The sequence below is a fragment of the Vanessa cardui genome, chromosome 5, assembly GCF_905220365.1.
Source record: "Vanessa cardui chromosome 5, ilVanCard2.1, whole genome shotgun sequence".
NCBI classification, from domain to species: domain Eukaryota; kingdom Metazoa; phylum Arthropoda; class Insecta; order Lepidoptera; family Nymphalidae; genus Vanessa; species Vanessa cardui.
In genome coordinates, this window is record NC_061127.1 from 5,602,630 (window position 1) to 5,674,718 (window position 72,089).

General features: G+C 31.1%; 1 protein-coding gene across 1 annotated transcript; it reads right to left on the minus strand.

Annotated features, from left to right (window-relative positions):
• Positions 1-9,285: 9,285 nt before the first annotated feature.
• On the minus strand, positions 9,286-49,438 carry LOC124530132. Its single transcript, XM_047104140.1, has 4 exons — positions 49,209-49,438; positions 12,604-12,717; positions 11,651-11,752; positions 9,286-11,132 (listed from the first exon to the last, which is right to left on the minus strand). The coding sequence occupies exons 2-4, from the start codon at positions 12,617-12,619 to the stop codon at positions 10,987-10,989; spliced, it is 264 nt and encodes an 87-aa protein (XP_046960096.1). The 5' UTR covers positions 12,620-12,717; positions 49,209-49,438; the 3' UTR covers positions 9,286-10,986.
• Positions 49,439-72,089: the final 22,651 nt, after the last annotated feature.

Sequence of the window (72,089 nt, forward strand, 5' to 3'; positions counted from 1 at the left end):
TTTTTGCCATCAGTATCGACCCCTGATCACCCCCTGATAGTTATTTTGGAAAAACATTTCATGTACAGAATTGACAACTCTACAGATTTATTATAAGTATAGATTCGGATTCTATTTGTTTTTAAACGTATTTCTTGTTGGTATGTTGTTTCCGTAGCTCTTTTGGATGAAGCTGCGCATATATTGTTGATGTTCCGATCTTTTGCTTCTTCAATGTCATAGTAGTTTCTATTTATATAAATTATTTTATTCAATGATGATCAATGACTTTTATTTCATATTTTATATTTATCGGTTGATCGACATAGAAATGCATCGTGATACTCGTAAGGGCCATCTGTTGGTTATTTTTAATGATACGGATGAAATAATCACTTTCTCAGTGAAAAAATACTTGTACGTACTCATTTTCATGACAATCGGTTGAACGTTGTAGATATATTTATATCGCAGCGCTACCTGGTGGCGAGTTACATCAATGGGGAGAGCATAATCTCTTCATTCATTTAATCTTAATGATCGATCAAATAGTTTCTGAGTTTATCGATCACTCACATACAAACACATACACTTTTGTATATAGATAGCTTATCATGTGCGCAAACACATGTTTTTCCTGTATACCATTTTTTATAAAGATCGGTGCATCTGTTCTCGAGTTATAGCAGAACATACAGACAGACAAAATTGTCAAAAATGGTAAAAATTATGTCAGTCAATCATAAAAAAAATACTTATGACGAATTACGACAAAAATAAGTGTACAGACAGACTCATGAGATTTATAGAGTAGTATAGATTTTAGTATTCTCGTGCGATAGCTTTATTATTAGCGTATTTCATGTATAACTTTGGTGTTTCGATACCGATTTCTATGCTTCTTTTTTATGCAATAGTTAATACTGTTAATTTTTTTAATTTGGGATGATTGAGAGTGTTATAAACGCAGGAATAAACAAAAATAATCAGAAAGCTTCGAACTACTAAGCTATTGGGAGTGACACGTGTTATTGTGAATCAACCATAAAAGATAGACCAAGGCTGTCAAGGGATATTTTTTATATAATTTTAAGGAGAACATTTCCGTAATACACAATTTCTATGTAGCTTTAACCATTAAGGTTTTACACGCGACGGAAGCTTAAAATATGGAGTAACTTCTCCTGTTTTTCCGACATTTCCCTTCACTGCTCTGCTCCTATTGACTGTAGCCTGATGAAAAGTATACTTTAACCAGCTCAGGAGTATGAAAAATAATTGTACCAAGTTTCGTTAAAATCCGTCGAGTATTTTTTGTTTCTATAACGGTTATACGGACAGACAGACAGACAGACAAAAATTTTTCTGATTGCATTTTTGCCATCATTATCGACCCCTTTTCAACCTCTGATAGTTATTTTGGAAAAATATTTCATGTACAGAATTGACGTCCCTACAGATTTATTATAAGTATAGATAAATTCTGTACAATAATTTCCCTAGTCTGACTCTCTATTATTTATAAAGATAAAAGTAATTAAATATATTAACATCAAATATTTATTTAGAGGAGCTGAATATTTAAACTGCAGCAACAGTCGTTGAAATTATAATTTAGAATTTAAATACAAAAATATTCAAATAATTCTGTCTGGGGGTTGTGGCGTACATAACATTTTGTTGTTAAATAATAATTTTCGAGCAATCTATCTATCTACATATATTTTATATCTGTAGCTGAATAGATTTAAAAGTTTTATATACAGGCATAAGCATAACTTAGAAAAATTACAATATTAATAAGCATATAGCCTTCTCGTAATAATATATACTAACGACCCGCCCGGCTTCGCATGGGTGTAATGCTGATACTAAATAAACTACAGAATTTGTTTATTAACGACATCACACTGCAAACTCCTAAAATTATCAGTGTTTTTTTACTATATTGTTCATGTATTATACACACAAACCTTCGCCTTGAATCACACTAACTATTAAAAAAACCACAGAAAAAACCATCAGCTAAGAAAACCCCATAGTATATCTATCAAAAAAACAATACTATATACTTTAAGATATATGTTTTTTACAAATTACCTTTTATAGGATAATAGACTAGGGCTCAATCAAGGGGCTCGTATAGCTTCTTTCTTTTGATTGTTGAGGCGTATGCCCGTGGCTAACACCGGCTCCAATATAGTAATAATTATAACTACAGTATAGGTATAATCGTAGATCGACTTTTAAGTAGTCTAATATTTTTCATTTCATTTTACTTAGGAGGACTCAAAAAAATATATGTTGAATACGCAATTATTTTTATTACCTTTTAGTACATATTTTTGTTAAAATTTATATTTATTTGTTAAGTATTGTTATTTCCCTCGCTAGAGAGCTCCGATAATAACCGCGTCCGATTGCTGCTAGATTCAAAGTGCTAGGAAAATTAGCCAATATTTGTGGAAAAAAAGTAAATGACAAAAAAATTTTATTGTGGGTTATAACTAACAGATAGACCCATACCATCGCGGACTTTTTTGTAGACATTTTTGAAGTGTACAATTCTGTACTACATTATTTTGATCTATCTAGTAGGGTTAAGCCAGCGTTTACAAGGTAAGGCCAAAAAATTTAAAAAAAATACGACATTACATGAGAAACTTTTGAATTATCAGTGTTACTTAACTATATAAAAACCTTCCTCTTGAATAAATCTATCTATTAAAAAAAACCGCATAAAAATCCGTTGCGTAGTTTTAAAGATTAAAGCGTACAAAGGGACATAGGGACAGAAAAAGTGACTTTGTTTTATACTATGTAAAGATGTCAAAATAAATTACAAAATTCGTTATATTACAATCTGACGAGTCAGTTTGTTATCTGTCGAAATATTGTGAACCGAGAAATATGTTTGCAATTCAACATATTATTTTTCACTATATTGTAATTTATCAAAGTTAAACTATTAGATTACAATCTGTTCCGCGTCAAACTGTCAACTGATGAAAGCTCTCAAGCAGCTTCTAATTGGCCGATTTTATTGTAAGACCATCCAATCATATGTTACCGAAATAAATTTCAGTTAATAATAAATACTCTAACCTAACCGAAAGATTATGAACAATCGAAATTGTTTATATTTTTTTGCAAATTGAATAAACGTTCACAATCTATCGACAATTTGCAATTGCACGAAGTTACCGTTAAACTATAGATTATAGACTATAGATTGTAGTTTAACGGTATGTGCAATTTTACGGTGAAGTTCACAATCTTTCGATAGTTTACAATCTGTCTCGTCATATTGCAATCTAACGATTTTTGTAATCTAACGGTGACATATACATACATAAGTCAACTAATGCTTCTTGATATACTTATTTATTATAAGCACAACATGTAAAGAAGCGATGGCAAAGGAAAATAAAATAAAATAAAAGGCTGTCTTATCGCATATAGCGATCTCTTATTGGCAACATTTGGTGTGAAAATTTTATAAGCGCAAATAATTTACAAAATAAAGTATTTTAAGGTGTAGTATGTAGTCGTATTCTAATAATACCAATAGGGTTTAATTCATTGATGGTTGATGTAACATTATTTTATTAACAACAGCACTCGGTATAATCACTAACGCGAGGACAATTATCATCCTTAGGTCATGATATTCATGTTAATATATGCATAGGTGTATAGTTATATATTCATGCATTTACCTGTCAGTTACATTACATTTAATAGTTAGATGGTACTATTAGCTTGAACTGAATACATTACGGGAATTCAAAAATATGAATAAACTTTAAGTATCTGATTTATTTATGAGCCGAAATGGCCCAGTGGTTAGAACACGTGCATCGTAACCGATGATTTCGGATTCAAACACAGGCAAGCACTACTATATATATGTGCTTAATTTGTGTTTATAATTCATGTCGTGCTCGGCGGTGAAGGAAAACATTGTGAGGAAACCTGCATGTGTCTAATTTCATTGAAATTCTGCCACATGTGCATTCCACCAACCCGCATTGGAACAGCGTGGTGGAATATGTTCCAAAACCCTCTCCTTAATGGGGAGGAGGCCTATAGACCAGCAGCGAGAAATTTACAGGCTGTTACTTTTATCTGATTTATAAAAATGTATTATTATGAATGATAATTATTAATAATAGATGAGTTTATATTAGGTAGAAAGATGATTGCTTCTCTATTAGTTATTACCCAAAAAACACTTTACTTCCCAGGATGGTTGAAGGCGACATCTGTGAATTATTATTCATAAATTCATAATTATTTTTCATCAAAGTGGGTTTCATGTTTCTCTGAGCAATAGATAAGTTGCCATACATTTACATACCATACATTCTTAATTCCAGGCAGGCAAAGACAACTGAATATCGTCAAGTCCATTGGAAGCGAGAACTCATTTGTCATTTCACGAAATATCACGAAATACGGTATGTCATAATTTAAACATATAGATTGATAAATGACAACAGCTTAATCGTTCTTATTTGCTAAAATAGACAAGATTTACAGTATAATAATGGCTTACCCGTCGTTGTTACCACTCAGTCAGTTTGTCAACAAAGTTTAGGTGAAAATGATAATTAGTGCTAAGGTAAGAACGTTCTTTGAGATATTTCAAATTATCATAAGTAATTATAAGATATCTTAATGTGCGTGAAACGACTTAAGTAAATACAGCAAAAAATACAAAATACATAGATTATATTTGCTAAGTGATCGCACCAATGATTCATTTGGAGAAATAAGAAGAATATCTTGCTTTTGAAATAATGAATTTAATTATGAGATACAATATTTTTGTATAATAATTTTGAGTATTGTTTTACATTCGAATCATCAAGTGCAATCGTTTTTTTTTTCTAAAAATGACGTTTCGCCGTAATGAATGTTATACATGGCATGGTATTGAACCTCCTTGGTTTTAATCGGGTCGAACACTAAGTTTATTTAATTACAAAATAATTCAATTAATTCTAACACAAATTATCAGTAACTATCCCAACTCAATACGTCATTATATTTTATTACCGTATCGATGATTGTAAGAAATTATTTAATTAAATTTTTATAGTAGTAAATGAATATTCCATGAGTTTCAGTTGCTGTAAAAAAGTCTATATCAAGAATGTCTACTGTAATCTCAACTGGAAATGATGCCATTTGAAGAGCTCTTATTCACTTCACTAAGAGTCCACCATTTAAACGTTAATATCTCGATGACCCTGTTGGCACAGTTTGCAGAAGTTGTTTTGTTAATCTCAGCTCGATTTAAATGGACACATTGAGATAGATGCTTACTGTAGTCATTTGTATACATTAAATTAAGGAAATCTTTCATTTATCATAGATAATGAACATTTTTAAAAATCGAATACAAAACTTCCTTTTGAGATATTTAAGTTTCGTTCACAAAATTACATTAAAAATCTTATTTTAACCGCCTTCATGTTTTTTTCTTGAGCCGAATGGTTAGATTAACTGGTAGAGAATGCATTTATTATGTTCGATTTTGTTCCAACTTTTGGTTATGTTTTCACAAATTTGATTTTTAAACATTTGAAACGTATACCGATATGACCAATAGGATAAAAACAGTTGGATATAAATAGTAGCTAAATTCGTGTCCTCTCGCCCACCGGAGCAGCGACGTGAAACTTTTAAACTTCGTCGTTAAAAGAAGAGAATGCTTTACCGAGCAATGGGATACTGACCAGCCGCTAATTTATTTTAATCGAAAAATAGGTCAAAGTGGTTATGGATATTCCGTAGTATGTTGCTCTTTCTTTATTTACTTTATACATTAAATCACATGTAGACATGGTACGTGCCCGGCTTATATACTTCGCTACTGAGATAATACAACTAAGTCGAGTAATTGTCCTAGCATTCTCTCTGTTTCACGGAGACATCGTGGCATGTTGGGCATCTCTTTTCATATTGTAGCTATCTCTATGCGACGTGAGGCGTGTAATAACTTTGCAATAAGGGAAAATGGTTAGTAGTCCTTCTCTATTCTTGCAATGAATATGAAATTTATAATTAAATATTTGAGGCTTAAAGAATAATCTTACGATTAAAATAAATTCTTTGTCGATCGACAGTTTTTACGTAAGAACTTTTTTCCTAAACTTTATAATTAGGTATTACAGCTGCTTATTATTTATTATATTTGCTGTAAGAAATTGTGACATAAAGTGCTGTTGATTCAACGAAACAGAAGAACTACATTTTGGAAGTTTGTTGCTACTTGACAACTTAAAGGCATTCTCTAAGTACCATTTTGTGTCAACGACTTCAGCTTCACTTGTTACTATTAGAGAAATGTTCTTTTATAACATACATCAGTTGTCATCACATTATGAAGTTATATAAGGTAATAAATGTCCCAATTCTGGAATTCTGGTTTATTCACGTCACGGTTTATTAATGGCATGATGTGCTCGTGTGGTAAAATGAAGGTGTGAATTTGTTTATGCAAAAACCCGTTATATTTTTGTAGTTATTGATAATTTTAGTCAATTTTATAAGCCACTATTAATCAATGACATTTATAACTCTTGATTTATTTATAATTACAATATTAGTATAGTTGGGTCGTTGCGAAAATAATACTCGGACATCGGCGTGCCGTTTCAGTCAACAAACTTCCATTGTGATTCATACAGTTTTTACGACCGCGCCTACACACGAGAAATCAGTCGTAGTTTTTCCCGGCAAAATAGACACGTTTTTTTGTCATTTTTCGCCTTAAACTGTTTATAGACGTGGGAGTACAAACATTTTGAGGAAAGAGTTTGCAGATTGAGAATACGGATTTGTTTATTACAGATAAATGTATTTAGTAATAATTTGGCAGTAACCTTTTGCTTGCCTTTGCAATGAGGCTTACTAACAGCGGTAATTGACCTTTGGTGAGACGTACATATATGTGATAGGTATAACAATTAATTTTTCATTGGACTTTTATAATAATGGAAAAAGTTAGTGATTTAAATAAGAAATGTATGTAAGGAAATAAAGAATAATAATAATCATGATATTAGTTAACTGGAACAAATTGTCACTGAGTAAACGACTCATAGTTAAGTTGAGACATTACTTAGAGATGCATTTGTTGGAGATTTAAGTAACATTATAATAATATACACTGTCTATAGCACAAGAATAATTAATATCTCTCGAGTTAACTTAATAGTTAAGTATCTATTATAATGATGGTGTTATCTTCCTCACTACATATGTTAATTTATGCTCATGAGATGCAAGTTATGTATATACATATGTTCCAAGGACTTTGAGAGTCCAGACTTACGTCCAAATGATAAGTTGAATTTGTTTACACATGTGTAACTTGGGTAAAAGCGTAAATACTATTAAAATTTCCTAAATAACTTAAAAAAAAAACAATGTATTCTATTGATCTTTGCTTGCATCCTACTTCTACTAACTACTGTAATAAATATTTTCAATGCTAACGGATACTGCTTTCGTTGATAAATTATTCTATTAAGTGCCGTTTGCGGTCAAACGGCAATGTTTTTTATTGTTGTGTTCCGGTTATGTCACAAATCTGGCATCGTATTTTCTTCGAACAAGGCTATAAAAATGGCGTTAAATGCTTAGTAGTCGATAAGAGTTTATACTCAAATACCACGTTGATCCAGTAGCGCGTTATAGAAATCCAGCGTTGAAATTTTTTTTTGATTGGAAAAGTTTCTAGCAGAAACTCGGAATTAGAAGTAGGCATTGTTTACTTGTGTCTCGGAGTGAAGTAAAAGCCGTTGGTACTGAAACTTTTTTCCATTTTTGTCGGATTGATGTTCCATTATTTTTTTGTATTTAAATATACGAAATATGTATATGAAAATAATGCTTTCATGAAACGCAAAAATAATAGCGACTTTTTTTAGCTAATAAAGATTAAACTGTGAATAGATTCCACATGTTATAATGTATAACATATTATTTATCATTAGAGAACCATCCCTTTGACAGCCGGTGTTACCTTTGATGTTTAAGATTGGAAATTTCTCGCTATAACCTTACCTTATTTATCATTATAATTACACCCGTCAGACGTATTCATATTTATGAGAAGTTTCTGATGTATATGATAACATATTGCTCTTATATGGAAATTGACTGTATGTATAGCATAGTTTTGATAATTAATCAATTTATTAATGCAGCCGGTTAAAATATATCTCCAGGTTTTTAGGTTAACTTATACTTAAATTGGGTTTTATTCATCTGAATTTTAGGTTATCAAAATAGCTAATATATTCACTTATATTACTATTACTTTTGTATATCGTATAAGCTTCAATTTCAACATTTTTATTAAATTCAAACTTCTTTTATGAAATAAAAACAATTTAGGTAAGCATACCTGATTTCACATTACAGATATTATTAAGATGCACACCAAGCATTTTTTTTAAAATATTAATATAATCAGACTCAAGGCCAAGTGATCTCTTCACTTGTTTTAAGCCAACCTTGGGGAAGTATTTGGGTAAGGGGATGAAGCTTATCGTACGCTCTACGCCTTTTTCCTTATGCGTTATTAAGTACCTAAGAATTTTATCCGTCAATTTCCTCGTGTCGTATACACGACGGCATTTACGTACATTTACTTTTGGTATTCATTAATTTATTTTTTATATTTAAACGAAGAAAATTTTCATGTATCACTGATTGATTTTGGAATCAGAATGAAATAATAAAGATGGCTCTGTTCATTAAGTTGTTTTGAATTATTCGTTATGATGCCAAGTAATAGGCGAAAATGATAGGCTGGCAAAAATATCAATTAATATTCTATCTATCCAATCCTTTAAAAATAAAACTTTTTACTGTAAGCAGAAGAAAGTGACCTTCCAGTAGGACAAACAAAATTGTCACTGATATCATCAATATCGCCCTGTCATATTACCTGTATTGAACAACAGGTTCATTATGCGCCCAGATAATTGGAATTGCGATTCAGCGGGGAAATGCTGTTAATCCACGCGATCTTGATTTGTATAGTACCTATAGGTGTCTATTTCTGATTTATGTAGACGTCACTCAAGTTGAAAATGTAAGCTTTAGCTACGTTTACTACAGTGTTGCCACAACAAAGTATTAATAAATGAAAAAGTATTGTTTACTTGAATCTACAAAGTACAAGCTACGATATATGTGTGCTTGTTGAGTATTTTCATTGTGTTCGAAGAAAGGGTAGAATAATAGATTGTTTTTAAATGATTTCTTTTATTTATATACCTTACATCACGTTAAGATTAAGGCATGATACCGATTATATGTACAAATGACACTGATGGAAATATTTTACATAAAATATATTCATTTTTGTCGATCTAATAATATTAAGACTGACAAAATTATTATTTTGAAAAATAAATAAATTTTAATATCATTTGGCAGTTAATAACTACATTACTATCGTGGTCACAAACTTTCCTAGAATACTATAGACATTTATTTTATTTAGCTTATCAATTAACTTTTCAAAGGTAAATCCACACGTACGAACGCGCACGAACGTGTACGAATTGCATCGGATCGCATAACTTTGACACGACGCCAGAATTTCCAGGTAATGTTTGCATGAATGCTATTCCTACTTAGTCCATTGCTCACTGGTTTGATATTTTCCACTTATTACAAGAAAAAATAGTCGATTCAAAATTTCAGGATAGTAATACAATGTGACAGGTATAGAGCATAAAGCCCGGTGTCCGCAAACGAGGCTAGCATAATATTCATGCAAATACGCAAATGGCTGCTACTAGATCATGCACGTACGCATGTGTGGATGTTCCTTAACATAGTTTTTCAGTAGTCATAATTTTTTGAAATTATAACGAATTTATTCACACAGCTGAGCGATTTTACTTTGAAATACATCGTATCCCAAAACTACGCTGACAAAATAAATAGCAAGTCTCGTATTTGGTACTCGTCGTTAATTTTGAATCCTCATATGTTTTTGCTAAGATATATTTTGATATTTTCAGTTTAAATTTGCTAAAGTTAGCTAGAAAAAAGCTGTGTGAGATAATTAGAAGTCTCACCGTAAATTGTCAATTAGTCTCAAAGGCTTAATTAGCTCAGTCACAATAGGAGACTGTTGGACTGTAATTTTAAAGGTTTCAACACAAGAATTAGGCGGTGAGTCGTTTCAACGTTCAACGAATTGTTTAAAAATAAATTTATTTTGGAAAGGACAAAATTTTCCTCTATGCAGGTGCATCTTAGATGAACGAGGCTTTTTTGTATGTGTTAACACTTCATTTACAATTTATTTGCCCTTAAAATTATTAAGAGAAAAGAAGTCAAATTATTTCCGCTATACTTTATCAGTGTATTTTTGGGTCACCAGTAAAACAAGTATAATTTTTTGAAAGCTTAAGCTTACTTGAATACTTTTTCGGCTATCATTTGCTCCTCTCTGAGGATGTCTACATCCTTTAGTCCAAAAATTCTATCACAGTAAGAATCCTATTTGTATTTAAAAAATGAACAAACTGTTGAACATTCATTCATTGTTTGTAAATATTAAAATTTTGTCATTCATTTCACATACACATTTTTCTCTACAATTATCCACTAATATTCAAACACAATTTTAAATATATGCTATATCTACACATTGATTCCTTTCTTTAAATAAATTCAAGTTACGTTTGGCATTGAATACACATTTTTTTATTAAGACGATATCTTTTGAGTCATAGACTCGCTCATATAAGATCAAAATCACGCGTTTATGTATATCTCTTCTTTACCGTATGACGGGTAATCCTTAGGTGGTAATTTAAAACTGTCTCTCAAATATGAGAATCGGTGGAAATTATAGAAATATTCCGTTCCATCCGGTGAGTACTGCGGGTAGAGAGTGTACGCTGGAAACTCGACGTCAGCGAGGGAGTCTGCAAGCGCGTGCTTTGCAAACTCCTCCTTGTATCGTCATGATTGTTCTCTGTACGCCTGTCTCTTGCTGCATTTCTCTTTCAGGATATAGCAGAGTGCGATCGCTATTAAAACAGCGATGGCGATCGCCATGCTTATACTTATCCAAATTATCTCTTCATTGATACCGCTCGTTGATTTACCTAATAAAAAAATACATTGTTATTTATTTATTTCCGGTCGTGGAATTATATATCAATAGTCGTTTTATGTAAGTGAATTTTATCTCCATACGGATAACGTAAGATAGTCCATTTAATCTTGTCATACGACCTTTATAAATACAAGACTCGCGCGGCAGAAAATAGTTATATTAAGGTCGGCGGAGATGACTTGAGGGAAAAGTAAATGTTCATCCTAACATTTTCTGAAAACGATTTTTTAAAGCAAATTTCTTCTAGCTGTAAAATTAATGTAAACATTTTTGAAATATTTCTTTAAAATATGAATATTTTAAATTATGCTAGAGAGCTGCTTGATTTATTTAATAAAAAAATATTTATGAAATGATATTTTGTCGAAAAGATATGAGCTGTGAGCTACTGCTTAAATCAATAAGTTCTTGTTTATCGTTAGTTTAATAACAAATATTTAAATAACAAAGTTTAAACACTGTTTTCATTATTTTTTTATATTAATTAAATTGATGTAATATTCTAACCTCCCATTTTGTTGGAATAGCCTCCCATCTTGCCAGCGACTCTTGCAGAGACGCCGCTGACCGCAACCAGCACCACCACTCCCGTCCGCACGCATCTTTGACCTTAAATATAGGATCTCTATATATGTATATACTACTAATTATTGAAATAGAATTTAATGTGTAACAATTTATAATAACTCTGTTTTAATGAATGTCACTTCGAATAACTTCGAATATTTGTAATGAATTTAAAAATTATTCGTTTCATTCACCTAAGCAATGAAAACGTTTTTTAATTCACAAAATTGACAAGATTGTGTGCCTACTGGTCGTTTAACGTTTTAATAACGAAAACAGTCCCGTCTCTAGTTAAAATGACTCTCTCAAGATCTTCCTCGTTATTTTTAATTGAAAAAAGTACAAAGACTGCCGCAACAGAGGCACACCGACTACCATAATTAAGGTGTAAAATTTATCTCACCAGCTGAAGTGATGGAATTTAATGAAGAAATATTTTCCTCAGACGTAAGGTGCACTTTCTTTTTTTAAATATCATACTAGATTATGATTTTTAAAAAAGGTTGTATTGTATGGTTTGAGACTACTGATTAGCAAAGAACTAAACTAATATTATACCAATATAATTTAAATATAGCATAATAAATTCTACAAAAAAAACCTGTCGGCCCGGATGTTTTCAAGTGAAACCTAAACATATTTATAGAAATAAAATTCTAGGAAAGAAAGAACCTTTATAAAAAACATAAATACATATGCTATAAAAAACAATTTATTACGTAATTAATAAAATCATTACCGTAAGATTGAACATTAACTTTATGACAAATGTTTTATAAGAATCTTATTTGTGTTGTATGCATGTAAATTTTATTTATTCAGGAGATAAAAACAGGTAAATTGCAGTACTCTGGAATTATAATATTATATTTTAATGTTTTCATTTTACTCACCGCTTATAATCGCCATCTTGATGATAGTTCAAATATACGGATCTTACTTTCCACTACGAACTAAAATGTTCTTTTTATGAATCACGTGGAGTCCAGCATTCTCGTACAAGTTCTCTGCAATCAAGTATTTCAAGATATAAATCATATTATATGCATTTTATTAAATTTAATGAATAATAATATACCACTTTCATAGTTAAATGAAAAAGTTTTATTTCTGTAACACGTTTTAAAAATAGATTAGAAGTTTGAGTGTAATTTCTCTTGATCAATATATTTATTATTTATTTAAATAGTGTTCACTGACAAAACTTAAAGATTTCCTTGACTTGCATTATACGTCATGCAATAAACTAAATAACAGTTTTAACGTATACAAATGAATTTACATAAACTAACAAATAGGTATAATGTATATATAATAAAAAAATGTGCTTCTTAGAAGGCAGATGTATTTTTTTATCTAATGCCATTAAATAATAAAGAAGGTCCATTATAAAAATGTATGGAAAAAACTTTTATAATGTTCTGTAAGTTTTTTTATGTTTCAATGGTATCTCGACGTAAGATTGAAGACATTAATCAAACGAATAGCGCTCGTAGCGAACGCCATTTCATTTTAGAATGGAAGGAATTTACAGCAGATAGTTTCTGGTGTATTGTAGAATTTTAATTTAGTTACGACAACCATTGACACTGAGAATAAGAAAACATTATAAAATATGTGATTAAAAAACGCCTATTTAAGATACTTTTTTTTTTGGAACGTAAATTATTAAAATGATTCAAGTATCTAATACAAGGAACACTATTTTGAGCTTAACATTTTAAATAGAATCTCATACGCCTGTAATTACGTGGCTAGTATTTTTACCGAATGTTTACCGAAATTACCTGAATATTTACCGAAAATTCATGTGCATAATTTTTATTTTATAATTTTTCTCGTACTCGTCGATAAACACCATGAGAATTGAAATTCTGCCACATGTATATCTACCAACATCTATGAACAGCGTGGAAGGAAAAGAGAAGATACTTTTACCCAGACGTAGCTGTTGTGTAAGAATGGCTACTCAAATATTGATTGTATAATATTTTTTGTGACTTTTTTTATAATGTAATAAATAATAAATCACCTTAAGCTAATGATAGATAAAGTGAAGTGCAATAAGGCAATGGTTATATTTAGATTAAGTGTTGAACGCTAAAGTACTATCGTATCCTGGGAAATTTCATTTCCGCATGTCGGAGCTAAATTCATTAACCAGGTTCCGGTTTTTAATTCGATTTTAATTATTCAATTTACTTAACGATTTTTCTCGTTGTATTAACATATTATAGTATAAAATCTTATTTATAATAAAATGATAAAGTATTTACTATTAAATGAATGAATGCATACCGAGGTGTTTAGATCTTTTGAGTCTTAACCGACGATTGCGGGTTTAAGTCCAAGGGGGTTAATAGTCTAGGATCTAGGGTTTATTTTAAGCGATTACTATTAATGTTTAGTAAATTGTTAGTGAGTAGCTTTATTTCTATGAGACGCAACACAATTTTCTGTACAAAAACTTTCAATTGTGATAGGTAACAGAAATAGAAAGGATAAAGTATGTATGTTCCATGATTGTCAAAAAATTATTAATAAATAGGTTTTTTATTTATATATTAATGACTAGGTAATTATTGATCGTCTCATGAAAATAATCTTCTCACGGAAAATTAGCCTTATACAAATCAAGTGCAAAAACGAGCCGTTGATCATGGATTATAATTTGTATTTACAATTCGGGCTCTGCGGTAAAGGAAAAAACGTGAAGAAATTTTTAGCCTCAAATGGAGCCCTTGGCCCAGCTGCGTGACATTCACGGGTTACGTATAATTCACACCATTAATCTCAATATTTATCAATCACACTTAGTAAAGAATGACATTATAGATAATAACCCAGATTATTGATTTTTGGAGGACTATATAAAAGCTTAATTTGAAATTGGTGACCCCGATTTCTTATGTGCATTCGCCGCCATCCTGAAAACAAATTTAATTTCGTTTTTTTTCGATAACTCGGCTGATACGACCCGTGATATGAGAATTACGATAAGATGATGCGACGTTGCTGCATTTTACCCATAATGGAGCACACAATGCCGGCTTTCCTGTACCCACAGGCAGACTCGCATCTCTCTATGTATTTGCATAATATGAGTTACAAAATCATCTCATCTCAAGCATAAATGGTAGGTTAAAATGAGGCAACAAAAAAGTATCCTACCATAATTCTCGTTTAAAAAAAACCACAAAGTTCCACCCTTTTTTCAAGATGGCGGCGAACGCACATAGGAAATCAACGTCGACAATTTAAAGTTAAGATTTTCTAGGACCCTCCTAGTCTCGGCTCGTTCGCATCTTGGCCTGTTTTCTGTTTATCCTGACTGGACTATGAGATATATGATGGTTTTCGATACTTGATAAGCTGCAACAATGTCTATATCCAAAGAAAATATTGTTAATAAATCAAGATTCGCAGTATAGGTAACCAGGGTGTTACAGAGTAGGCAATCAATACTCGATTGCCAATATAAATTATTGCGCAAGAAGGATTGTTACGTAATTGTTGACGTATTCGATTCATAATTTATCTTCGTTATTTTTTAATTCAAAGTTTTCGTTACCAAATTATGTTACCTCTTTACTAAATTGTAATAAAAATACAAAATACATATTATGCAACCCAAAATGCATATTATAAACTGCAACGTTCGCACGGGTGGACATCACATTTTTACCTTTTATTTATATTATTGTTTTTGTTGCTTTTTTCCGGCGTTTTTAAATATTTTAGTCGTTCTAATTCAAGTTTTTGTCACAAAAACCTTAATAAATTATATAAACAAATCTTCCGTATGAATCATTTCCACTTCTTTATACAAAAACCTGAATAAATTATATATCTAAATCTATCTTAAGAATCCCTCTGGTTATTAGTGAAAACCGCATGAAAATCTGTTCAGTAGTTCTGGAGTATATCGCGAACATGCAGACAGACTCGGCCGAGGGACTTTATTTTATAATATGTCGCGATAAAATGGCGAATATTTTATTTTACGGAAAAAAAAACATCAGTAACAAAATAAACAGTTTTATTAGTGCGTGGGCCAGCCTTTGTCCGTGCAATGTGGCGAGAAATGACCGGCACGTTCAAACGAGTTTACTCGCCGGTGACCTGCTCTCTAGATGGTTTAAGCCCGTTTTAGTGGAATGAGATTTACATTACGATGCGATCGGGTGAAACGGTTGTGGTACGTGAATTAGTGAAGTTGCAGTTAATTCGCAAAATAACGTTATATTGCTGTAAATCTAGTATCGCTAATGTTTTACTATTTTACTACTACTGATACTTCTATTGATACTACGTCTGACAAATGAGCCTTGTGATTATTAGAGTACTACGTTGGAACTATAAGAAATATTAATCCAATACCTTGTGTGGCCAGTACGTCAAAAACCTTCGATACTAAGACGTTCTTTGTCCCTGTAGTTAGTAGTTACACTGTTTCAATCATTCTTGCTGAATATCTCTGTCTAGCTCAGATTCCAATGAGTAAATATAATATGAGTCAAAGGTTAAAGGTACGGTGGTTGTACGTTTTAACATTAATTAATATAAATTCATCATAAAATTCCTTCTGAAAACCTTTCATATCTCCTGCATTCACGTACCGAGAGCTTCGTAACACATTACGAATTAATGGTTGGGAACGGCTGTGGTATTTTTATGGACTCTCGGGTTTAATGTTAAAACAAAAACATGCACGCTCGTACTGTTTTCATGATAAAATACAACATCTAAAGATATTTTATATTCAAGTTTATACGGAATAGTACATAATTTTAAGACCATAATTCGATATCGCGATAAAGAGAAACCGCTTGTATTTTGTAGAAGTAGTATTAAAACAGAATTTTAAGTTGTTGACAGTTTGTATGACTGTGAAATTTCTATTTATTTTAAGTGAGATTCTTATAACATCGGTAAATGGCGCCATTTTAGAATAGTGTCATTTTAATGTAAAAAATTCAAAAAACATCCATAAATAATTTTAGCACTCAATTTTATGATTTTACTTTTAAATATAAATCCTAATTTATTTTTAATGATCAAATATTCGTGTCTACTATTTAGGTCTATACGACACAGACTTGGCAAAGATGTACAGAATTACAATTCTGAGTAAAAAAGTGTATCAGCAAAATATTTATACTGTAATTATTTTGCTCCAAATAATACGCAGACATATACATACATGCTTTCAACTTTCATGAATAGCTTCTAGTTTTTTATGCAAAACTCACACTTTTCCAATACTCCGACTTTTGTCTGCGCCGCTAAGTTGCACAGACAAAATTTAATAGAAGTCTGTGCCTAGTCCATGTCGTGTGAACATAGCATTATGTCAAATTACTTTTTTGTCTCATTTACTTAAAGTAGTAGTGCAAAAACCTTCATTGAAAGTATTCCTCGCCTTATTGCCTCCACTAGTGACGTGAGGGCTGATTCGTTTTTTGCCAAGAGGATCGGAATTGCGATTCTACTTAGAAACGTTTCTAGCATTCTTGCCACCATTCGGGTAAAATTTTCGCAGAAATTATTTTTAATTCGTGTTTGTATATACTTAAGGACTTAATATTTGAATAAATATAAATCTTTTTCGTAATATATTTTTATAATAAATTTTCACAACTGCGATTTTGTACTTACTGAATAGCATTAAATATTAATTTTTATTAGTAATATTTGAAAACTTGCTACTATATAAACTCAATAATTATGATTTTCGGATTTATTTAATAACTACAGAAACTTAACTCCAATTAAATAAATATAAAAAAAATAAACTAACTCCACACAACTCTATAATATTTACAGTTATCATTACTTTTCGTAATTGGGTGTCGGCTGTCTACCAATATCATAATTCATCGACGCTGGTGTAAAGGTACTCTTGTCCTAGTAATGAATATTAGTGACCTCTGAAATGGTACTGGCCTTGGTGAGACTGTACATTGCAGTTAAAATTTAGCCAACATACGTATTATTTATATATTACGTATAGTTTCAAAAGCTTTAATGGCGCAATGACTTACGAGCCGCTTATTGATCTAAAACGACACAGGATCGATGTTGACCCCTTAGACTATTGTGTGTAAATAGGAATATTAGTTATTCTTTAATTAATCTAGGACATTGTTTTATATTTTGAACATAGCTAATATAATTAATGTAGTAAAAATGAATAAATTTTTGAATATTGCCATTCCCTGGTGATAAATTATTTATTAAATAATTTCAAAGTAACAAAGTTTCGTACTTACTATAAAATGCATTGTAAGATGTTGGAACTCAACTTAGAAGTAAAATATTTTGTAAAATTTAACTTTAAAGAACAATTAACAAACTTGTAGTATTTATTACATGGTGGGTAGGACTTTGTGCAAGCCCGCCTGAGTAGGTACCACCCACTCATCAGATACTCTACCATCAAACAAAAATACTTAATACTATTGTGTTCCGGTTTGAAGGGTGAGTGAGACAGTACAACTACAGGCACAAGGGACATAACATTTTGTTCCCAAGGTTGATGCCGCATTGGCGATGTAAGGAATGGTTAATATTTCTTACTGCGTTATTGTTTATGGGTGTTGGCCACTCAGGCGGTCCACATGCTCGTCAGCCAATCTATAGCATAAAAAAAATCTATTTTTAAGTCAATAATAATATATACTCGGGTTTTTTATCCTTATATGTATTAACTGTTTTATAGCTATTCAATTTAAGTCTCTTCTGAATTTGTATCTGGAATAATGCCAACGTAATTTGTTACACCATGCCTCAAAAATCACCAATCAATTGATGTCAATTATTATTTGCTTGTTGCTTCTCTCTTTTCGAATCGGATTGCCTGTGATCCGCACCGTATTATAACAGTGGGATTAAAAAACGTAGATGTACGTGTTTACGCACACACTTGCACAGTCAGGGGGATTATATTTTATAACAATGTCATACATTTTATTATTAAAAAACGAAATCCATGCAATATTCCATTATTGTATACGTATCGTATCAGTGCGAATGAATAATATAATCCTTAATGCTACTTCAAAATTCTTTTTTTTTTAATATATTTAATTAATAGAGAAGCGTATTATTATGTTTTATCTGTTTATTATGAATTTTAATAATTTATATGTTTGTTGCAGAATTATGTTTAATATTCGGATATTATGATTAAAATTTACAATATTATTTTGAATCATAAATATGCAGAACCGAATAGTTTGCGAACTGTCAAAAGAGTTTGTTCAGGAATTTAGGACTAAAAAACATAATTTTTTGACATGGAAGACAAATGAATAAAAAAAAATGTGCAGATATATCAATCAGTTAAAACGTGTTGTGACAGAAAACAAATTATTTGGGGAATTAATTGAATATTCATTCAACATCGTTTTTGCTGTCAGACCGTCCATGTTATTAATTTGATCTGCCTACAGACAATATATTGGCATGCTATTATGGTCCATGCTACACGTATTAAGGTATTACGCTTCAAATATTATATTGTTTCAAATAAATAACGTCTGTTAGTGATATATTGGTTTTTGGTAAATTGAACATTTTGTAGTGCTGAAAATTGCATTACAGCGATCAGGATAAATGGTTTTTGCCTAGCATGGTGTAATACGTGCTATAAATATTGAACACTGTTTTTTAAAAAAGACTACCTACCCACCCCGTTTTAACAAATGTAACATTCATACAGCATAAACCGTCAATTTCCCGCATAAAAAATTCATAATAAAAATACTTAAGTGCCGAAAGGAGTATCATAGTATAAGAGTATAAGATCACAGATTAGTGAAATTCTGCTAAACTACCTGTAACCTAAACTTAAAAAATCAGTATAGTGGTTAAATTGTGGTGGTTAAGATTACATTTTGATTTATTAGTATCTATGTAAATAAAAATAAAATAGTTCCCAACTTAGAATACAATATAGATTTACAGCGCTTATATAATATCGTAGTCATAGAGAACAAAGAAATAGTAATATAAACACTTGTCAATTACAATTCCAATTTAATATTATTTGCTAATTGTTCAAAGAGTCAGTCACTTTTTGTTGGTTTTCATAATTGTAGTTACATAAAAGATGAAATTAAATTTATTGTTTGCCATGATGGTTTTCATTTTCGCTGAAAACTAGTATGATTTCTTGTTATTTCGACGAGGAATAATTTTATACAGACAGAAAATAGAGATCATACTAAATCTGTTATACAATTGAAAGCTTATCACCATTAATATAGAAAACTTAAAAAAAATATATTTAATCAAACAAGTTAAAAAAAAAGAAATATTAAAAGAGGTAGTAATATTTTAGTTTATACTAGATATGCATTTAAGATTATTAATATCGGTGTAATTATTATAAATTGGAAGCTATTATATTAATTATCAAAAGATCATTTAGGAAACAAAAGTAATTGTCATAGCTTATGAGCAGCAGTCATAACTGATCATAATGGGTTCGATATTAGTCAATGTAACAGTAAACCATTGTTAGAGAATGAAAACCTTGACCGAAGCCCGCGTCCTCATTTATCATTAATTATGAAGCAAATCTTTGAAAATGCCTACGTATTTCAATAAAATTATTATGATTTGTATTGAAAATTTAGATAATAATAATGCATAATTGGTAATAATTAAACGTATAATTACTGTTATTAAATGGATAGGAAACGACTAATAAATATACATAATATTTAATTACCATTGCAAAATAATAAACAACGTGGTCGGGTCCTCCTAGCTTAAATATTTAATTCAATGTAAACACTGAAAATAACTTATCTTAGTAATTCAAGGGCAAAGACCTTATTTCTATTAATCTTCAGCCCGGAACGTGGGCGTAGGCGTAGACAATCTAATAAAGACAAGCTAACGCTTTCGAACGGTTCTAGAAAAACCTACAACACAACCTACACATCGAATAGTTTCCTTTCAAAGCATGTTTTGTTTCAAGAGGGTCTAGCTAAGCTTAATGACTGCTATTTTCTACGCTGCTTATATTTAATGTTAAAATTTTAATATTGGAGTTAAAAACCAACATACACAATTGAGCTCTGATACGTCATAAGTCTATGTGAGCTAACATCTTGTCGTTATGTACAGTAATATAAGATTAATATAAGATTTATATAAGAGATGTATTTGCTCACGAATTTTATCCTTCCAAGATAATATTTGTTTATAGGCGTTTTAATAAAATAAACTTAGCAAATATAACCTTATTTAAGTTTTTTGCGGTGTTGACTCTTAGTTTTTTAATGTATGATCTGGCTAAATTAATTCGCTACTCTCCTCAAACATCAACGATGTTGTTCTTATTTCAATTCTCATGGCTATTTACCCCGTTTAAAGAAGCGGTCAGTCATATTATTACGTCAGTAACCATTCGTACCAGAACACAGCAGTAATTGGGTTTACCAGTTGCACCAGTTGTTGAAAAAAATCAATTTAATGGTGGCATATATTGGCATTTTAAGAAGATATTTTAATTACAATCTGATTATCACTTTAAACATTTTGAAATTCAACGGGGAAATGCTGCTAGCACAAAAGTAAAGTAAGTAAGTCATACAACACAACAACAGCAGCAGCTTGTAAATTTCCCTCTTTTGGGCTAAGGCCTCCTCTCTCTTTGAGAAGAAGGTTTGGAACATATTCCACCACGCTGTTCCAATTTGGTGGAATACACACATGACAGTATTTCTATGAAATTTGACACATGCAGGTTTCCTCACGATATTTTCCTTCACCGCCGAGAACGAGGTGAATTATAAACACAAATTAAGCACATGAATATTCAGTGGTGCGTGCCTGTGTTTGAACCCTCAGTCATCGGTTAAGATGCAAGAGTTCTAGCCACTGGGCCATCTCGCCTCTCAGTTTATTTATTCTTATGTTAATAAAGTTAGACTTTAAATATTTTTTATAATTTTTATCTTAATTTGTAACAATAAACATATTCCCGTATGTTTTCACTTCTGTCAGTGTAGATGTTGTGTCCGGATTGTCCGGATATTATTACAAGTGCAACTGGTAAAGCCAATTACTGCTGTGTTCTGGTACGAATGGTTACTGACGTAATAATATGACTGACCGCTTCTTTAAACGGGGTAAATAGCCATGAGAATTGAAATAAGAACAACATCGTTGATGTTTGAGGAGAGTAGCGAATTAATTTCATTTATAAAATGATATTAAGATAAACTTGTGCTTCAAGACAACCCTATAAGAGACTGGCACAAGTAATTTGAAGTTAACATCTAATTAAATAAATGAGCGCTGGTATTTGTTCGCTTCTAAAAGTTTTCTTAATGTAGGTCATACTGCTTTCGACTTGTATATATTTTTGTTTTTCAGTATAAAGTTGTATAATTATAATACCTTGGAAAACTACTATTAAAACGTAAGTTTATGTTCGGCTATGAATATTTAAATATCGTAATATTTATACGTTAAAAATGTCGTAACTTGCCGTTTTGTGAAGCTCGGTAGTTACTAACCATTCATCAAATATACTACTGCTAAATATGAATACTAGTATTACTAGGTGAAAGGTTAAGTGAGCCAGTGTAACTACAAACACAAGGGTCATAACGTTTTGGCTCTCAAGGCTGTTGGCGTATTAGCGATGTAAGGAATGGTTTGTATTTCTTACTGTATCTAAATCTATAGACGGTGGTTATCTCTTAATATCAGGTGGCTAAAAGTCGAACCCTTGGTTTTGTATAAAAATATATTTGTTACGCCAATACCCCTGTAGGATTAAGTCACTGACGGCGAATGCTGGCGACACTAAATATTCTACGATAGACGCATCTTAAAAGCCTAGAAGCTATTAATAAACATTTTCACGAAAGTATAAAAACTTATTTATTAATAGTTAGTTACTCTTTATTTTTCATACATGTATAGAAAAAAGTTATTCATATTATGACAGATATATCCAGATGCATATCAGTATTCAGTGTATTTTGATATGAAACTTTTACTTGTTGTAAAAATATATTTTAAAATAAGGAATTCTATTATTAGATTTGTTTATGTTTACATTTGATTAATTAAATAAGTCTTAAAATTCTATTTCATATAATATCTATGTATTTATAATAATAATTATTTACGCAGATGATCTAATATAGGTACGAGAAGAATAGTGATAAAAGTCTTAATAGCATTTGCTTGTTAAATCACAATTACAATTGCAATTCTTTGTGCAAAAATAAAAAAGGTAGATTTTTTTTGCAAAGATAAAGGAGATAGCGTTGCTGGAATGTTATAATTTTTACAATGTTCTTTCACTATTAACCAATGGTACAATTGTGTTCACTGTACGTGATACAACTATATAATATGGAAATAGAAATATATCCATTTTTTATACCATTCAAGGTATAAAAATACGTAAATTATGTCACCGAACAGAAGGGCTGGTTCGTTATTTGTCCGAAGGATTGGAATTGCGATTCACCTGAGAAATTCTGCCAAAATGATTGCCACCATTCCACGCGGTCAAGATTTATACAGGGACTATTTTAAATTTATATTTATATACATATATTTAAGGATTTAAAAGATGTTAGATAAAGATATTTAAATTCCATATGAATTTTAGAAAGGTACAAAGGATGAAAATGTTGTTCGTGTGGAACATGAACAAAGTCGGAACTTGGCGGAACTTGTAAGTTTATTCAAAGTTTTTGCATACAATACTTATAAAACTCATCGATAACCTTTTCACTATTTGTTGTATACATTTACTTTATAAATATATCTTGTATAATAAAGTATGCCTGGAAGTGATCGCTGTCTTAGCGATAAGGCCGCCTCTTGCACAGAATATGCAGTTCTTTGTCAGTATTCTATTGTTAGTTTCATTGGTGTACTATAAAGAGCATTTGTATTGTATTGTTTTGTAAAGTATGGAAGATTTCCTCTCGTCTTGAGTAGAACATTTAGACCTTATTCCATAAAGCACAGCAAATTGGGCTGTCGGATGAAAAAAGAAATTAATGTTTGCAATCATTTATTTAAAATATTTTTTATTTAAAGAATTACGATTCGATTCTTTTCTTAATATTTTAGGCAAACACTGTCTAAATTTTAAGAGACACATCAAAACAATGTACTACAATATTTTACAAAGGCATACAGAAAAGTTTACGAGAACATATACATATCTTTTACGGAACTGTTGACATCTTTTTTTAATCTATTACATATTAATATAACACTAAAGGTTAATAGCGAAACCATTTCCTCCACTTAATTATTAAATATTCATACCATCGAAGCGAAATCGTTTGCCTCGAATGGGGTGGTCGAATAAAGTCTGTATGAATAGAATTTTGACCTTGGTAGCTAAAATTATCCAAATTCTATAAAAAATAAGCTGTGAACACATTTTGATATATGTTTCACAATAAATAATTGTTAATATTCTTTATAATTAAGTATTAATTAAATTATGTATAGAACAAATTTATAGAATAAATATACCTATTTACCATTCTTTTTACTAAGCGCACTTTTTATTTTCTTTGTGCGAAGCCATTGCGAGTCCATATTAAATTATATGCAATAAATGTAAAATGCGTTAATTGCAATGAAAGGAACAAATTATAATATATTTATTGCTATCTGCAAATGACTGTTTGGGTCATTTTAATTTAATTAATAAATATATTTAATTTATAAATTAATTGTTAGATTATATTAAATTTTATTTGCATCGTAATGATGTAAAGCTTTTGACAGAACAGACAAACTGAATAACTGAACATACAATTTTTCTAGTAATTTCTTATGTGTTCATATTCAAAATTAATTATTGTCTATAGAGTTTACGCATATGAAATTAAAAAAAAACATTTTTTTTCGTATACTCCTATCTCCATTTGGACGTTGTACCTAATATATTGATAGATAATGTAACGAAAACCCTATTTAGTATTTTGTGAAATTAGACGTGGTTTAAAAGCGCCCAATAAATTATTATTTTTAATCTACTTAAAATAAATTACAACGATTATAAGTAAAGCATAATTAAATAAAATTGAATTTGAATTTTACAACCATTTTAATACAATACTAAAGGAATTAAAAAAAAGAAATTAACAATTAGAGCGTTTTGGAGTTGCGAATTTCCGGCGGGCTATAAATTATATTAAGTAAACATGCAGAAACATTATTTTATATTTGGTAAACACGCAGAAGGAAATTTAAATACGACTACGATTTTCAGTTACATAACGTATGCCTAAAACGAGACTAGGATATGAACAATGCTGACGTCACAATCCGGATGGTAGTAACTGCACTCATCATAGGGGATCCAAAAGACGTGGTTGCCAAAAGGAAATGGCTTTGGCGTCGTTTCCCTATAGAATTACGAGAGTTATGGACATGTCATGTACCGGTTTATATATTATGAGTATTTATATGTATTCAAATTGTTTTATTCGCTGTTTAACGAGCAGGAGGCTTACCTGATGGAAAGTGACTACCACAGTCCATGGACATCTGCAACACCAGGGGGCTTGCTGGTGTGTTGCCAGTATTTACGCAGAATACGTTAAATAATAAAATCGTTTACGTAATGAAATAAATATTTTCGAGAGATCTAATTTGATAATTTAGTTTAGTGTAAAATTTTTTGATTACAATTTTAACGATTCAAAAAACTTCTTTGACTGCTTTAATCTCACTTAATATTTCACTATGTTCTATTTCAAAAATGATTTGATAACTTCGCTTTAAACTCGGAAAAGATTAATCGCAGATCATCCTACGGCTTACGACTTCTAATACTCGGACAAACTGAACAGTATGCGCACTACAGAGAAGATGGCTTTTGTCTGGGTGTCTTAATGTACTCGTAACTCTCGATGGGAGCTCGAAGGGGAACATTTACTGGCGCTTATCTTTTGTTTGTGTTTGTCAGTAGAATAAAGTACGCTTCCTTATTTTACTTTATGTAAGATGTTATTTTCAAACTCAATTAATTTAATTTAGTTCGATGTTAACGCAAAAAAACATCAAAGGCGCTCTCTTTTATAATGGAATTCCAATTGTAATGCTATACATTCCTTGAGCAAAATTAAGTGTGGTGTCAGTTTTACAGCTATTCGCAATTAACCTTGGGGCTTGGATGGGTGGCAATAAATATGTTCTTAGTGTAGAATTAGCGAGAGTATTATTAAGGGACATTTGTAATATCATGACGCCAGCCAATTTATTTTGGTGCAAGTATTTATATTATTTATGGATACATTTATTTGTTTTAATGAATTCATATCATTGTTTTAAATAAAAGCCTTTAAAATAATGCCAATATTTTTCAGAGCTATATATAGTCAATTTAAATTGACTTTCGTTACATTAAATATTAATAATCTCGAAATTATTCTTTTTTATAGATTAATATATAATTTGATTGGACAAGTTTCGTCCGCCACTGTGTTTGTAAGGTTGCGTAGACATTGCACAGCAGATTTAGCAACGTAGCTGCTACGGTGCGAAATTATAAGTGGCCTCAACAGGAACACACAGGGAGGTCCGTTGCCATTAAATTTCGCTTAAAAATACAGTTAATTTTCAATTACTTATTAATAAATTGAGCTTATGTTTTATATATTTAATTTAGATAATAAAAACAAAAATGCGTTTTGGCCTGCGGTTACGCTATTTTGTATATCTATACTTATAATAAATCTGTAGGGAGTTCAATTCTGTACATGAAATATTTTTCCAAAATAACTATCAGAGGTTGAAAAGGCGTCGATACTGATGGCAAAAATGCAATCAGTAAATTTTTTGTCTGTCTGTCTGTCTGTCCGTATAACCGTTATAGAATCAAAAACTACTCGACGGATTTTAACGAAACTTGGTACAATTATTTTTTATACTCCTGAGCTGGTTATAGCATACTTTTCATCACGCTACAGTCAATAGGGGCAGAGTAGTGAAGAAAAATGTCGGGAAAACGGGAGAAGTTACTCCATATTTTAAGCTTCCGTCGCGTGTACAACTTTAATGGTTAAAGCTACATAGAAATTGTGTATTACGGAAATGTTCTCCTTAAAATTATATAAAAAATATCTCATGATAGCCTTTGTCTATCTTTTATGGTTGATTCACAATAACACGTGTATATAGCTTAGTAATTCAAAGCTTTCTGATTATATTCGTCTATTCCTGTATTTATAACACTCTCAAGCATCCCAAATTAAAAAAAGTTAACAGTATTAACTATTCCATAAAAAGAAGCATAGAAATATATACGGTATAGAAACACCAAAATTGTACATGAAATACGCTAATAATAAAGCTATCGCACGTGAATACTGAATCTATACTACTATATAAATCTCAAGAGTCTGTCTGTACACTTATTTTTGTCGTAATTCGTCCTAAGTATTCTTTTTACTGACATAATTTTTACCATTTTTGACATTTTTGTCTGTCTGTATGTTCTGCTGTAACTCGAGAACAGATGCACCGATCTTTATAAAAATTGGAATACAGGAAAAACATGTGCTTGCGCAAATGATAGCCTATCTATATACAAAAGTGGATGTGTTTGTATGTGTGTCATGGATAAACTCAGAAACTATTTGATCGATCATTAAGATTAAATGAATAAAGAGATTATGCTATCCCCATTGATTTAACTCGCCACCAGGTAGCGCTGCGATATAAATATACACCGTTCAACCGATTGTTATGAAAATGAGTACGTACAAGTATTTTTATCTTTTATTTTTTATCACGATGCATTTCTTTGTCGATCATCCGATAAGTATAAAAATGAAATAAAAAATGCAAATCATTGATCATAATTGAATAAAATAATTTATATAAATAGAAACTACCATGACATTGAAGAAACAAAAGATCGGAACATCAACAATATATGCGCAGCGTCATCCAAAAGAGCTACGGAAACAACATACCAACAAGAAATACGTTTAGAAACAAATAGAATCCGAATTTCTACTTTGAGATTTGCCAAAACAGTTAGTCAACGTAATGATCAAGTTCCAGATCTTCGAACACGCATTTTCATCAAGAGATACTGAAAAACCTGACGAGCGAGCCCAACGACTGGATAATCAACGATTAAAATAGACTAAGTCAAGAACTAGAACCAATCTCAATAAATCCCGATGTGATCATTGGTGCATTGAATATAGTATGTCCGTATTGTCACGCTATGATGTTTCAAATAAACTGCTGATATAGTGCTACTCCACTGGAAAATGCATTTACCACAACTGGTTGAACTACCAGAACCTCTTCTTATCTACATTACGGGAACTGCTGAGGAGTCTGAATATTTCCTTCAGCATATTAGAAATTACAATTCTTGCTTTGAAATGAAATCATTTGGAGCAACAAATATTGTACAATACAATAATTTCGCGTCTACGTTTAAAGTGTATCATATGATTGGTTCACTTCTTCCAGTATCTAAATAAAATCCAGTTTCTGGACATTTATTCCATGGACAACGTAGAAAAAGATTGATCTTCGATGCATGTTCAGTACCACAATTAATCGAGAAATCATCGCTAAATTTAGGATTATGCTTTATGAAAATATAATTGTGAAATAATTAATTATTTGTACATTGTTAGTAATTAATTACAAAATGATTTTTTTTTCTGCGAATAATGCCCAGCGAAGCGGGTGGGTATAGCTAGTGTAATATAAAATATAGATCGTGTAAGCTAAAAGTATAGCAAGCTGTTATTTTCTAAGTGAAACATATATTTCTTGGACTTGGCAGCAGTGTCAGTTTCGGTTTGGACTTTAACAATCTAATTAATAATTAGGACTTATTGGAATAATTAAGCCTATTAATGTTGGATAGTTAATGTACCACCTGGTATCGTAAGCCGTTTTTATTCCAAATTATTTGTTTCGCAACAGCGTGTTAATTCTAATTATGTTTTAAATTGTCCTATTTATGTGTTGGAGCTTTTGTGAGGAGGTTTCATCACATTTATGAATTTATTTTTTATTATCTCTCATTTGCCAAAATAATATACTATATATTTTATATAAGGATAATTATTCAGACGGTTTATATGCTTAAATACTTATTTAATTTAGGCCATGGTCATGTAGTGTTAGTAACAATTATCCCAACTAATATAACAAAGGCGAAAGTTTGTTTGAAGTTGTGTTAATAATACCTGATAGCCAAACCCTAAATCGAGCAAGGCAGCGGACGAAAACTAATCTTAAATACTTATGGAAGTCTTTGTATATACGTAATGACATGAAATGAAATATGGAGTTATAATAAACTCGAATATATCGCAGACGGCTATTATTGGCAACCTTTTTTTATAAATCCAAACTCAGCTCGATTAGATATAAATACATTTATTTAACATAATAGGTTCAATCGGCATAATTCCAAGTTGTACAATCAATTACCCTTAATTTTTAAGATAACCCTGTAATAACAAAGCCCAACCTCCATTTGGTTTACTTTTTCCTAACCCCGTTCAAAATCAACCGCCTTTTGTTTTTCTCGTGCCAGGCACTACCAGTCGCCTCACCACGCCACGAGAGGAATTGGCGGGAGTCCCACTATACGGTGTCGATAACTGAATCAATAATCATACTAATAAATTATATTTCAATTAAAAAACGTATTTAGAAATGAAAACCGAACTAAATATTATTATTTCAATTAAAATTATATAAGTATATTTAAAAAATCATGACACATTATTATATTTCCAAATATTCAATGGTCCAAAACAATTAATACTCTTAGTACCTTGTTCGGTTAATAGATAAGTTTCACACTTGGTTGCCTCGTGCTGGAGATGTGATCCGATAAAATTTAGATAAAATGTATCCATTTGAAATGAAAATCCAATCTGATCTATATAAGGAACTGCTGATCAAGATGGAATTTAGAGCTCATATACTCGTATCTTATTTGGACTACGTAAATATGATCATGTATGTAAGCCATAAAATGTACCTAAATCCTTTCCTAACTACATTCCGTACTTTACCGTCCTCAATAACACCTTTTTCAGCTCTGATATTCCAATCTGATACTATTTTGCACTCTCTGGGAGATAATAAACTGCTGATGCCTCAGACTCGTACTCAATTATACTGTAATTCCTGCAGCGTCACAGGTATTTAATTATGGAAATTGTCAGCCTTGGGAAAATTGTCAAGCTGAATGCCATACATACTTTCACAAGTCATTCATTTTAACATTTTTTGAACTTAAATATTTATTTTATATATATGTGTAAGAGTAAAAATGTAGCAAATGTATGCTTAAAGAATATATCGAATAGTACATTCAGAACGTAAAGTAACGCCTGTAAATGGCCTAAAATAAGGCAATAGCCTAGCTTTTGAACTCTTACTAATTTAGGCTAAGGCCTTTTCTCCCTTTGTCATTTGTAGAGGCTTGGATCTTATTTTATCACCAAGCGGTGATACGACGGGTGTACAAATCTACTTTAAATACAAATTAAGGGCTTGGAAATTTAGTGGCGCTTGCCTGGGCCTCAATCCGCCATCATCGTTTTAAATGCACGAATTCTTACCACTCAACCATCTCGGATCTTGATATATTATATGCGTTGTATTAATTGTCAGTGCATATCATGCAGGACTTTATATAGATTGCCTTTGCATATTTGTAACCGTTATTTACTTTTTTGATATATTTTTTGTATACTGTATTCAATAACTAACTTACTTTTCTGTTATTTATTATGTATAATTTTTTCAATTTATTTTTATATTTAATTTACAAAACTTTTTTTAATGCATATTTCGATTTTCTATTGACTTTCCGTCATAACTGATATGACAAGACATGCGCGAAAGTCTTAAGTGTCAATATAATATTATCGCGTCCATGACACGCAACTTGTAATACCGCTATATGCTAGATCTTTCAAGATATGTTTGAGTTTATTTATTTCCACGATATAATTTAACGCCGTAACAACGGTGCTGCTTCTGCTCAAGTCGACGCTAAAAGCTTTTATTTAGTTTGCAAGCTATTAACATTTCACTTTTCATGTTTTTTAGGGTTCCGTACGTCTGAATACAAAAACGGAACCCTTATAGGATCACTCGTGTGTCTGTCCGTCCGTCGCTTACAGTCAATTATCTTCGAATCTATTACACCGATTAAGTTGAAATTTGGTACACATATCAATTCCTGAAACCCAAATACAGAGGTGTGACGTGAGCAGATGAAATCTGTATATGGGGGGTCATTTTTGGTGGGGAAGGCGAAAATTTAAAAAAAAAATTCTGAAAACTGCATCGTGTGGCATATCAAATGAAAGGTCTTGTTGAGAAGATCTTAAGTATATTTTTTTTGTAATATTAAAATAAATAGTTTCCAAGTTATTCAAGAAATTAGACGAAAATTGACCATTCCATTTATCTCCGAAACTACTGAACCTACAATTTTGAAAAAAATACAGAAATTAGTTTTCTCCTTATAGATTATAGGAAAACCTATAAGAAGTCCATGATATTAAAATAACATGGTAAATCACTCAATATTGTGCGTACCAACTTACATTTGCAGGTGGAATGTGTGGGAGAACATATATAATTTTTAACTCCAATGTTAAGTTTTGTTGAATCGGTTTGTAGATGAATATTTAATGAAAAAAATAAGCCCACAAGTAACATCGCACGGAACCCTCTTCACGCGAGTTCAACTCGCACTTGTCCCCTTTTTTTTATGTCCATGAAAATCTCGACAATTAATTATTTAAATTAGTCCCGAAACATCCCATTGCTGGGTTAAATGATGACTGTCAACGATATTTATTTACCACAGAGCTCAAGATATTTTTTTATAATATATTAAAATATAGCAGTGATTATCCGGATTTGAATTATATTTCTGTGCTTAAGATCCACATATTTATTATTATTTTTATCCATTGAGCTATCCTATGTTTGGTCCGAAATAATATAATGTATACAAGATGTTGAAAATCTGAATTCCATGAGTCTGAAACCGCGTCCTCAGGCTTTTAAACTTGTTACATATAGTTTAAATTTGATTTAAGTTAGGGCTCCGGGCAAGTTATATCGATTGAGATTGAGATCTTTATTAGCATAGCAATTTAATTATTAGTTTTCGTTGAAATTTCATTGTATAAATATATTTTTTTTTTATGTATAGTTAAGAAAGCAATGTTAAATAATTACGTTGTACTTGTAGTTTGTTTATTATACGTTGATAAATATAAATAATATTTTAAAAGAATCTATAGACGATACTATGATTATATTTACATTTTTTAATATCTGCCTTTGTTGGTCTAGCTATATATTTAACGAAAGAGGTAATAAGAATACACCACTGTTTGCGTCCACACTTATGCTTTAAAATATATTTTGCAGAAAAGGTTTGCTAGTTCTTGAAACTGGTTGGCAAAGCCGAAATTCAGTCGAGAAGACTTCTTTGTTTTATTACAGTTTTTAAATAATCCGATTTTCTGATAAAATAAAATTTGGTATACTACCATTTTAAAAAATAGTGTTTTTTTTGGCAAATAGATTTATTATGATACCGTTGTTATGAATTAAGCGCTACGACAGATTGCTGGGTTTAATTTCTTTAATTCGCAAGAATTATTAAACTAATTAACTAACTATTTGTCAAAAAATACTGACTCGGATAAAAAGAGAATTGAAATTACAAAGGATTTCGTGAAGCAAGAATATTAGAAAGCATAAATATTAGAAGAATATTTAAGAGTGTCAATATTTTGTAAAAACAAGCTTCTATTTAATAGCCATATCTAAATAGCACTACGAGAGAACTAAAAGAAATATGCCAGCGTTATTATCTATATATCTATATATACATATATCTGGTTGTGTGATACTCGCCTCGCGGCCAACAGTTAACAATTATCTTTTTCGACGCGTTCTTCACATTGGCTATCTATTTAGTCATATAAATTATGAAAGCAACAAATTTTAAAAATGTGTGTGATTGCATTTCTATTTTCAAATTCAGTTGCAAGATTTGACATGGTCGTTAAAAAAAGACCATGTCAAAATACCCTCAAAGATTTCTGAAGAGCCTTATTTAGGGCAGATAATATATTTGTTTCATATGTTAGGAACCGAATTAAAACTATTCTGTATAATAATTTCTATAGCGAATCAATAGTGTTTCTGACGTAAAATTTTCATTATCGCTCGAAGCCGCTGCTTGTCGTTGAGGAGGATAGTTTAATTGGTCGTAGCACAAGTTTTAAGATAGTTGGATACGGGCATCGTAACGTCTGAATATAACCTATAATACCTATATTCATAATAGTCTTTGTTCGTACAATATATAGAATAATAACAATTCTCATAACCGTTTATTCGTTTATATTCTATAAAATATATTCCCCGTTGTTGTCAGTATGATATTATAGTTTTTAAATTAGTTTCCAAATTCTATTATCCGACCTACTGGCCTTGTCACATGCAGCTGCTCACCTGAATTCGTAGTCAGATTAGCCAGTAAGTTCTATTTGTTTTTATATTACATTTATAATATGTTACCTAGAACATAGGTACAATTTGTTCTTATTACACTAAGGAATAACTGGAATTGGTACATCCTCGCTTTTGTAATTTTGAAAAGCTTTCTGGAATATCATAAAAAGTAATGTATACTGCCAGTGAGAATAATAATTGAAAACGGCCAGATTTAGTGAAATTACATGTTTTCTAATCTTATTAAAATAAACTATAGCTATGGTAGCTTACGATTTGATTAGCATAACATATGTATGTTCCTAATTTTTATAGAGTTATAACCATTAAATTATAAATTTTAATAGAATAGAATTATGTATACGTTAGTTAATTCAATACATTCAAAAAGGTCGTATAGTTAAAATAATTAAAAGAATCTAATCTATCAGATTTCTTACAACAGTTTTCAGATGTTTTTATGTAATAAACACAAATATTCAGATATAAACATTTGCTTTGTAATACGTTATGTTAACTTATTTATACAAGTGTCGCAGGAAATAAAATATGTTGCACTGCGTTGCGAAATTCCGACCTCATTTGTGAGCAAACTACACGTAACAAGTTTTGCTTGCAAGCAGAATGTTTCACTTTTCTGATAAATCATATTTTTTTCATGTAGCATATATTCAATCCATGGTCAAGTGTATGCACGTCGAAACTGTTGTTTTTCAATCTAGCAATCCAATTACCGGATGTTGTATCTCAACAAGTTGTTTCCTATACTGTTGTTCGCTTACTGACGTTTGTTTGGATACTCGTCACGAGCCAAGGTAGAAAAGAGTATTTCTATTGTTTCGTGCAAAGTATAAAAAAAATGTTTTTGTATAATACCTACAAACATAATTACTTATATTAGAGCCCGCTGGACTGTAGTGAATGGAATTAAAAGAATTACTTATACATCATTTATTATAGATTATTGATATCTTATATTAAATTGAAAAAAAAAAGTAAGTCGCGGGCCTCGGCCAAGAATACGACAAGCTTGAAGTCCAGATTTGTTAATGTTTATTAAAAATATAAAACGCCAAAATGTATAAAACTCAAATGTCAAAAAGGCACGGGCAAATGTGAACCCGTGGATGTTGTAAATTAAATAATTAAAAAAAACATAATTACTTTTTAGAGCGAAAAAAATAGTTTATTTTCTAAATATTGCATCTATCATTACACCTGTGAAAATAAAGCCGAATTATTTCACTTAATACGCATAATTTCTGAACGGATCCATATGATCAATAAAAAAGTAATTAATGAAGAAAACTATTCCTTTTCAATCTTTTAATTAAGTCTTAATTGTGATTCAGCTGTGTACAATTGATTTGTAGATGATTGTTTAGAGCCTGCGCTAAACCAAATTGTTTCTGTTTCCTATTACGGTTCTGCCTTTAGATCGAAACGTGTTTCTATTGGTCAGAAAGCCACCACAAGAGCATGGACGTACACCTATCGCTGTCACAATTGTTTCCGATATTCGCATTGTTGATAGTGCTGCATCCATAAACCATTTCATCATATTCATGTTCTTTTGAATATTGAAAGCTGACTAGGTATATATTAATAGGTATTTCGGATAGTAACATTGCTGCTTTTTTCTTCTAAATTTAAAAGGTTTCCGACCAAAAATTACTGAGTAAAACATATTGGTACGTTTTTCTCAAATGCCTCCTGCTATATCTACTTTTCAAATAAATACTGATTATGAGGCTTACGTGTTAAAATGGCCTTTAAACAATACAATTAAGTCATGTGTCATAGGTATTAAATTAAATGACATTCCATACATGTATGACAGAAATCATCATCAAAAAGTAATTTTTTTTTTTAATTAACATCAAAAATATGGATTATCCAATATTTAGAACATTTTTAAGACCCTTTAAAAATAAACTTATAATCTATACTTATAATAAATCTGTAGGGAAGTCAATTCTGTACATGAAATATTTTTACAAAATAACTATCAGGGGGTGATCAGGGGTCGATACTGATGGCAAAAATGCAATCAGTAAAATTTTTGTCTGTCTGTCTGTCTGTCCATATAACCGTTATAGAAACAAAAACTACTCGACGGATTTTAACGAAACTTGGTACAATTATTTTTCATACTCCTGAGCTGGTTATAGTATACTTTTCATCACGCTAAAGATTATAGGAGCAGAGCACTGAAGGAAAATGTCTGAAAAACGGGAAAGTTACCCCATAGCTTAGCTTCCGTCGCGTGTTTAGCCTTAATGGTTAAAGCTACACAGAAATCATGTATTACGGAATTGTTCTCCTTAAAATTATACAAAAAATATCCCCTGACAGCCTATGTCTATCTTTTATGGTTGACTCACAATAACACGTGTCACTCCCAATAGCTTAGTAGTTCGAAGCTTTCTGATTATATTTGTCTATTCCTACGTTTATAACACTCTCAATCATCCCAAATTACAAAAGTTAACAGTATTAACTATTTCATAAAAAAATCATAGAAATCGGTATAGAAACACCAAAGTTATACATAAAATACGCTAATAATAAAGCTATCGCACGTGAGTACTAAATCTATACTATTATATAAATCTCTAGAGTCTGTCTGTACACTTATTTTTGTCGTAATTCGTCCGGGTGTTCTTTGTCTGACTTAATTTTTACCATTTTTGAAATTTTTGTGTGTCTGTATCATTATAAAAATTGGCATACAGGAAAAACATGTACTTGCGCAAATCATAGATATATATCCAAAAGGATGTGTTTGCACGTGTGTCATCGATAAACTCAGAAACTATTTGATCGATCATTATGAAAATTAGTATGTTTATCTATTGTTTTATGGAGAAAGTAATAATTTCATCCGTATCATTAAAAATAACCAACAGATGGCCCTTACTTATATTCCGATCAACCGATATTTATAAAATATAAAATTAAAATCTATTCAAAAAGCATAACAACTAACATAATTTCCGCCATATGCCAATAAACATAAAATAATCACAACAATAATAATTAACATTTTAAAATGAGACAATTATTTTAAAAACATATATGGGAAGAAGTGATTAGCTGTTTTGATTATAAGAGAGTAAACAATAATCATTATTGGTAAGTATAATCATACCTCCAATAACAATGAATCTTTAGTATAAAATGTAAACGTAAGACACATAACCAGAAAAAAACAACTTATTTATATAAATAGAGACCACCATGTCATTGAAGAAACAAAAGATCGGAATATCAACAATATATGCGTAGTGTCATCCAAAAGAGCTACGGAAACAACACACCAACAAGAAATACATTTAGAAACAAACAGAATCCGAATTTCTACTTTAAGAGCTGCCAAAACAGTTAGTCAACGAAATGATCAAGTTCCAGATCTTCGAACAAGCATCTTTATCAAGAGATACTGATAAACCTTACAAGCCCAATGACTGGATGATGAACGATTAAAATAGACTAAGTCAAGTACTAGAACCAATCTCAATAAATCAGCCTTCAATTACTATGATTATGATAACAAGATGGATCCCGATGTGATCATTGGTTCAATGAATATAGTATGCCCATATTGTCACGCTAAATAAACTGATGGTATATGCTACTCCACTGGTAAAATGTATTTACCACAACTGGTTGAACCACCAGAACCTCTTCTTACCTACGTTACGGGAACTATTAAGGAGTCTAAATGTTTCCTTAAGTATACAAGAAATTAAAATTCATGCTTTTAAATGACATATTTTGGAGCAACAAATATTGTACAATACAATAGTTTCGCGTCTACGTTTAAAGTGTGTCATATGATTGGTTCACTTCCACCAGTATCCAAATAAAATCCCTAATTTCTGGACATTTATTTTAAGGACAACGTAGAAAAAGATTGATCTTTGATGCATGTTCAGTACCACAACTAATCGAGAAATCATCGCTAAATTTAGGATTATGCCTAAAACTGCTCTAGATAGTGAAACAACATATGATTCAAAGTAATTATCAATGAAGATAGAACGCAGAGTATAAAAGGCGTATTAAAGCTTCCATAGCTCCTGAAGTCACAGCTGTAATTGTCGGTACAGAAATTACAAAACGAGGTATTGTTATCACTAAGCGACACAAAAACAATCAAGGTGTCGCTGAAAAATATCAATCGTATGACAATTATTACGATTATCCAATTATGATTATGTGAGCAGAAGATGGATATCATCTCGGACTGTATCAAAATAATCTCACGACTGGCTCTGTGACATCGAAGAGTTTGATTTTTATGCGTATCGTATAATTAGAGATAATCAATCTAACCATATTCTGAAGTATCGTCAACTGTTTTAACAATTCATTGTTGACATGTACGCTATGGTCGAGAACGAAGGATTAAGCTACATTCGATGCAACCAATCAAAACTTCGAGCCAAAGGGTACATTTATTTACGAGATACATACAGATGACAAGGTTGTAAATGTTATATCATCGATATTTGATAGAACCGGATAATAGAGGACGTTTTTGGTGTGATACAAACTTTTCTAGACTATAGAAATTTAATTAAAATTTTCATCGTACCAACTTTACATCGACATTACACCAACAAAAACATTCTCATAAATCATACCTGTCTCCGGATTCAAAAAAAAAGAAGATATGATCTTGATAAATAAGTTTATGGGTGTTATGACCAATCTGCAGCCTATCGAGAACATCATTGACGAATATTAAATGAAATAATTTTAAGTATTTGATTAGATCTCGCATATTTCTTGATTATTTGTACATTGTATCAGTAATTAATTACAAAAATATTTTTCTACGACTAATGCCCAGCGAAGCGGGCGGGTATAGCTAGTTTTGCATAAATCTTATTACTAAAAAAAAATATATACATGTATATATTTTATACAGAAAATATATTCCAAAAGAAACTTCCAGAAATACTTGCCAAATAAAATATTCTTGTAAGAAAGCTAGCACCTCAGGGGATTTTAATGTCACGTATAAGAATACCAAGTATATTCTGTCTTAGTAAGATATACATGAGAAATGCCCCAGGCAACTGGCAGAATCTCTTATGAGTACATTTACAATCTATGATAAATTCTGAAAGATCTAACAATGATTGGTACTAGAAAAAGGTATCTTTAAAGAGATATGTGAATATATAGTCAACGAACTCGTTCGCATCTACATCACAAACATAAACGTAGACAAAGGATAACAAGAATATTTTTGTTTCATAACGAATAAAGCAATGGCTAAACAACTAGCTTTTTCTGGCAGTATTGCAAAAAATGTAAGCGTACCGCATTCGCGTTAGACGAGTCAGCTTGTCGGACTAAGCTTAGAGGATCACTATATTTTTTAGAACATCGATCATATTTCTAATAAAACGATTTAAGCCGCATGTTACGCTAGAAACGTTATCTTCTATTTTGCGTTGGTCTGTAATTATATCTCAATTCTTATACAGGTAATTAAAAGGACTTTTGAATATAAACATCAATATTTTGATTAAGATCCAAAGAAACATCAACGAAATATCTCATTGGTTATATTAATTTAAAAAAAAAAACAATTCAATTACAATGAGCATCTTAATATACATATAATGAATACAATTGACCGAATTGAAAAAATGTATGGATAACTGATTAATAAAAAGGTATTCGCATACCGTTATCAGCCAGAAATATAAACCCGTATACTGTAGTCCTTTTGATCGTTAATTACACGCGCCTGCTCATCTTTCGAATCGAAACACAGCGAAACAGAGTATTGATGTTAGCTGGTGGAATAATTGATGAGTGGGGAGTTTCCACCCAGATGGACCTGACGGACGAACTATCACCGATAGCGGGAAAACCGGCTCATGTAATAAAATTTAAAAGTACTACATATACAAAATGAAACAATGTAATCGTTGTTTGAAGAAAAAAACGAATAAACTTTACGATGATTACGAGTCTTAGGTGATATATGTGTTTTCTTTGAAATATTCAAAGTTCGTAGAGGCAAGTCTAAGTAAATACACCCATGAACCCAACTTTGCCAAAGCTGCTGACTTCGCTGAAAAGCTTACAGGACTTTACTACTTTGACTACTCATAGACTGAGTTTGTTCTGAGGACATTAAGAATAAGTAACGCAACTAAAAAAACAAATGAAAAATATTATATAAATATAAATAATTATTCATTAAGATATTTATAGACTTGTAATTATAAAGTACTTTAAACATTTTTAAATGAATTTCCTATAGAAATATAAAACGTCCTTAAGATCCTTTATTACTTTGATAATGAGATTTACTTGCCTAATTATCGCTATTTTATATTAATACGAGCTCTATCAACCGACTTTATCTGGATGAAATAAGAATTTTATTTACTATAAGCCATCGTATCGTACCAAGGGACTGTTTAATGCACAAAAAACATCAAAATTAATCCAAGTGGTTATGAGATCAGTTGCATATATACGTATAGAAGATTCATACATAGGTACATACAAAGGTCAATAACTGTTTGAGAAACAGGATTTATCATTTCATGATTAAGATATTTTTATCAAAAATAAGTATGTATCTATGATCTTATATTAAATCACATCTATTATATTCACCCTATTCTCAGAAACTACGATGGGGCTTTTTTATTCCACTAAAAGTAAGACTGTTTTAGGATAATTTTATTTGGGCACGAGGGTAAACAATTTTTGAATATCTCATGTAAAATAATGAAAACTCTTTTAAATAATAATCACGTTAGCCGAGAATGCAAGAATACTTAGAATTTCAATGGTATCTCTGTACCCAAACTGCTAAATTACATTTACCAACTAGGGATATTTGTTCATATCATGATTTATACATTTTTGTAAAATTTATTCCATTGCTGATCAAGGATACAAGCGTTAACACGATAAATAATAAATTCGAAAGAACTACCTACTCGACAAAGTACATTAGTTTGATTAATTAATTTTATTATTAAACGGTATAACTTGCAGGCAAATGTTCCATTAGCGAAAATGTTACGCAAAATATTTAATTATATACAAATTTTAATTACAATTGCAACTTTACATATATTATTTTCATTTTACAGCTGATGTTAAAACATAATATATACAAAATAAAATGTTCCATCTACAAATATTTACACCGTTTCACCGATTATCATGCAAGACATAGGTACGCATAATGGCACATATATGTATTTTTTCATAAAGAAGGATGTGAAAGACGTGAACAATCCTTAAACCTGAAATGGGAAATTCCTAACGGCTCAAAAGTCGTTACGCCGTAATTGGTGCTACCTTTATCTGATAATGGTTACATATTATCCATATTATTACTTGTAAGTGTATATACGAATGTTACTCAACATCGCACGAATTAATCAAACTAGAGATTATGTTGTAGATCAGGGTACATACATGTAAATAAATGAAATAATTCAAAAACCAACGGTTACATGCATATTCATATTCATGCTGTTCAAAGTTGAGGAGTTCAAATTTGTGAAACCAATGAAAGGCCATTTTATCATAAAAATATACTGGAATCAGAACTAACCCAGCGTTTAAAATTACATTTGCCAATTTAGTGTTCAAGATTTACCCTAAGCAGACAAATATTGAGAGTTAAATAAAACTTTGTTGAAAAAACATTTCTAAAATTTAATGAACGCTGACCCAAGCGTTTAATAGTTAGAATTGGGATATATTAAATACAGACCTCTTTTCATTATTTTATACCTTTTTTGCTATTATGAATAACTTTTTCAAACAATTAATTAGGGTATGAATTTCAAGCGATATATGGTCAAATTAATAGTAGAATATAAATTAAATTTCCATTTGCATTTTGCATTAAAATTGATGCTACAAATTGAAACCGTATTAGTGATATTGCATAATGAACGTCGGATTTTAAATGTCTTTTGTAATAGATTACCGTATAAATTATAACAATATAAAGTTTTATGTTCAATCTTACATTGTTTGAACTGATTTTTCTTGAGCATAGAATTTTATCTCGTTAACAGATAATAATAATTTTATATGACTCATCAGTTATTCTACCGCCAAATAACAGTACTCAGTATTGTTTCGGTTTGAAGGGTGAGTGAGCCAGTGTAACTACAGGCACAAGGGATATAACATCTTAGTTCCCAAGGTTGGTGGCACATTGACGATGTAAGGAATAGTTAATATTTCTTATAGCGTCATTATCTATGGGTGATGGTGACCACTTACCATCAGATAACCCATATCTGCGAACCTATAAAATAAACTACTATTTATCAAATTATGATGGGTAGTTAAATATATATATATATATATATATATATATATATATAAGAACAAATAAATATTTGTAGAAAAATAGTTCGCTCAAATCTGAAATTCCGTAGTCTATAGACAATATTCCACGTGTCTGACAGAACGGATCATAATTTGGTTTAGGATCTTGGCACATAATTATGTTTAAACGTTATAGTATATTTACTAAATATTGTGAAAACGTGACGATACATAGATTCATGAACTTGTAAAGCTTACTTAACTTCGTAACGAAATCGTGTCTTTACATGAAATATCTTAAAAAAGATTAAGTAATCGATGTAGGAATCGCTGGTATATGAGCCGAATATTCCTTTAAAGTTCTTTTTTTTTGATAATATAATTTGGGTTTTAGCTCGACGTAGGATGACTAGTATTTTTTCGGTTGAGAACGCTTTGATCACCCGGCACTCAATGGACTCAACATATGAAAACTAACGAAATTTCGAATAAAATAAAAAATTGTAAATACATAAATCGCAACTTTTGAAAGTCTAAGTTTGTACAACAATCGTTTGAGATAAATAATATTTTTTCACAAGAAAAAAAAAACTCATAGTATTAATACATATGATGCACAAATTTTTAGCTGTTACTTATTCTCATCGCTCAACGTAAGATTTACTCGTCCTCCAAGAGGTCCCCATAGGAATTAATGTTGCAAAATCCCGACACAGGACTACATTATTATTGATAAATTTTAACATAATTACGATCGTTTTTTTAATTCACACACACGTATTACTTCTCTTATCACCCCATGTCTTTGTAATAAAATAAAGATCCTCGTCAGTTTTAAAGTATAAGCTATAAATATATAAGGTATAGGAAAATGTCACCACCTTCAATACCCCTTCAATATACCCTTGGGATTTGAATATCGTAAAACCACGTCTCGGGTCTTATATATATAGAGAAATTGTCATAAGCGGGAATTAATATAGTTTGTTTTCTGAAATACTATCATTTCAAAATTACGTTATTAATGAAATGCATAGTAATAAATTTGTCGAGGAGTATAATAGAGGAGTCGAGATGGCCCAGTGGTAAGAACGCGTCCATCTTAATCGATGATTGCGGGTTCAAACCCAGGCAAGCACTGCTGACTCATGTGCTTAATTTGTCTTTATAATTCATCTCGTGTTCAGCGGTGAAGGAAAACATCGTGAGGAAACCTGCATGTGACAAATTTCATAAAAATTCTGGCATATGTGTATTCCACGAACCCGCATTGGAACAGCGTGATGGAATATGTTCCAAACCTTCTCCTCAACGGGAGAGGAAGCCTTTAGCCCAGCAGTGGGAATTTACAGGCTGTTGTTGTTGTTGATATTTGCTAACTTCATCACAATTAATAATGTTAATATAAATACACTATTTAATTGCCGTTAGTTTCATACAGTGAAGTCGATAAACGCAATCGGGTGTATCATTGAATGTTATTAACGTGTATACCATGCCTGATTTTGAAGCAGGCTAATATATCTAGAAGCCACTCACCGAGCGAAATGCTAACAATATGTCAGTCGAGTCGTATAACATAATACCGAAATGTAAATACAATAGGTATTGCACATGTATATATTTATGATTTCCTTAGTTATTGTCTATTTCAATGCGACAGATAATGTTCAATATTTTAATGTTAATTTTAAGGTCAAGCTTACCTTAGTCATAAGACGATGTTATGTATGTACATATAACAAAATTCGAGTGTCTGTTTGTAATATTAAAATAACCTCTTTTTACTAAATGCATATTATGTACACGGTATATATACCAAAATCACATTTTATTCAATATTTGTATGTCTCTTTGTTCCGTCTAATCTCTGGAAGGGCTGAACCGATTTTGATAGGAGTTTATGGTACATTCATCCAACGGCTCATTTGTCAGTCCGAATGCCTATTTCACAAAAAAAACTTTATAATTAATTAACAGCCGCTTACTCTTGGTATATTAACAGAATATAAACTTGCTATAGTTATAAATGCGAAAGTTAGTTTGTTTGTTTATTACGCTGTTACAAATTAACTTTTTTACCGATCATCGTGAAATGTTAAAAAAAAATGAAAATGTTACACGTCAGGGAAACACAAAAGGAGACGCCCTAAAACCGCTCCCTTATAATAAATCGTAGCAAGTGTTTATAGAAGGTTACGTTAAATTTTAATATTAAAAATAGTATATGTATGCATATTATCATTCATCATATATCAAAATTACACATATTAAAGTACACTAAATGAGCCGTAAGTTTCTCTCCTATAACTTTGTATTCAAACGGGAAGTTCGTTTCTAGCTATTTGTAAATGCCATTCGTACTTTAAGATAAATGACGTCCTAACAACGTTTCTAATTGAACAGACATCATTAGCGTCGTTCTTAATTCTCATCTATTTGTCTTTCAGCAAAATTGTAACACTTAACTCAAATTATACGCGTATCTTATCTTCCAGACGCGCTTACAAATGAACTCAAACTAATTTTATAAGTTTAATCAATTTGTATTAGGAGCGAATATTTTTAATGCGCATTTAGACAAAAACAATTGTCTAGAAGGATGAATTCTATATAATTATATGCTTGAATAAAACAATTGAATTATAGTAATTCTATAATAAAAATTATAAAAATAGGAGAAAATAGATACATCTCTAAAATATTTTTATAACATCGTTTTTTGTATTGTATAAAGGAAAGTTTTGTGTGCCAGTTTTTTTTTCAAAACATTTTCATATAATTTAGATGATTGATTATATTATAAGGCCGAAGAGAAAATTGACGAGCCAGAATTCTTAGTCGTTATGTAGGTGGCTAGCTTTTGAACCGACTCTTATACTATTGTAAAAGAGCCTGGCTCGAATCAAGATATCTATGACCCCGATAAAGGTCTATACATACGTGCTTATGTATTTATATTCTACATACTATTTACATTAGTTGGATCTGATAAAACTATCGACGTATTTACCGGACGTTCTAGGTTGGGTCGGATATTATTAGTATGAAGTTTCGTATTTCTGTTCTCAAATTCTCACCTGGCGGGCCGTTGTGCAGCCCACCTTATATTCGTCTTGCATTATACGATGTTATACGAACCTTGCTAATAGATACATACCTGATATAGCTCATAACGAAAGATTTTTACTTGATCTTAGAATTTCATAAGACTGGAAGTAGGTTTTTTTTTATTCTATAAGTTGGCGGACGAGTATATGGGCCATCTGATGAAAAGTCACCATCACCCATAGAAAATGACGCTATAAGAAATATAAACTATTCTTTACATCGTCAATGCGCCACCAACCTCGGGAACTAAGATGTTATGTCATTTGTGCCTGTAGTTACACTGGCTCACTCACCCTTCAAACCGGAACACAACAATACTGAGTACTGTTATTTGGCGGTAGAATAACTGATGAATGGGTGGTATCTACCCAGACGGGCTTGCACAAAGCCCTACCACCAAATAGATAGGTGTGTTCTTTTCTTTTCACCGTAATGAGTATTTATAGACTTAAGTGCTAACAACTTTGATAGATACGACCTTAACCTTAAGAGGCTTTGTATTTAAGATATTTTTTCAATTAGCTAAAAAACCACAATCAATGTAACACGAGTGTTACGTGTATATATTTGGTAGATGGGCTGGATGCATGTATATAGGCGGAGTGATTGAAGCGATCAATATAATATGTATTATACTCTTGCATTAAATTAAATTAAATTTAAATTTCATTAAATTCGTTTCAGCGGTTTTGGTCATAAAAGAGCGACAGATATACTTTCACATTTACAATATTCCACTGTTCAAAAATATAATTACATATCTAAGTATATTGTAAAAAATACGCTTGATTCGCAAAACCTTTATTAAACCCGTTCAACGTCAAAGCGGGTCGTTAGTACGTTATAAAATGTCAACAAAACTTATTCATAATGCAAATACCAGTCGACCGCTGCTCTCAGATTAAGAGCTTGGTATGTCCGTGACTGTAGATGGCTTTAAAATTCCCTCTCTATCTTTTCCAATTTTGTTAACATTTTATACGCTTCTCATACTTGAATAATTTGATAGTAAATATTGACTACAGTATAACAGTACTTCTAAATTCTTATAGTTTTTTATTTTGTTTAGTAGCTATTGACGTAGGCCAGCTATAGCGAGCAAAAAAAGGGGGCAAGTGCAATTTTAATTCGGTTTTTAATGGTTCCGTACCACCAGACAAGCAGACTGAACTAGAAAAAATCCAAAAGCCTTATATTTGTTGTTACATACAAATATATGACTCTCGGATTTTTTCAAAATATTTATATTGTATATTGTGTATATGCAATATTTTATACCACAAGTACTAACTTGTGGTATAAAATATTGCTTCTTGCCAATTTTCATGTTTCTAGGTCAGCGGGAAGTACCCTAGTTATTACTAAATAGGTCTATATAGTAAATAGGTTTATATTCCCTTTGTGAATATATGGGAAATGACAAAAACGGCTGTATCTTTTTCTTACGTAGACCTCTGCATTTAGTGTTAATTTCAACTGTATAACTTTACACGCTTCTGAAAATAAGACGGATTGGGCGAACGAACGTACAAAGATCTTACACGGGTGGGTTCCTCATTTTTACTTTAGACAAACGGAACCCTAAAAATAGGAAATAAGAGTAGAAAAAAATATTTAAAAACATAATATTGAACATTACGTGAACATCAAATTCTATATTTTTTTTCCTCGAATTTTCAATAATGATTATGATTGAATTTCGTCCGATGGCCGATCATTTGTAATCATAAAACGTAACGGGACTCCTTTTTTACTTTTGAATACCCTTGTATATTTTATTATACCAAATTTATTATTATACATTTTACTGAATCTATAATACATACTTACTTAGTACTAGTACTAGATATATACAACAACTTTCAAATTGTTATCGCAAAGAAAGGAAGCACTTCACTAATACTAACACTAATTGCAGGAACGTTTTTAGTTTCTTTTCTTTAACAGTTTGACTTTATTGCGTCACTAGTTCTAATATAGGTAATACGACCGCGTTTCGTAACGTGGATTCGCCTCATACAGTTTAATGAACTAAAACATTTATGTGTAATGTATATGTCTTGTTCGAATTTAAGTCTTGATTTTCAAATTGCGTGTGGAAATCTCACCCCCTGACTAAAGGTATAATATATGATGCAAATAAAAAAAAAATAGCATATAATAGCTAAGTAAATAAAATATTTGTTACAAATTCAGAGGATAATTTGCATGTAATTTTTTATTACTATTGATTTTTTTTTGAAAATAGTATTAAATGCCGTATAAGATATACAATTATACATAGATTAACATGTATTTGTTTTTAAGTTTTCGGTAATTATTACTTTGTCACAAAGAAATCAATGGAACTTAAAATTACCTTTGCTCGTTTATCCACGTCTAAAAACATATAACGAATATAAAGGAAACTTGGGTACTAATATAACTGAAACTCAATACTAATTTGAGTGGTTACCTTAAAGGCTGTCAATTATGAGGTTCTTTAATTTATATAATTATATTGAGATTATAATATATACTTTTTTAATTTTACAAAATATGTTTTGTTTTATTATTCGGTGAGGTAAATACCATTTAAATTTAGAATAATTTAGTAGTGTAATAATCATAAAAGAGGTTCATTGTTTATGTAAAATTTGTACTTTATTGTCTTTTGTAAAATGAGGTGCTATATGCGTGCGACGAAATAGATAAAAGTAGCAATTGAAGACCACTCACGCTAATTTAAAGTAATTTGTAAGTGTATTTAATCCATGAATTATTTATTTGTTTTGTACTCCGTTGAAAATATTAATAAAGAAGACTTGTCGTAACATCACTTGGAACTTTGATCTTTGGAAAATTCTCAAAAAGCTGTTACCGTGACCGTTACTGTTTATGACTTTTTAGGTAGACCTATGTATATATAGACAGATAGTTTTATATAAAATACTCGTTTTTAATAACTGAAATCGTATGTTACGGATAATAAAGTAACAGTACTTACTAGGTAAACTCAAAATATAGCTGCGTAAACTCTTCTTGGATATTGTTCTAGTAAATTATTTCGAGAAAAAAAAAATTTGCCAATTAAGCCAATTCTTACACTTTCAAAGTCAGCATCTAAAATGGTATTCCCTCGGTGCTTGTAATTATATTAACAAACTTAACCTTTAAACGGGTCTATTGAATGAAAGATTTGGTGAGTGGGTAGTACCTGTCAATGGAGACCACTCAAAGCTCTGTTACGATTAAAATTGTGATGATTGATGGTCATATTTTGTATATAAAATATTTGTCCCTTGTGTATTTAAATTTGTATATATATTTAGCGGTATAACTGATAAATGTTGGTATCAAAAAAGACTGGTTTCCACTAACGCCTCACCACTGGTGAAGATATTAAAGTTGATTAAACATTCATTTATTTGATGAATTTTTTTAATTTCGCGTTAACAAACTTTTATCGAACATAAAAACAAAAAGTATTTTTTATTATGAACTAGTAGTTGCCTGCATACTGCGCTCTCATTTTTGGGGTTGTTCGCAAAGTATTAGGTTAAAAAAAACGAATGGGGTTAAAACTTGCATCACACCAAATTTTATCATGGTTAAGTGATCTAGCCGTAAAAGTATAACAGATAGGGTTTTACTTGCATTTATAAATATTAGCGTAGATTCATAACAGGTAACATGATCTTAATTAATTTATTTACTGTAATTTATTAATAGTTCATTAATTTACAAAACACTTGGTTGCATAAATATACTTGTTTTGAGCTAGCCGTGTACACATGCTTAGGAATATGATCTAGCTCAACGTTGTAAGTGTGAATCCGTAATTTTTAATGTATGTTCTGTTTGTATTCTGTTTGTGTACCTATGAATTGATATATTCATAAATTCACTATTGGAAGGATTACCATGGTAACATATACAAATAACAGATAAATTACAAAAAAAATCACAAAATCAAAATGAAAAATTTAGGAAAGTAGGCAAGAATTACTAGCGTGGACTGAAATCGGTAATTCGTTTTTGCCGACCCAAAACGATGCCTTTACAAAGAGAAGTGATAATGATTCAATGCTATGCTGTGAGAAGTGGAGGAAGCACTATTTAAAATGAAAAAAATCTAACTTGGAAACTGCCAGCAGAGATTTGAAAATAATTTCCTTTCTGAATATAAATATATTATTAAAGTTCGTCAGTTTCATTTCTCTCTCGTATTCTTGTATTTTTATATCATATTTCTTGTATTTTTATTAATAATCACATAAATATATAATTATTATCGAAATACTGGAACGAATATACAGACATTTATCAGACTAAAACATTGATACAACACTATGTATAAATTTAGTACTTTAAATTATTCGATTTTTAAATTCAATACTTATAATATTATCATCACCAATTATTACTATTAATTGCACTTAATTTAAGCGTAAGATGTTAGATAATGTATTGTTTTATATATTATCTAGATTTATTCTATTAATGTAATTGTAATTACCAATTCCAATTGAACTAAAGTGCGTATAAATCAGCGTTTAATCCATTAATCCACAGCATAATCCAGGGCACTAATATAACAGTTGCTCTATCGGGTCGCCTCACGATGGAGCACTTCACATTTTCGAATCGGAAATATTTGAAGCTGTTTTCCGGTTGGTACTCATTTATGTTCCGAAGAAGTTCGATCGTGGTAAATTAAGAGGTCTACGAAGCGAGCGTCCGGAACGCTGTCCGGGAGAGCACTGGCAGTCGGCCAGTCGCTGCGAGTCTCGTGTCCCGGGTGTGTCGCCGCGCCCAACCCGTCAGCTGGATTTGTTGAGGTATTCTCTGGTTTTCACCCCTGTAACTTTTACGTTCGAAGCCCTGCATTTCGAATCGCATTGTTCTTTGAAAGGACGATAAAGGATTAAAAGGTAGCCCTGACGATCGGTCTGCATCGTTTCAATCCACGTTTTTCAATAGTTCATTATTATTTTTTTTGCAATTTAATATATATATATATATATATATATATATATAACAGTTCATCAACAAGATCATCCATTTATTTTGCAAAATAACTGGACATACAGTCATTTATTCATTCATACGAAAGTAAAAATCAGTTATTTATTTCATATGTGTAAAAGAATGACCAGTTAACCCAGAAATTAGTTACAAGTGGAACAGATAAAAATAAAAGGCACGTTCTAGAAACGCCAGCCCCTAACAAGCTATGTGTTGAAAAGGCAAACAATCGCTGAAGCGATGGCGAATAAATGTTATCGCTTTGAATCGAAATAAAAACAAGTGCTAAATAATGCCTTTGCGTGATACGGAAAGATTTTGAATGAAAACAGCACTCGTTAGCACAAAACGAGTGCTGCACATTTGTATTTCTTTGAAGGCTTTAAAAATTGTTATACAACGTAAACGTAGTTTTAATTCATTGTTGAAGGGTTTTATTTCATTGTCATTTCGATGTTTTATTTAAGGGTCTATATCCTAGAATGAGTTGTGAAAAAAGAGGCCTAAGTAGATTATCACATGTAAATGCTCGCCCGGCTTCGCAAGGGTTCTTGATATGTATCGTTATATTACGACCAAATTACATAAAATTATTATAAATTGAAGCCTATGTGCTGTCTAAAGTATAACCTATACTTTAAATTTAATCGAAATTCGTTCAGTAGTTTTTACGTGAAAGAGTAACAAACATACGTACAAACATCCATCCTCACAAATTTATATTTATAGTATTATTAGGATTCAGAGAGCTTTTGCACAAATTACGTTGCAAGGAAAGATCACTTAGGAAATCGACGTTTTGAATAGTATATACTATATTATGTACAGTACATTATAATCAAAGATTGTATTGGTAGTAATTATCACAAATATCTGATTTTAATTCATTAACTTTTACAGTCATTATAAAATAAGGTAAACATTTATTTGGGAAAAAGAGATATAATAGTAATAAAATTATCAGCATGGTTCTGATTACAGAACTTGATATATTCAAAACGTTATTAATAATTCGTTATAAATTTACGGTTATGTGATGTAATTTTTTTTTCAAATTATTTTTCTCATTGTTAATTCAATAATTTGTCATGTAAGTACTTTTTTGTTCCATTTGCTGTCGAGACGCTTGGCCCTTGAAGTAGTGGTGCAAAAAGCTTCATCAAAAGTATAACACCTCGCCTCATTGCCTCTACTGGTGACAGGAGGGCTGGTTCGTTTTTTGGCCAGAGGATCGGAATTGCGATTCAACGGGGAAATGCTGCCACCATTCCACGCGGTCAAGATTTATACAGTAACTAGTTTTAGTTCATATTTGTATATATATATATATATATATATATATATTTAAGCATTTAATGTTGTTAATTCTTATGTTAATTCAACCTTAATAAAAAAAAAATGTAAAAAATAATAAATACATACATTTTTATATGCATACAGATTTTACTACGATTTACGAACTAAAATAAAATAAATGTAGAAGAGGTAATGGATTCAAATAACGTTTTGATTTATAAGTTGAAAACGAATGGAATGGTCAATAAGTACGAGTATTTGATTTGCTTTTAGCCGTGAGTGAGGTTGCTAGTATCGATCGTGATTTCATATTTATAAATCAGACATATCGAACAGCTTCGCGTATAATAATTTTTTTATTTTGCTCTCTCTGTTTTGACAGCTTACAGTGTATATGTTACTGAAAAAGCAGATCTTTAGATTATTTTCGGATTACGGCAAATCTTTAGATTATCCAGTAAAACCTAAGTATTACCAATTCTTAATGGCAAACGTCAAAAAGGATTTGCGATTCTAATAACCTAATCTAACCTAACATATACTGAAATCGGATTGTAAAAGCCTGAAAAACGTCTCATTTTCAGAAATACTTACATTTACCAACTCGTTTCGGTGAAACCTAAGACTTACTCTTATAAAATCTTTAGATTTACCTTAGTTCGAGCTTTTACTGTAACATATACACACATATATAAGTTTAAGTTAAGTACCAGTCCGTAAATTTATATTTCGTTGATACTTCCCCTTTTTTCAAGCTTTTTTAACGCCAGGTGAAGCGGCCAGGTCACAGCTAGAATTTTAACACACATAAACCTGAAAAGCCAGCAGTCTGCAAGCCCTCGTTTTGTAGATGTTCATGGACAGTGGTAGTCAGTGGCCATCAGGTCTCCTGTTCGTTTGCTACCTTTACAAAAAAACCTTCTCCAAGATGCGCTTCGTCTTTTGGTATGAGTTTTTTAGTTTTATGTACAATTAGTTTAGTAGTTAGTAGTCTTTTATTTTATTAATTCAAGCCTCTTTAATTCCTTGATTAAAATAATAGTAATAAATAATATATATGTATACTCCATTTATTAATTAATTATATAAATCAACAACGTGCCTCGTTATATATACTTTTTATGCAGCTAATTTAAATTAAGGACCTCTCGATGAGTAATTAAGTCGTCTCATTTTAGTAAACACATACATAGAAAAGTATACGTAACAATTACATTATTGTTTACTTATATTGTTACATATAACTAAAATGATATTTTTTTGTTAGTTTATTATAACATGTAATTATACACATTTTTATCATATTCCATTTACATTTGCTTCTATATATAAACGGCTTTATAACGCTCTATCAACACTTTTTCCATTTTGTTCGCTCAACATGATATTGAGGTTAAAAAATATATTTTTACCCGACCGTGCTGCGGCTGTGACAGTTTTTTAATTTTTTAGATTACTTAAAATGTGAGTGACATGTCTAATGTACATAATACATGTAGTACTTAATATATATCACAACAAAAAAATAGTTAAATTGTCATTACAATCTAGTTCCTTCAAACTATATAATAAATAAATAAATACTGGACAACATCACATACCTTACTCTGATCCCAATTTAAGTAGCTAAGTCACTTATGTTATGGAAAATTACAAGTAACGACAGTACCACAAAACACTCAGATCCAAGACAACATAAAAATTTAATGAACTTTTTCTACATCGACTCGGCCGGGAATCGAACCCGGGACATTGGATAGGCGTACCCATGAAAACCGGTGTACATACGAATCGATTACGGATGTCTTTAAACTATTTTATTACTGTAAACTAAATAAGTGAAAGTCTTTTCGTAACCCGGGGCAACTATTAAGAAGGTTTGGTATTTATTGGATATTGATTCACGGTAGATGGATACAAAAGTTTCCTCACTATGGTTTCCTTATAGACTTTTTTTTGTATTTTTTCTTTTTTAATGGCTTAGAAAGGCGGCAGCGACTTCTTAAAGAAATGTAATAGATCTATAAGGGTTCTTTTGTGTCCGCCTCGTCTTTCCTTCTTAATACACTATTGTTCTAAAATTCAATTCGATTCGATTTTCTATACTGAGGAAGGTACAGACCTAAGATTGCTATGATCTGAGGTCTGGGCTATAATAAATTTTATATGAATGTATAATAATAATAATAATAAAGCTTTTATTATTCCATATCCCTTAATTTACATTTCAAATGATGTTAGTAAGTTTTTATGAATCTACTTAGTCTAATGTTAGTTTTAAATTATAATACTTAGAATTTTATTTTATTCCAGGGTATGGACCCCATTTTGGGTATAAGCCTCCTCCAACTTATTCCACTTTTCCCTATCCTTTCCTCGGTCGAGCCAATTCTCTCCCGCCGTTTGTATGATGTCGTCTCGCCATCGTTGTTGTGGTCTGCCGACTTTTCTTTTTCCTACTGGTCCCTTCCATTTCGTAGCCTCTATTGTCCATCTTTTATCCGAGTAACGTGCGATGTGTCCAGCCCACTTCCACTTTGTAGTTAGTGCCTGTCTCAGCGCATTATTAAACTTTGTTCTCTTTCTTATGTTTTCGCTTCTTATTTTTTCTATTTTTCTAATTCGAATTTGAATTGAAAACAATTATATGAATGTAATTCACCTTATATTAATACTATTGTAAATAATTTAAATTAAAATATTCAATAAAAATGATTATTTTAATGAAAAACACCAGTTAATATTTCCTACTACTAAACCCAGAATCAGAAACTAAACCCAGTTTTGGATAATCTATTCCATTTTATTCAAACTGGTTTCGGAACACAACAATACTAATATGTTGCTTGGTGGTATATGTATGATGGGTATTACAGAAACGGACTTGCCCAATGTCTTACAGTCAAATAAAACGTAAAATTACTTAATATAAATAAACATTAAAATAAGTGATCCTTTGTCTGCAACCTTTGGTTTATTATAAAACACGCGTATTAAATCCGTTTTACGCAATTATAAGTAAGAAACTCTACAAAGTATAGCGACACGTTTAAGGCCCATCATTATCCATTTAGATTAATAATTCAAATATATTCACTGTGTTTTCAGCCGAGCCGAGGATAATTGAATTGACTCGTTGTATATAAACAATTCTACTCATATTATAAAACAGTAAAATATATGTATTAATACACATTCGTTTTGATAAACATCGTTAATCTCGATATTTTTGTTACATAATATTTGTTAAATATGGTTTTGTGTCTAGGTATCTTTCTTCCAGTATTATGTATATTTAAAAAATATATATGACGCTTTAGTAATGTTAACAATCTAACCTTGTTCGATTTATGTTTGCGTAAGTATCATTACTTATTAGATACATAGTATAAAACAAAGTCGCTTACCGCTGTTTGTCCCTGTGTATGCTTACATCTTTTAAATTACGCAACGGATTGTGATGCGGTTTTTTAATAGATAGAGTGATTTGAGGGAAGGTTTTTTTTAAATAATACATGCACAATATAGTAAAGAAACAAGAAAAAAACTGTAGCATGTTTAGTATCAGCAATGTACCCGTGCAAATCCGGGGCGGAGTGTTACCAGTTCCGAACTGTTACTTTGTCGTTGTAATTCTCATTCACTTAAACCTAAACTCCGATGTCACGTTTTACTCGCTTTCAGAGAGAATTTCCAAAATTCGTGCTTTAGTAAGAACCGACATTAGGAAGTGTATTTGCTATTCGAATTTCAAGTTTCTCGTTCCGATGATTAAGCTTGTTTGTTGATAAATTAGCATTCAGATAAATTTAGCAGATATAGGTATGAAAAGTAAATAAAAGATTTAAACATAAATAAAATAATAAACTATTACGAATGTACCAAATGCTGACGTAATGAAATAACGCTTTTGATCACATGTCACCTGTCCTACGCATTTGACTGCATGACAAGTGATGAGGGTACTGTCTATATATCTAGATATTTGCTACGTTGCGTTGGTCACAAAAAAAGAGGAAATTAAAATAGTTTGCTGTTATATCAAGGAATGAATCGATATATAATGACAGTAGTTCTTTTGCCGTGATTAGAATGCATGCATCTTAACCGATGACTGCGGGTTCAAATGTGCTTAATTAGTGTTTATAATTCATCTCGTGCTCGGAGGTGAAGGAAAACATCTTGAGGAAATCTGCATGTGTCTAATTTCATAGAAATTCTGCAACAAGTGTATTCCACCAACCCGCATTGGAACAGCGTGGTAGAATATGTTCTGAACCTTCTCCTCAAAGGGAGAGGAAGCCTTAGCCCACCAGTGGGAATTTGATAGGCTGTTATTGTTGTTGTTGTACTTTTTGCCATTGTTTAAAACTTTTGTTTCCTTAGTATAGGTACGTTGGGTAATCCCAAAATATTTTTTCTACTAAGGCATGTGTTGCGACTTACTCATACAATATCGCAGTGGAAGAGGTCGCTGAATCTAGTAGGTATATCTTTTATTGTTCGCAATTTTTACAAAAGCGGACATCCGTGCAATTTTCGCTCCGAATACGTTGACAAATTTAACTATAACTCATTAAGATAAAACATTATTTTGTAACATATTACGCAAATACTAGTATACGAAAGATATCAATTGCTGATAATTTTTGCTTTTAAATCGTATAAATGCTAAATTTAAATATTGATTTTCTAAAAGTACCAAAGCTTTAGAAACTTAAATGAGATCGGACAAATACCGACCGAGTTATTAAAATATTGTGAATTTGTAAAGTAGAAACCTTAATTTAGTATTCTTTGTGCAGATTTTGAGTTAAAAATAGTAAAATTGGTAGCAAATATTCTTTAAAAGTGTCTGTGAAGTAGATAAGATGATAAGAAGTGTTAGTTGTATCTGGAATCCAATCTATCTTGGAATACTAATCAAAAAATCGCGTATAATATATAATCAAAAATCTTTATTGTTCTGCACAGCTCTTCAAAATGAGACCATAACCGATTTTTTATGTACAGATGTCGTCCCATAATCACTGGCACAAAAATGGCTGGCTTAGGTACTCTATGGTAATAATACATATATTAGACGATGAACGATAGTCGTTCATGTATTCATGTTTTAGTTTAAAAGCCATATCTCAGTCTCTCCTCTCCTCTCGTAGAGTAGATTTGGAGCTTATTTCTCTACGCTGCGCTATGCTAACCACCAAGAACGAGATGCATTATAGACAAAACATTATCGCATGAACACAATGTGGTTTTTGCCCAGGTTTGTAGTTTCATGTAGTTTACATACTTGCTAATTTCGGACTACGACTTTCACGTCTTTTAACCACATGTGTGTGTGTGAAAGTGACAGCCTGTAAATACCCACTTCTGGGCTAAGGCCTCCTCTTCCATTAAGAAGAGGGTTTCAACATATTCCACCACGCTGTTCCAATGTGGGTTGGTGGAATGCACATGTGGCAGAATTCGGATGAAATTAGACACATGCTGGTTTAATCACGATGTTTTCTCACCGCCGAGCATGAGATGAATTGTAAACACAAATTAAGCATTGAACCCGAAATCATCGGTTAAGATGCACGCGTTCTAACCACTGGGCCATCTCAGCTCGTTTAACCACATAATACTCTGAAATCCATCGAGGTTTTGTGGAACAAACGCTTTGTGAAAAACACTTGCACGTCTGCATCAAGAGTAAAACGATCTAAATATCCGGACCACGTCCACAGATAACTTCAATTCGCGTGCCATCTCGTATCTGCTTAAACTTTTTGCGTACGAGATTTTCCAAATATTGAATCGTGAGAGTACTCACATAAGTGCTATATTTGTAACAATATTGTATTTTCTTAAATGATTATAGCAATTTGGAGCCCTTTTTTTCATTGCCTTGGTTTCTTAAATTATATTGGGAATACAAAAAAATCTGGTCTCGTATATTTACTCGGCAGAGAGCCGAGATGGCACAGTGGTAAGAACCCTTACATCTTAACTGAAAATTGCAGGTTCAAACCCAGGCAAGCACCACTGAATATACATATGCTTAATTTGTATTTATAATTCCTCTCAAGCTCGGCAGTAAAGGAAAACATCGTGAGGAAACCTGCTTGTGTCTAGCATTATCTAAATTAGCCCAGGAGTGGGAAATTTACTGACTGTTACTGTACTATATGTGTAATCGATAAATTTGAATCTGAAAGATGTAGCTTTTTCAGATATCATTTGATAAATTAAATCTGAAAGATTTACATCAAGTAACATTACATTAAGTAACATTCCAGTAGTGACTTAAAATGTTACCAACCAGTTAAACCGGTTAAATCCGGTTTACGTTATGGATTTTCAAAGGGCTTTTGCTTGAACCTACTGGTATCAAATAGAAAAAACTTTAATCCCTTCGATAAGGATAAAATATCACAATCTACTGTATAAAACATCAATATTATTTTCATCATTGAGTTACAGCTGTCTCTATATAATAATTTAATATTTTATTCAATTATTATAATACTTATCAGATCAAACCTAGTATTCAGAAGCTATTGAGAGTTTCTATTAAGTTTACAATTTGTGCTAATGTTGTATCCACTAAAGTAACGCCTGACGAACAACTCTTTCAACAAAGTGTAAAATCATAACTCAAAACCAATGCAGTAAAATTTCATCATAGAAATTGAGCAGAGCTCTAGTATATTTATATTTTCTTAAATAAAATATGCTTCACTTGAGCCAAAACCTCTCATCAACATTGTACTTCAACGCTCGTTTAATCTATCTAAAAGAAAGGAAACCCCAAGAATCTGAAAAATCTAAATTTAGACTTTTTTTAATGTAGTGTTCTTGTCCCATTCGAGTTAATGATGTATCGTCATTAAAATTTTCAGCAATTTTGCTAACACGACATGACTATACGTATACGTATATATACATACCTATATTATGAGATAATTAATATTTAATATTAAAATCAATGAAAGTGAAGCAAATTTTAGAAGAAATAGATTAGGTAGGTAGGTATTTGTAAGTCAGAGTATGCAAGTTCAAAAACGACTTATGTATTAATTACGCTGTTTTTTTAGATGATGACTTGCATTATTATTGTATTTTTTATTAAATCGCTGGTGGGCCTCGGTTGCATGTCTTGGGTGATCCCGTTGCCTCACCATAAGCGGCATGGTGGAAGCCCATAGTTTTAGTGGGTAGGACAGGGCATTAGGCCCTAGCACGGCGCCCTCATGGCCCCCGGTTGAGTTCCACATACCCATCCCGGTTAACCGACCGGGCGGCATGCGTATACCCATTTCCTCCTCGTTAGCAAAAAGCAAGGTACCAACTCTCAAAATCAACATTCTAATTAATAGTACGTTAACTAAATTTAGAAACTTCACAAACATTTATTAAACCTTCATAAAAGTAAATTATTCAAACCCATCAAAGATTCCAATTTGCTATAAAAAAGCATTTTCATAGGGCGGCTAACGATTTCAATTTGCACATACGGTCAGTGATCTGATTTAATTTCTCGCGTTGTTAACACGCGTGTTCAATTTAGACTGCTGTTATTAGTGTAGTTAAGTGTTTTAACGATTCATTTTCATCACGTGAACATTGTTTGAGATTTTTTTTTAGATTCGCCTTTATAATTATTGTAGTAGCGAGTAGGTACAGAGCAACGCTAATAAATAAACTTTTTGTAAGCCGTAGAAAAGAAATTAGAACAGTATAAAAAATCTCAATAGTCGTAATTTGCTTATAACAATCACATTTTTAATAGTGAAAACCGCAGTATAGAAGAATTTAGCGAAGATAGGAGTAGAGATAGAAATCGACTTTGTTACAACGGAGTTCTTTTACATTCTTTGACGTTCTTTTTAGCTTAGACTGACTCCAAGTATCGTTCACTCTCTTTCCTTTCTCTTTTTTAATTATGGTTGTATAATAACATTTAAAGTTAGACTTTCTTATTGTATGATTTTTTAGTAACAGTTTTGTGCCATACAATTATAGTTTTATTTTGTAATGTGTATGTATATATCTCAATTTATTTATATTTCATTTGATATTTATTTAATACATAATATATAACGACAGTAACTTCGTCCGTCAAAGACACCTTACCATCAGGTGGACTGCAGTCATATATCCGGAATATATATATATATATAACTATAAAATTTAAATATTTTCTATATAACAGTATTTTATTATCTACAATAAAGCCGATAAACATTTAATATATGTACCTAAATCGATCGCGATCGAGTTTGATATGCAAGCCTTAAAGTTTTTATATCGAATTCACAAGTTATCTCGTAGTAATAAAATCACTTCGGAAAGAAATACAAAAGGAAATCTAACTTTTTGCCAACAATATTTGTTTACGATTATATATTCTATTCGAAACGGCCTCTTTTTATTTCCAATGTACGAATGTTATTATCAATATAATCATTACTTTTATTGAAATCTTTATGCATAGAATATTATTAGATTTATTAAAATAAATTTAGATTTATTAAAATAAATATTCGTATTTTATTAAATTTTGTATTTACTTATGCCTCATTCTTTGGCATGCTTTTTCAAAAATGCCTTACAAATTTTGATTTGGATTGAATTTATTTTTGATTAAATTGGATAAAAAACGTAACAAGTTTATTTTTTATATTAACAGTGTGTAAACATTAACAATTTAACTAAGTAAATCAAACTAACAATAACATCCTTTCTCTACTTTTATCTTAAATTAAAATATTTCGAAAAAAATATTGTAGATCAACTTGTCATCCATTTCAGTACAAACGCTATTTTTCATAGGGATCAATTCGGATTTACAAGAGGTCGCTGTAAAAGTGATGCGGGAATAGCACTTCTTAAACATATTCATGGTGCATGAGGAAAATTACAGAATACTTTTAAAGGATTCTGAGATTTGCTTAAAACATTTAACTGTATGAAATGCTCTTATAATATAAGGTAAAACATTACGGTGTTAAAGGGAAAGAGCTTGATCTCATTGCATTATACTTCAGTCATTAAGGTTTCATTAATGGCGTCACAAAGATCAACTTTTGATAATAGGCTATTTGACACTGCGAAAAATAAAGTGTCAATTATTGTAATCAGTATATATTATGAGTTTAAAAATGGTTATTTATTAACGAAATTTGAAAATAATACTTAATTTATGCAAATACCCATAAATAAGATTGCATTATTTGTAAACGTTTGTCACCTGTCACAAAACGCTCCTGATTGGCCGGAGTTATGATGATACCACTTGTTTGTTAACCTTGCTTTCCTACTATATGTAACACAGATTAAAATACAGGCAAGTGACGTCACCGACCCCATTGCAGCGCCATATTGTCCAAGTAGCGTTTTCGCGCGCTATTTAAATATGAAATTTTTAATATGATATCTTTCGGCAAATATGTACTAGAAATATAAAAAAACAATTTTTACTGGCTTCCTTAACCTCTACTAAATAATATAAGATGGATTTTAAAAACCAGTAAAATAGCCTATTTTCTATTTATAGCGTATATAACTTTTAATACATAGGAAATTCCTTTCTATGTTAGAGGTATTTGTGATATTGTTTTGTTTTATGACGATACGTCATTGATTTTTTAGTGTCAGTAGGAAAAAAACAAATACCGACGGTGTAAGCAGTGCATTATCATAATTGCAATGCAGTTTTGAATGCTATAAACAAAATGTGTAGTTTTACAAATTACAATAATGATACTGATATAATCGATACTGTTGTGTGCTAAGAAAATCATTAGATTCTAAACTCAGTGGAGGTCTCATTTGTCGTACCTAACAGGAAGGGTTAACTAAACTAAACGCAGCATACTCGGTTAGTAAAGATAGACAACTAACGGATATTGATAGCTTAGAACACTTTGATTATGTTCATAGTATTACTTTATATTTTACAAAAGAGAGCAATTCGATACATTTTAATCTTGAACCTAGAGATTAAGCTAACAGTTGCGCCCCAATATATTAACAAGAATGTTATTTAGATATAAGATTTTCATTACAAATAGATTTAAAAATATCATGATCGTTGACTCCTTTGTAACCATCGATCATGTCATTTTCCTTCATAATTAATTACTAAATGAGCAATGGAAAATAAATAATTTATTTAGAGGTACTAAATAAAACAAAAATAATGAATTGTTGGAGTATAATTTTGTGTACCTAATTGTTAACCTTAAAATTAAATAGTTAAAAAAAAACATTTGTGTCTTATGTCAAATTACTTTTTTGTTCCATTTGCTGTCGAAACTCTGGGGTCCTTGGAGTAGTGGTGCAGAAAGCTTCATCAAAAGTATAACACCTCGCCTGCCTCTGCTAAATTTTTAAAGACCATGTTCAGGTTCATGAATTCAAACTGTTTTTTGAGCAATTATATATAAGTAATTTTATTCGACACAAGATAATATAGGACACAGGCTATTGCGCGCAGTATAATAGTAATAAGTTAAACATATTTACAAATGAAATTAAAAAATTACGTTCATTTAAGACCTCTTTGTAAGCCACATCTTGTATTTTACACCCTTAGGAATAAAATTTCCGGATACGCTTAAATATATATCTACTTATTTATAATCACTAGTCCACAATATAAGTTTCATGCTTATATCTTAAAAATTAAACGGAATTCCATACAAACTTTCAACCCTTATTTCAGCCTTCGGGTGAAGAATTTCCAAAAATCCTTCCTTAATGGAAGTCTACTCAATTAAATAATATTTACCTTTAGCTATAATTGCATGGCGATTACTTTGATAGTTTACGTTCGACGATGATGAATCAATCAGTCATGGCATTTTATTTTATATACATAGATAGATAAGTAACCGACAAAACACAATCAAGAGTCAACAACAGTCTACAGTATGATCCACAAATAATATTTGTAGGTTTCCTCAGAATCATTCCATCACCGCCGAGCACAAGAGGAATTCTAAACACACATTAGGCATGGAAATTAAATGGTGCTCTCCTGAGTTCAAATCTGTAATTACCTATTCGATGTAGTATGTTGACAATTAAGCCTAGCAGGCCTATTTATAACAATCTATATATGTACATACATAAATAAGACTATTCAGTATTTAATATAAACAGGAATTGCTATCCACTGAAACACTAGTTAATAGATATGACATCACTAGCAGAGTTTTTTCAACAAAAAAAAGAAAAAAATGAATTTCATTATAACACAACACACGTAAGGTCAACTTCGTTGTTGAATATACTCAGTTGAATTGCAAAAGCGAGGTTTGCCTCAGGCGCACATTTTAGTTTGGTTAGTTGGCAAATTCAAACTAGACGAAATCGATTCCATTATTTAAGCTGAAATTCCCGATGTAACTGTTGATCCGTAATTTCAGTGGTAAATAAGAGCATGTTCCACGGACCTGGTAGAATTATCAACAACGAATCATTCTGTATAATCAACATTAAGGATTTAAGCTGTTGCAAAAGGAGACCTGATTGCTGACTATGACGGGTACCCATAGTATCATTGGTGATCAGTTGCAGATAATGGGCGATCTGTAGTTTTAAAAGTTTTGAGGCTTACATTGCTATAGGTTTTGAGCTTTTCATTGTTATTGGATTCTACTCCGTTCATTAAGCACATTTATGAAGGTAAATAACGACAACCATATAGCCTTTTCACTTAAAAAATGTTGGTAAATGACAAAATATCACAAATATAAATTATTGGTTTTACGAAGTTCCAGGGCTCATCTAGTATTATATAAATTTAATTGTGTTCCATACACATAAATTTGTACCTCAAATGTTGAAAAAAGTAACTACTGAGTTTCTAGCCAGTTCTTCTGACAAGACTCTACATTCCGAAACGACGATAGCATTACGTATAAAACAATTCTATAAAATCACCATTTAAAAGTGCTTGTGTGTACTCCAATAAATTTTATTTTTAATTTACACGATTAGATCTACACGTAAATCGTTTCGTAATAAATAATTGCCTTGTTCTTACAACAATGGTAAAATGGAGGAAATTCGTTAGTGAGGACGTGACCTGCATAGTGAGGATAGGTAATCTCCGAATCGTTCACCGCCGAACCACATTTTATTGACATACGCGTCACGTTTGCTCGACCTCAGTATCTATAAACACGAGTACACAACAAAATTGTAGTCCTAATTTAAGTAACTAGGTTTCCGCAGTTAGATTTACTGGAATGATAAAATTAAGGTGTTTAAATGTTTGTAAGCTTTATTATTATTATTGTTTTATCTTAAAAAAACCCTCATTTTCAAGACAAATAGGGTATGTTAAAATATATAGTTGGATATTTTCTTTCTGTACTTATATATATTTGATTTTCTAAGCAGATAACTCATAGGTGTCTTCGTAGCGAACTCCTTCTATCACAACTAATAGATAGATCAAGGAGAATATGTAATATTTATCCTGCTAATCGTACTTCAGAGCTAGCCAGAATTATGTATGTATAGTATAGGTAAAAAGTAGTATAAATAGGCGAAACTAGATAATATAGTAATATTTGTTTAAAGATAAGAATATCTGTCTTATCTACCACAGCAACATAGTCACCTAAGTGACTAAGCTCTTAAAATGATAATATAAAAAAAGTTACTCATAGAAAAAATTGCGTGCAGAATAATATAAACGTAGTAAAAAGTTATGTTTTTCTTATAACATTTTGTGTTAGTAGATATAATTACCATATGATTGTGACTCTGTCTTGCACATTTCGCACAATGGCAGCGACATCACTTTCGCTAGCATTGGTGTAGCTGGTTTGATACTCGCTTGACACTCCGTATTTTGAATTATGCAAATGAAAAAATGATTGAATGGCTTACTTTTTCACTCTCCTTATGGCTATAACCTTCACCAACAGGCAATCAAAAATCAAAATCAAAATCAAAATAAACTTTATTCAAGTAGGCTTTTATAAGCACTTTTGAATCGTCATTTTACAATTAAGTGAAGCTACCACCGGTTCGGAAAGTAGATTCTACCGAGAAGAACCGGCAAGAAACTCAGTAGTTACTCTTTTTTAACATTTAAAAAATACAACGTCATGTTAATTAAATACAATTATTTCAATTATTTATTGCTCAGCTAGTCGTGTTCCTATAAGTATAGTTATCTTATAAAATATTTTAGGTGTTCAGGTGAAAATCACTTTTTGTAAAAACAAGTAATATTAAAGATTACGATAGTAAGCATTCTGGCATAATGCCGAATGCTAACTATCGTTGGAAATGTTCAAAGGAAATAACGTGAAGCAAAATTTCATTCTAAAATTCATACTTGTTTTCAAAAACGATGTATTCGTGCTTTCATCATTCTCCTCTACATCGATTCAGTTATATTTACATGTTCATGCATGTGTGGGTGCGGCTGCGGCTGTAGTGGTTTGGTACCTCAATGTAGCCACTGTTCTGCTGACACACTACGCAAAACCTAAAACTGACCCAAGCTCTGTCATATTAATTTTACATATTTCAATTGGAAACAATATTATATTAATATAAGTTTGATTTTCATTAAACATTTTTTGATATAGTATGATATATTCTTTTTTGTTAAAAGTACTCGGCTGCTATTAAGAATAATGACAACAAATTAAGTTTTCATTCACTTACCACCAGTAAAACAACACAGTGTTTAGGTAATGATATACATTTTAATTATTGTAAAAGAAGTTATTATGTCTAAATTTTCAACTTCATGTTTTTCTTTTATTGCCTTGAAAGGTTGTGTGCTATCTCGAAAAAAACAAAATATAAACGAAAACAAACAAAAAAAGTTACCATACCACATAGTATTCTCACTTTGGTTATTTATTAGAAGATTGAATCGTTTTAAAAAAGATCAAATAATTGTGCTATGGATTCACATTTAAATTTGTAAAAGTCTTTCAAAAAATGAAATAAAAATATTTAATAAATACTCTCATGTAAACAAGGCTTAGTAGAACAAGGCTCCATAGAGAAAACGTCACGAAATGGTAACCTTTTTTAAAAACTTGCAAAGTCAGTGCAGTTTCTGCCTTGGCTTTCAAACGTAGAATAGGCCTCTAGGGCCAAACTTATACTAGACACTCGAGGGCTCTAACTGGGTCCATGGTTCGTGCAACTAATTTGCCAGTAACGAGGAAAGTTACGTAAAGGGCTCCAGTAAAACCGAAGTCTCAACGAACACAGAAGTAATTTATATTACGACATTAAGCCGATTTCAATAGCATATGTAGGTATTAGACTACATAAGTAGTGAGTGTACGGTACCTATGGATAAAACATTTAGTATTGTTCATATGCTGTATATTCAATAATATATTTTAAAATATGTGATTCATCTTATTGTTCAATGTTATTGGTACCAAAAGAACATTGTAAGTCTTAAATCGTATAAATGAACAACAAATAAATATCAATACATAAATCTTCCTTTATCTTTACCAAAAAATAACGCTGACATAAAGTAACGTAGACGTTGAAAAACGATCAAATAGTATTGTATTGAAACTTTGTCTTTTTTTTGGTATAGTAATTTATTAGTTTCCAACGAAATTTAATGTCTGTTAAGAAAAAAACTTTGTATAATTTATACATGTAGATTAAAATAATTTATAACATAAAATTGCTAACTTATAAAAATAAGGTATTAACAACTGATTTTTTCCACCTCTTGAACAATTAACCCATTGCGATATTAATATCTTTATTATTGTACTAATATTCCAACTGCAAACGGACCAAGACATAATTTGGTACAAGAGACGAATATTTACATATTTTGTTCGCTTCAGCTTTTTCCGCAGTGAGAATTCTGCTAAAGAATGCCTTTATATGATGTGAGGAAACCTTTGTTGAAAATATAACATCTCGTCTTATTGCCTCTACTGGTGACAGAAGGGCTTGTCCATTTTACGTCCAGAAGATTGAAAATGTGTTTCAAAAGGGAAATATATTTATTTACATTACATGCAGTACCCAGTACCTATTTTAAATTTTTATTTGAATCTATTTAATAATCCAAGATTCCATCAGAACATGAGGTAATATTAGGTTCAACAAATATTTGTACTTTATGTATTGTTAAAAACTGGTTATATGTTCATCAATAGATATCATAGCGAGTAGTTGACAGCAATGATACACTTTTTGATTTCAACTAACAATACGTTACAATAACAATTTAATTAGCATCTAGTTATGAAATAGAATGGTACTTGTTATTAATAAATTCCCCAAGACATACTTGAATTGTTTAATTTCTAAGTTTTAAAAGTACTTTGTTTCTTTTAATAAACATTAGTAAACGATTTATATATAAAGGATATAAGCAAGTCCAGTTTTTATTCCATCGGTAAAGTTTCATGCTAAATATGGCAGTTTCGGATTATGACGCAAGTGGCACAAGGTAAGGTAAGTTGCAAGCTGAATAACGCCTTAGGTGTTGATTACCATTGTTGCCGTTGTAAGAAGTGGTTTAAGTACTCTCTGTAGCAGCAGTGTTTCGGGTAAGTGACTTCCACGTGACCGAAAAGCCTTTACATACACACCGTCATTTTGGGAAGCTAAGTTTTAATAATATTGAATGTACACTTTTACAGAATTATCAACTATATAATAACGATAGTTATACATAGTACTATGTCAACTGTTAGAATATTAAAAAGAATCACGTGTACATAATTAATTCGATGATAATATTTTTATAGATTCTTTTTTTGAAATGTTGTCTACACAGAATTAACAGTCAATCACAAGCCAACGTGTTCAACAAAATTATATTACGGAACAACGTTAGGTTTTGAAAATAAGCCTGCTTTATTTCCCCATTTGTTAATCGACGATCGATTGATTTCATTTGTCATTCATTTTAATAATTCTTCAATTAGTTTCTTCGTCTTACTACGACAATTATATTATTTCTTCTCTTTGTCTAAGTGTCATAAACGTTGAGTGTAGTACTAAATGAAGTCACAGATGGTTTGCATTTTACAAAGGGAACATATTTGAATTTATCTGCACAAGTATTTAACTCCAAGTTAATAAAATCACACCATAAAATATTATTTCGATGTATAGATTATTTTTAAATAATTTGTAATTATTTTGTCCCATTTATAAAAAAAAACATCACATTCACAATAATTTTTAAAAATAGTATAACCAGTCCTTTTATTTCATACAGCAACATAATTAATTAGTTAGCAAAGTAAACAACGCCATTTTAAATTATTTATTTATTTTTTTTTTTTTTTTATGGTATAGGTTGGCGGACGAGCATATGGGCCACCTGATGGTAAGTGGTCACCATCACCCATAGACAATGACGCGGTGAGAAATAATATATAATAAAAATAATAACTATTCCTTACATCGTCACTGCGCCACTAACCTTGGGAACTAAGATGTTATGTCCCTTGTGCCTGTAGTTACACTGGCTCACTCACCCTTCAAACCGGAACACAACAATACTGACTACTGTTATTTGGCGGTAGAATAACTGATGAGTAGGTGGTACCTACCCAGACGGGCTCGCACAAAGCCCTACCACCAAGTAAAATTATTTGTTTCAATAACAAAAATATTTGAAAAACTAATTCATCTCAATATATTCTAATTGTTCATGTATATCACTATGTTCTTATAATCTTGTTTTTATTTAGCAAGTGAAACTAATAATTTATTTTTATGCTAAAGCGAAATGAAAAATAATTGTCTGTAAGGCTATTAAACTACTATTGGGCAGGCATACGAAGAATAAATTAACCTTTTTTATGCTATAGGTTGGCGAACTAGCATATGGGCCACCTGACGGTGGTCACCACTGCCCCTAATCAATGGCGCTGTAAGAGACATTAACCATTCTTTACATCGCCAATGTGCCACCAACGTTGGGAACTAAGATGTTTTGTCCCTTGTGCCTGTAATTAAACTGACTCACTCACTCTTCTGACCGGAACAAAACAATACTAAGTTGTGGTAGAATATCTGATGAGTGTGTGGTACCTACCACGATCCGCTTGCACAAAGCCTTACCACCAAGAAAAGGTAAAGGAGTAGATCTCTTAGAAGATGTAGACATCTCAATACATTATCAAACGAAGCTTAAAATGCAATTCGCAGACTCTTTTATTTAAGAAAAATGTCTCGAGAGGTAGGCTACTTACTCAAGATATAAATAGTCTCACCGTGGAGCGTATTGTTAAAAATGATCTCAATTCGACAATAAAATAGCCATTGAAACGCTGCAGGAAAGAGTTGAATATTTCTACAAACGTTTGCTCCGAAGCAAATAGTCGTCATTAATATTAAAGAGCTATTTTTGTCGGTATTGCATATTAATAAAGTGTTTTATTTTGCAAGGCTAATACAAAATGAATGTTATTGAAATTGTATTTCAGTTAAGTATTTTATTTTTTATTTCATATTGAGGAGGTTGGCTATAAATAAAATTTTAACAAAAAGAAAAACCGACTTCAAACAAAACACTATTTTAAAACAAATGAATATGCACGAAAAAGTAATAAAAATAATTGCGTATTCAACATATTTTTTAGAGTCTTCCTAAGTTAAATGAAATGAAAAATATTAGACTACTTAAAAGTCGATTAACGATTATATCATGTAGTTATAGTTATTGGTATATTTGGAGCCGGTGTCAGCCACGGTGCCCTTGCCCCAACAATCAAAAGAAAGAAGCGATACGAGCCCCTTGATTGATCCAGTATATTATTGTGTAAAAGGTAATTTGTAAAAAACATATTTGTTAAAGTATTCTCGTATTGTTTTTTGATAGATATGCTGTAGGGTTTTATTGGCTGACACCGACTCCAAATATAACAATAATTATAACTACATGATATAATCGTTAATCGACTTTTAAGTAGTCTAATATTTTTCATTTCATTTAACTTAGGAAGACTCTAAAAAATATGTTGAATACGCAATTATTTTTATTACTTTTTCGTGCATATTCATTTGTTTTAAAATAGTGTTTTGTTTGAAGTCGGTTTTTCTTTTTGTTAAAATTTTATTTATTTTTTGATTTAAAGTGAAGCTGATGTTGACTAACTAATTTTTTTTAATATGGATAGATTAAGCGTTCCGTTTATATGAGTCAGAAACTACTTCGAGGACAATTTCAAAGGAAACTTGCGGATAAAGCAAAAATAGACTTTCGAAAATGCGGATTTAATACGTCACGCGGCGTGAACTACAAGGATCCCTCGAAAGAGCTGTAATCGAACTCAGCAAAAAAGCTTTGAAAAAGACCAACTATATTTCGTACATCATATGACATCACATCACATACACAAAATTTGATTAAAGATAGTAAGAAATTCTGCCCCATATCGCACCCTAACTGCGAGCCGTATAGGAGTTCCATCACTACATAGTATAAAACAAAGTCGCTTTCTCTGTCCCTATATATTTAAATACTACTTAACGGATTTTGATGCGGTTTTTTTTAAAAGATTGTGTGATTCAAGGGGAAGGTTTGTGTATATAATACATGAACAATATAGTAAAGAAACACTGATAATTTTAGAAGTTTGCGATGTGATGTCGTAAATAAACAAATTCTGTAGTATATTTAGTATCAGTATTGCAGCCGTGCGAAGCCGGGGTGGGTAGCTAGTTGATTATAATATTCGACTATGATAATAACATAAACATAACCACATTACGGAAGGTGACTCAAATATCCAAATAACCTATAAATAAAAGATTCGTCCGAGTATCGCTAACGTGCTCCTCAGAATTGTTCCGTTCCCTTCCGTTCCGTCACTTTGTCATGGATCCTGTGCTCAGAACCTTACCAAACTTTCACCAAATTACCCTTGAAGTATATATTTTATAATAAAAAGAATGAAAGAATTATCAAAATTGGTTAACGTGATTTTCAGTTATTCACCTATTTGTCGCGCATATACATAACGGAAATTTAAGACTTATGTCGTTTTCACATGGATACCATCATCGGAAAAAAAAAACAAAAAAAATGGGACCCCACGGGAAGCACTATCTTTCAAACAAAAAAAAAATTATCAAAATCGGTCCACCCAGTGAAAAGTTATGAGGTAACAAACATAAAAAAAAAAAAAAAAAAAAAAAAAATACAGACGAATTGATAACCTCCTCCTTTTGGAAGTCGGTTGATAAATACACCGATGCATCACCAATTACAGCAGGTCTGGCGCACTCACCCTTCAAACCGTAACACAACAATACCTACTAAATGTGTTTGTATTATAAACAAAAGTATTGTTATAGTTATAAATGAAATTTACTTCCTTACGATTTAATAACTTACGAAGTAATAATATAAAACATTTTATATTAGGTTTCACGAAGACGAAATTTAATAAACGTCACCTAAGCAAAGAAACTTATTTTTGGCTTTGGGTAAACATTTATTCTACTATAGCACAAGTTTATAATATTAGTAGACGTTGTTATTAGACTTGGCAATGCTAATTAACTGGGCGTGTAGTTGTTCTTGTGGATATTATGAAGTTCGGTACGAATTGTTTGTCTTTGGACTATTGTGCCTTTGATAACATACCTTTCATTTTAAATTTAAATTGGAATTCCATTTCCGTATAGTAATAACTAGCTCTATAGAATTATTATTCTCGTATCAAACGAATATAAAAACACAAAATATTTTTAAAATAAAAACTATCCTATATGCAACTCCACAGCGTATTCTTTTATTATTATTATTATTAAATTCCGTCCATTTTTGATCGTATTCATTTGCGTTTAGTTAAGCAGAAAACATTCCAGCATACAACTAAAATATTATTAATCTTTTACATTAAAACTTTAAAGCTATATCCGCGGAAATTTATCACATTAAAGGAACAAGTGTTATGTGGTATTATTGTGAGCCATTATTATTAATATTTGAGCTGTAGGTACCTATATATTTTCAATAATGACGAATCATACGACAATATAAAAATATGATGGTTAGTTATGTCGTTTTTATAATTTTTTGGTTGTAGATTTAGAAGGTCGGATAAAAAATAACGTGAGTTTATATAATGTACCTACAAAGCCTGTTTATTATGTCAACGTTTCAAGAAATCCTTAAGCCCCTTTTAGACGAACTCTGTCAAAATAACACGGTATTTGAATGAACTCATGAGGAAAGAGATAAATGGGGCGTGCCATAACATGTATTAACATCACGCTACGCTTACAAAGTTATAATATTTATAGATTAAAGAAAATATCTCGGGAAGTTATCTTAATTTAACTCGTGCAAAGTCGGTTTCGGTGCCAGTGAAACATAAAATCGTTCAAAGCATCTCTTCGTTTGCATTTGCATTTGTTTAGCCTTCGATTTAAATGCTAATGTCCATATTCAGACGATTTTTGCACCAATCTTAGCACTTGGCATATTTTTAGAGGTATGTAAAATATCCCTAAAGAGGTGCCTTTGTGGAAAATGAATATGGGATTACTACATACATAAAATATCAGGTAGGAAATACTTTTTCCATTTTGCAATTATATTATATAAGTGGAGCTTAGCTATGTAGCTATTAAATAAACTCTTATTTTCATCACCTTTACCGCAGAAAATTTAAATTTAATATTTTTAACTAACTCTATAAAAGTTTTTACTTAGATTTGTAGTGATTTTTCATAATTTCTTTTATATATTTTTTATTTAATTGTAACAGTGCAAAATAAATAGGTAAGGATGTTTATATTTCAATTTTAATTAAACGTTAATCTCCAAAGACCCAAGGATCTCAGTAAAGATTACTTGTAGATACAACAATATCCCGAGAAATCAAGATCGACCCGGCGACTATCGCTAGGCGGCATATTAGAGTAATCCGTCGAAACTATGTTGTTGTCTTCACGGAGTCACAAGTCAGAATTTTCTTCTCTCCACGTGAATCAGCTTTTTCGACTTTTGCAGTAATCTTATACTACTTTATTTATTGCAAAAATAATATTTTAGCATGTCCAAATAATATACTAGTCCATTTTAAATAATAAG

Bases quoted from the DNA above. Each gene is read 5' to 3' on its own strand.
- LOC124530132 (XM_047104140.1), bottom strand. The intron at 11,133-11,650 runs GTTAGAATATTA...TTTTTTTATTAG, and splicing joins CTATTCCAACAAAATGGGAG to GTAAATCAACGAGCGGTATC.